The 72,089-nt window shown below is 41.2% G+C and overlaps 1 protein-coding gene and 2 long non-coding RNA genes across 3 annotated transcripts in view; 1 reads left to right on the top strand and 2 right to left on the bottom strand.

Moving 5' to 3' along the window:
* LOC144058081 (uncharacterized) overlaps nucleotides 1-5,795 on the bottom strand; it is a 13,746-nt gene extending 7,951 nt beyond the window's left edge. Inside the window, exon 1 of the long non-coding RNA XR_013295381.1 lies at nucleotides 5,656-5,795. This is a non-coding gene — a long non-coding RNA (uncharacterized LOC144058081). The remainder of the gene's footprint in view (nucleotides 1-5,655) is intronic.
* Nucleotides 5,796-22,080: 16,285 nt separating this feature from the next.
* Nucleotides 22,081-22,882, top strand: LOC144057656 (ribonuclease H-like). The gene is given in 2 exon segments (XM_077575480.1): nucleotides 22,081-22,653; nucleotides 22,856-22,882. Coding segments are annotated over 2 exon segments (600 nt in total).
* A 40,937-nt stretch (nucleotides 22,883-63,819) lies between these two features.
* Nucleotides 63,820-64,955, bottom strand: LOC144057323 (uncharacterized). The gene is made up of 3 exons (XR_013295216.1): nucleotides 64,833-64,955; nucleotides 64,533-64,617; nucleotides 63,820-64,055 (listed from the first exon to the last, which is right to left on the bottom strand). It is a non-coding gene; the product is annotated as an uncharacterized LOC144057323 (long non-coding RNA).
* Between the last annotated feature and the right edge of the window lie 7,134 nt (nucleotides 64,956-72,089).

The following is a 72,089-nucleotide window of genomic DNA, read 5'->3' as shown; positions in this document are numbered from 1 at the left end:
ACGACGATGATCATCATTGATGATGATGATGGTGACTCCGAGGTTGACGCCAAAGTTGGAAGCGCTGACGTGGTGGCTATGACGACGTCATAAAGGTTCACGGGCTAGCGATGCTAACACCGGAAAACGCGGAGCACAACCGAGCACGCTCAGGCGGACGCTCAGGCGGACGTTCAATCGGACGACGAAGAGTGCCCCGAGTCCAATGCATATCCATCGGAGTAGTGGGTACAGTCTGCTACTTGCTATTCCCCGGAAAAAAAGGCCGTCAAGAAAGTGTAACGTCTGCACGCGAAACGGACAATCGAAGTGAAACGTATCTGTTGTGCAAATCCTGCTCCGTCTCCTTGCACGCAGGGCAGTGTAACAAAAAGAAAAAGTGTATTTGAAACATCCACATAATTGTAAATAGTACCACAGTTGCACACATTTGTAAATAGTTTGCGAATTTGTTTTGTCAAATTGTTACACTGTTGAATGGAAATAAACGTATTTTGCAATCTAAAAACACTTTTTCATTGTTGGTGGTGGTGTATTACAGAAGTAAAGCACTATTTAGGTGTTTGTGGCATCATTCATGGACAAAGAGAAGTGTAGAATTCACTAGAGTGCATGAAATAACATCGTTTCACAAAAAGCTCTTTTTCTCCGCTTTTTGTTTCAAAACAGAGCATTTCGGTGAAACTAACCATTTTCTATTGTTGATTACTGAAGAACGGAATAAGGTAGAAACAAACTTTTTTTCTGATGAAAGATGAGAGTTCAATGAAAGAGGAAAGATGAGAGTTCAATCTTTCATTTGGTAGTATGTGTGTTTCCATAGTCCAAACACAACATTTTCTGTGGACCTTGAAAGATCAGTCAAAATGCTTAAATCGACTGGCACTGGCGACATCCCGTTTCTGAAAACGTCTGGCAGTCAAAGAGTTAAGTTAAAGTCAGTAGTGTCAGTGTCAGGGTTAACCAATGAAAATGTAGGAAATTATTTTAGGAATAGCACAACACCAACGGACACCTTTTTAAAATTATATTTACGTGACAGAAAGTTTCCCATTCAAATATATTGAATGCTTTGTGAAGCCGACTCTTTGTGCAGTGTTTACATCAACACATTCAAACACGGTGCCCTGTTGCTTGTGAACTGATTTATACCACCGGTTGGATCAGAGTAGCCCACTATCCTAATGGCCATCTAGGATTTCAGGGGGACACTTGACAGCTGAGTGCTTCGCATTTCCCTTTTGTATGGCTCCTTCAAAATAAGACAAACATTGGGGCAACTTTAACTGGCTAAGAATGAGCTTTGGCTGACAAGCCTCAAATGGACACAATTTTATGCACCCTAAATTGTAGAGGCATCTCGGATTGCCTGATCCCTGGACAGTGGGCATATCAGCCAGTCGTCCAAGTAAGGGAGCACCTTCATGCCCCTTGACTGCAGGGGTGCAAAGGCCGCCGTCACTACACGTGTTAAACACTCTGGGAGAGAGTGACAGCCCGAATGGGAGTACTCTGAATTGCCAGTGGCGACCACTGTAGGCAAAGCGGAGAAACTTCTTGTGCTGAGGAGCAATAGTGACGTGGAAGTAAGCGTCCTTCAGATTGATTGACATGAACTATTCCCCTCGGGCGATCGTCCTCAACACGGCCAACGTAGTCAGCATGCGGAAGGGCAACACCCTGAGGTAACGGTTGAGACCTCTCAGATCCAAGATAGGGCGTAATCCGCCTGTCTTCGTAGGAATGAGGAAGTAGGGGGAGTAGAATCCCCCTGTATGAGCCAAGGGATCAACTGCTTCGATAGCGGACTTGGCGAGGCCCTCGGGCTTAATCCCTGACCCTCCCAGATTTAGGGGTCCGGGAAAGACAAGACGTGGTGTGTAAAGCTCGGGGCTGACCATGGGGCCCTCGGCCAGAGGGACGAACCTCACGGGCGTCCGTGACATGTCCCCGTGAGGGACGACGAGGTCCGTATCCCCCCGTAGGCCGAAAGAACTGCACAGTACATGACAAAGGGGCAGCCGGGAGAGCAGCTCCCCCAGAGTTTGACGGAGTATAGGGCCTGGCAAGGCTAGAAAATGTATGCTTTGAGTCATTAGCATGCACTGTGCGTTCCAGCGCTCCTGTCACTGCTGAACCGAAAACTTGACTGGAACCACAGGCAGGGGACGCAGTTCCTTCCGGGAGGGATTGAGCCAACCAGACCTGGCTGGATGAGAAAAGACATTACGGCCATGCTCCCTCAAAAGGAGGGATAAGTCCCTCAGTGCCATGTTACAGAACGATGTAGCCCCATCTACTTTGTTGTCTTTCAAAGCTGTGCAGAGAGCAAGTAGGAGATGCGCCTGGGCGTTGGCTACCGCCGCCGTGTTGCACAACTTAGTGACCAGCCTGTCCATCAAGCGCCACTGAAGGCTAGGGCATCTTACAGCCTCTCTAAGGGCTTTTTCAGGAGAGACGATGAGTGAAGCCACAGAATACATTAGGCATACGGTCCAAACCAATAGGATTAAGAAACCACATGTTTGCCAGGGCACGGCCGTCCGCCAAGAGCTGAGGATAAACACTAGAATTGTACCAGCAGAAATGAAGGTCTGTCAAAAAAAGACAAGATTCCGGGATCCAAAGAGACTCACTTGAGTAGTCCATCAGAGAGAGGCCACACTCAGTAGGAGGCAGAGAAAAGCCATACGGCGGAGGCGGTCATTGCCACCGCTGACGATGAACGCCCCTGGGCAGCCACTGCATCCTGGCGAGGCGCAAGATCAGTTGTGTTCACCGGAGCGCGACAGTTAAGACAGCAGTCAGTGCGTCTCTCTTCGGGCAAGAAGGAGCAGCCGCCACAGTGCTTACAGTGACCGTCGTCGTCCATAGCAGCCGCCGACGCGCAATGAGTGTGCACAAGTCAACAGGCTGCTATCTTCAAGTGGGAGAGGAGGCAAAAACCGGCCTCTTCACAAACGGCGGGTGAACCCCGCTGCCCCGATCCACAAGATCAAAGGCCACCAGAGACGGCGACAAAGAATGGCGGTAAATGCCATGAGTGAGAAGGTTAAAGAGGCTGGGTTGCGGTTACGATCCGCTCTTATACATGAGAATCACGTCAGCCGGAACCCTGGAAATGTCCTTTTAAGAATTCTTTCTTGAGTGACGCATGCGCGTGGGGGATATCCGTGCTCTTTCAGCACCGCCACCTGGCGGTCGGGAGGGACAAAATAGAACAACAAACTAACAACCCAATGAACAATTGACTCATTTAGCTTTGAAATTGACTGGCTGAGTTATATGTGTCTGGGAATAATAGTACCACAGCAAGAAAATGATAACATATCATTTGGACAGGCAGTCTAATTAATTGATGAGAAGCAGTTGGATGTTGCCATGAAAATTTTAAATCTGAATTTCTCATCACCAACTAAGTCCTTAATGTGAATCTATTGTTTATGTTTAGAATCCCAGAATCCGATCTACTAACTTTCTACTGCCTCTTTTGGGGATTGAGCAACTAAACAACCGATAATCTGGTTCTCTTTCCCATAGCTTTGACCCCCTGGACCTAAAAGCAATACGGAAGAGGGGTCAATTCCATATCAGTGAAGTTGCCTATATGACAGTAAACTTTAAAAAAAAAATATATATATATATTTACACCTCAAGTATGTTTTCTCTTTAAAATCGGCACTTCCCCTGCAAACATTTGTCTGCTGCTGTCTTTTATTTGTTTATTTTTTTATAGTTCTCAGCAAGCAAAGGTAGGCATGGGGCCCTTTCAAATGAGAAGATATTTTAAATAGGGATGTTCAATACCATTTTTTTTCAGACTGATACCGATACTCAACTGTTGAGTAGTCACAGATACTGATACCAGATACCGATACCACTAGTACATAAAAATTCCCTCCCAAAAAAGACAGATTATTTTAAAGGCAGACCTATAAATCCCAATATAGTACTTGTCCTTAAAATTGCATAACAATTTTGTAACTCTCGCAGCACAACCCTGTCTCAGTCTGAAACAAACACGCACAACACAGTATAAGGATTCTTGTTTAGTGGTATTGTCAAGTGCTAATGTAGAAATTTGAGGATTGTGTCTGCTCCGCTGTATCTCTGTGGCAAATACTGCACTTTCTACTCCACTATTGTACAGTGCACAGCATAAATGAGTACACAACACCCCCTATGAACCCCCCCCCCACATTTTAAACAATATGTCAATGAACACAAAAACTATTTCCAAAATGATGACAAGATAAAATTTATGTAACATCTGTTAAACTTATAACATGAAAGTAAGGTTAATAATATAAAAGTTGTACTTAAATAAAGGTTTTTGCAAAAAATTTGCAAAGCCTAAAAAGCCCAAATTTTAGACTACAAGCGCCTACAGGTGAGTCTCATTATTCATCTACATTATTCATATACAGGTGTCAAGCCGACAGTATAAATGGGTGTTACTTAAAGAAAACACTTTCCCATTTGTTTTTGTATTCATTGAGATATTGTTTAAATGTTACTTTTCAAAGGGCGAGTACTCTTTTAGGCTGAGAACTGTACATTATGTTGCTGGTTACATATTTCAAACCCTAAACATGTGATGCTACAAATATATGAACATTGTTTAAACTGTCCAACAGCACATTAATTCATTTAAAAATAAGATAAAAAATGGCACGTAGCCAGGGTAGTGACATACATGTCTCGGCTTGTTCTAAAAATAGAAACTGTCATGCGGGTGGTAAGCTGCAACGATAACAGGCCCTTCCAAGTTCAATAAGATGAAGATACGGGGGAAATGTCACCAGCTAAACAGTTACTCACTACTTTTGCGTCCCCAACAGGCGTAGATCTTGTTGTTGCTGTTGCAGGCTGTAAGGCGCCGTCCACACTAGTGATGGGATTTTCGGCTCTTTTGGGTGATCCGGTTCATTTGGATCAGCTCGATGAAAAGAGCAGGCTCTTTTTGGCCTTCAGACGGCTCTTTTAGCTTTTCTTTTAAATATTTACGACAAATTTAGCATACATTTTGATAAATGACTTGGTGAACTAAGTATTTCACTCTACTGACTGTAAATAGCAACAAACAAACCATCAAGTAAAGAAAAGCTTTTTTTTTTTTAATTGAAAGTTAAAAAGGCTACAAACAATAAATAAGCAACAAAATTAAAACTTAACAATAAAAATAAAAATAATGAGTAGTAATTTAAGTGCAACAGCAGCAGCGAATAAAACAAACATTATAAGCTACTCACCAGGTCCAGGATAAAATACCTTATTTTATTTCAAATTGGCATTCAGAAAAACTAAATACTTCAACTCCCTTCTTCTCTGTTTGTTTTCTCCTCCTCCTCTCTCTCTCTCTCTAACAGGCGAAGATGCAGAGCACCTGTTCTGCGTGCAGTACACTCACTGCATGCCCTCGCCCCTTCCCTTTCTCTTCCCGTCTCTCCCTCTCTGAGCAGCGCAGCCAAACCTTGCTTCAGACACGAGAAAAAGAGAGCGACTTAGGAAGAGAGGGGGGGGTTATGACGGAGCGGGCTCTTGAGGGAGGGAGCCGGCTCTTATCGTTCACTTCTTTGTACCGGCTCGTTCATGAACAACCCATCACTAGTCCACACGAAAGCCAGTTTCAATGTATCCTCACAAGTTTCTTACCGTTTACGCCGTTCGTCCACACGATGGTGCGGTTTCGGAGCTTGAAACTGATCACTTTTAAAACCGGGCTCCAGAGTGGAAAGATTTCAAAACGCGCCCCGTACGCGTCCGTCTGGACACCATATGCAGGATACTCCTCCAGTGATGACGTAATGGTCGCAGCTCGATGACGACGCAGTCGCAGTTTGATGACGTAGGCTTCAATTATCACATGACCGTCAATCAGTCAACAACAATGGCGGATAGCCATGTCGTAGTCGTTTTGCGCAGCCTCTTTGGCTTGCTTATCCTTTTGCAGCAAAATATTTTGCTTCTTTATTCCCACGTTCAACAAATGGCGTACTTGAATCACCCGCCATTTACACTTCTCCTGTGTTCGTCTTCTTCATGTTTTTTCAATACATGCAAAACTACATGTTCTGTAGATTGCAATAAAGTTAGGAAAAAAAAGTGTTCGTCTTCTTTGCTGATTCTTCTTCTACGCTTTCCGTTAACTCGCTGTGGCTTCGCTACAGCGTCACTCCAGACTTCGCATATACATTACAGCCGTTAAACGTCCTCAGCGTCTTCTTTTGGACACACGCAAGTCTTGAAATGCTTCTGTGTGTACGAGATTTGTTTGAGGAAGGAGCCGACTTTGCTTCCATCTGGATGGGGCCATAGACAGGACATGAAGCACAAGAAAATTACATAACATGAAACAAAAGTAAATCCAATCTAAATGACATAAACACAGATGATGACAGCATATTAGTGAATGTGAAATGGTATATGAGCCCAACTCCCTCTCGGTGACCCTTGTGAGGTTAAGCCCAAGAGAAAATGGATAGTTCCTTTGAAAATGTGAGTGGCCCTTAATGAAACATACAATGACTACACATTTACAAAAAATTAAATACCCTGTTGCTGTATCTAAAAAATAAAAATCTATAGTATATAGAAATAAATGAGAAAATGGGATGTCAGTCCCAAGAGACAACATTGAGGGCGTATGCGTGTGTGTGTCCAGCTTGTGATTTATGAGCTGAGAGCAAATTCTATCTCTAACTGACTCTTATACTTTGTCACCAGTGATTAACGACTGGGTCACACACTTTCACCCCTAAATGAGCTGAATCTCCCCTACAAACACACACATCTGCACTCGTACGTTTACATACAGTACATGAGAAAAAACAAAAAGCACACAAACACACGTTAGCACATGCTTCTTACTCATTACCCCCTGAGCCACCGTCCACTGACAGACGCTCCCCCTGACTTCTCCCTGACATGTCCCTGAAGGTCAAAGGCCACCTCAGTAGTGTGAAGAGTGGTGGTGGGTAGGGGGAGGTCATGTTTGAGGGGCCTGTGGTGCGGGTGGTGGGACCAGGCCAAGGAGTGCACTCATACTGGCTTCTTGTCTAGGGGGGAGGCCAGCGGTACTGAAAGGAGGGCACATTGTTGAAGAATACTTGCGATAATAATGTTATTTGGGTACTCACACAACCTGCTCACTCGGCAGTTGTTGACAGTAATGATGTCATGCGTGAGCTTGTGAGTGTATGTGTCTAATTAATGATTCTCAGAGCTGTCCTGCATACCAGCTGGTGACTGAGACAGGAAGTGGACGATTGATGGAAATTATTGATACCTTTCTTCCTCAAGCACACACACACACACACACACACACACACACACACACACACACACACACACACACACACACACGCACACACACACACACACACACACACAGTACATCTATGTGGACTTCTTGATAAGGCGTTTAGGTTGTTACTTGTCTTCATCTTGCTGAAGGAATGTCAATACAATACTGTGATTTAAGTTACCATATGCTCTGGGTTTTTCCGCCACATTGAGTTAGGTTGTTTTAGTATTAAAATTTTCCAAACTGCCTAATAAAAATCCAAAGTGTGGCAGATAGTAGAGTATATCATACATTTGTAACCAGTGCTTGTCCAAACATGATCATTTGAGAATAATACAAAAAAAAAGAAATAAATCATGAACAAGTATGATAGCCTGGCAAGCCAAAGCCATTTCTTTCTGCATGAATGACAGGCCTATCTTGGATCGGTTCAAAACAAACCATCTATCCATCCATTGCTTAATCTGGGGTCGGGCCACGGGGACAGCAGTTTTAGCAGGGAAGCTTAGGCTTCTATATCCCAAGCCACTTCGTCTAGCTTCTCCGGCTGGATCCCAAGGCGTTCCAAGGATAGCCGAGAGACATAGTCTCTCCAGCATGTCCTGGGTCATCTCTGGGCCCTCCTGCCGGTGGGACATGCCGGTCAGAAGTAGATGCCCCCGAGCCACCTTAACTGGCTCCTCCTCTCAACTTCACCCCATATCTAAGGGAACCCATGCGCTCCATCCTGCCCTTACTCATGAACAAGACCCCAAAATACTTGAACTCCTACACTTGGGGCAGGATCTCAACCCTCATTGGAAATGAATCCGACTGCTGGCAATGCGGACCAAACTCTGACATCGGTTTTAAAGGGATCAAACTGCCTTTACCATGGGGTTCGGCACTCCATACTCCTGAAGCATCCCCCACAGGACTCCTCGAGGGACACAGTCGAACGCCTTCTCCAAGTCCACAAAACACATGTAGACTGGTTGGGCGAACTCCCATGCACACTTGAGGATCCTGCTGAGGGTGCAGAGCTGGTCCACTGTTCAACGGCCATGACGCAAACCCACACTGCTCCTCCTGAATCCAAGATTCAACTTCACAATGGACCTTCCTCTCCAGCACCCCAGAACAGACCGCACTAGGGAGGCTGAGGAGCACACCTTCCAGTCAATATTTAATTTACAATGTGGATGTAATGTATGGATTCCTGCCATTTGGGCCTGCAACATAGATGGATTTAGGCAAGTTTGTAATGAGGTGATATTGTTGAAAAATGATATGCTATGAACCAGGCAATGTCAACAGGTGATTTTAATAATAATTTGGTGCAAGCATCCAGGAAAGTTTGAATGCCACAAGAGAAAAGATGGGCTGAAATTGTTAGTTTGCCAACAAACACACAAGAAAAAAAGACATTTGTAAGCATGCCAGATGTTCGAGTTTATCCAAACATACCTACCACGATGATAGTGCTTCCTTAATTTTTCACCTGTTGGTCACAGTTAGATGCCATCGATAAGGGCTTTACAAAAAAAAAAAGCACTATAACAAAAATATTTGAGAGACGTGTACTAGCGCAGAAGTAAAAAAAAAAAAAAAAAAACAGCCATAATTATGAATTGGCAGATATGATATGCTCCATTGAGCTGCGTGCTTACGGCGATGCTAAGCTAATGTCCATGCTTTTCGTTACCTTTGATTGTAACATTGCCACTGTCAACATAAATGCCAAATTGTCGCGTTTTACTGTTGGTTTTCTTTTCTTTTCTTTACACTGTATAATGATCTGATTTTATTGCTTGAATTCAGATTGTGTAATAACATCAACAACTGTAATATAGCGTCGAGTAACATTTTAAACACAAATATAAATTTAAGTTTAAACTTAGCATTTCTGAATGGGTTGTATGTTCTTTTAAATCAACTTTTTTTTAAAGAAAAGATAAGATCCACTGAAATGTGTTTTGAGAATATTTATTATGCATACCTCTAAAGTGAAAATATAAACTCATGACTATTGTGTAAACAATATTATAAAGTGCTGATATTATAAATATGTTATACTTTATTATCATACATAAAAGCTTTTAGGCCACCTGGCTGACATACAAAGGTAACAAAATTTTATTTATTTCCCGTTTCCAGCTTTGTTTAGCGAGTATGATTTTCCTCCAGCATCCAGACACTTTTTTGCTGTTTAAAGTACTCTCCACTTTAAGACAGCTCCTGACAGATTTCTGTGAAAAATGTGCTTTATCACCGAAGCACTAAATTCCAATTACATGTCAATTGTAGATTTGCTTAGCTATTAGCATGACTACTCTGTCTTTCCTCATCCCTTCATGAGAATGCCTTATCTATGATCTTATCAACTGCCATGGAATCGATGATTACTGACTTGATAGTGATTTTGCATCGTGTTTAGCTGCACTACTAGCCAACTGAAGCTGGTTGTTTTGCTAGGTTCCTGGTTCGGCGAAAGTAGCACAGACGTCAGCGATGCGCATGCATCCAGCTCAGCAAAGTCTTGGCAGTTGATTCACAGTTTTTCTTTTCAATGTGTTTTGATGAGGTGCAAAACGCAAATATTTCCTCGCAAACTGTGATGCAAAACTTCTTATTTCGAGCCTTACTATATGAGCACTTTGAGCTACATTACAGTAGCTGGAGTGCATCCACAGCTTGTAGTCAGCGTATCATCTTGCATGTAGCACTGACACATAGTTTGTAAAAATCTGACTTCAAAGGAAGTGGTGTTCTCCTCCATCTGTCTCAGTGTTGCTAACTGTTTATTGTTCCATCTCTGCTTTATTTACTGTCGACTTAATTTGTTCCATGTCTGATTGTGACACACCCAAAGAGTGCATACACCCGCAGAGCACACACATGCACACAATAAAAGGTTCGACTTTTCCCTCGCAGGGAAGGTGACTGAGAGCATAAAATGGAGGACTGTCTGACTATGACATCTTAAACCTGTTATGCATGAATGTATTTTAATTTGAATTCTACTCTCTTATATATCCCATACAGGAGATAGGGATGTGAAATTGCGTCAACTGCAGCAATGAGTATAAATATTATGGAGAAACCCACTGAGACATAAAATGCTACTTTAATCAGAATATTGATGTATTGGAATCAGTCCCTCTGAGAATTTGGAGGTAACTTCTGTCAATGATTTAGTGACTGATTTATCACACACACTTGTTAAACTCATATACTCAATGCAGTGGTGGACATTTTACCTATATTTCTGGGTCCGTCATTTGTCAGCACCCAGCACTCCCTAAATTAAAGTAACGTAAATTTACAGTATAAACACTTCACATGAAACACATCATTAAACTAGTTGGCATACTAGTTGTAGCCAAAATAGAATAAACTGGCATGACCTCACACACGAGCAAACACGTATTTAAAATCATCTCCTTGACTCAATCATTTAATAAACAACATACCTGTATAAAATACTGTGCGCATTGTAACCCAGCAGTAGTCGGTCGGTCGGCCGCTCTCGCTCTCTGGTCCCTCCTCCCAATCGGCCGGTGTACGTTCTCTCTCTCTCTCTCTCTCTCTCTCTCTCTCTCTCTCTCTCTCTGTCTCAAGATTCTTGAAACAAATACTTTCAGACAGATTTAACAGAATCCCACAACCATAAATGTTTATATATATAAAAATTGCACATAAATAACACATTAGACTTTTTTTCTAATCTGTACCCACAATTTACTCATCTGTACCCACAGTTTAGTAATCTGTTCCCACAGTTTACTTATCTGTACGCAGTTTAGCAATCTGTACCCACAGTTAAGTCATCTGTTCCCACAGTTTACTAATCTGTACCCAGTTTAGCAATCTGGACCCACAGTTTAGTAATCTGTTCACACAGATTACTAATCTGTACCCACATTTTATTATTCTGTCCCCACAGTTTACTAAACTGTACCCACAGATTAGTAATCTGTACTAATCTGTACCCACAGATTACTAATCCAGGGTTTAAAATAAAAAATCCTGAGCCTGAACTTTTTACGGGGAACGGTGGTGCAGTGTCCAACGTGCCGATTTGTTGTTCGACCGACATCAAGCCATTACTATTTGATTCGTCTCTGTGGATGGACTGGGCATTTGGGAAACTCATGAAATTCCTGATGGCCAGTCCTCCCCAAGCGTCAGGCCATCTCTTTCATTATCCATTTATATTATTTATAAGTACAGTATAACACTGCGGGTTGCAGTCCCGTCTAGTGCTGCAGCTATTGAATACTTTGGTATTCAAATATCCTATGGAAAATTCTATTGAAAATCAGGTATTTAGATAAAAATAATATTTTGGCGTAGTGAAAGAACAATTATGAGTAAAGAAGACAATAATAATATATTTCCACTTACTAATGATCAACTAACTGTCATTTATAGACAATCAACTTATTTTCTTTTTGTTTGTACTTAATTTTAAATTGTGCTCAACAGCACATTATTTTCCTCTCTAGAGATTTTAGAGAAATCTCTCTCAATGGATTTTTGGAATGACCTTTGTTAACATTGTTAACATTTTTACTGTTTCAATTTATATTCGAACTGTTTTGAATTTAGTTATAGCTGTGTAGATGTAGGTGTAATTATGTTAACTCAATATAGCTTGATGCATAGTGCCTTTGTTCTCTTTGTTCCTCTCTTCCCGGGGAAGAGAATAAGGTTCCTGTTTTTTATCTAAAGGAGTATAGTTTGATAAGGTGTAGAAGAGTTTCTGTTCGTCAGTAATCCGGTCTAAAGGTTCAAGGACGAGCTGAGTCCAATTATTTTCCAAAAGCTGTGAGTGAACAAGGATATTGCTGTCGGAAGTCTAATCTGATTTTTGCACCTGCAAGGACTCTGCTAAGGGAGGGAGAAGCCATTTCCTGTAAGCATTGTTTTGAAATGTATATAGTGCTGTGGATCCACTTTAAGGACACACATTTGGACGGATCACTGCTTGGGTGAATTCATTTGTGTTATCAGAACCTCTTCACAAGATCTCAACTCTGATTTATTTAAACACGCAAAAGAGAACAAAAATACATATTCGCTAACAAATGGTGACCCCGACGTTTGACGTTTTCAAGTTGGGGCGTTCCCAGACGGGCGGAATTTCTGGCGCCATATTAATTGTACGGTAAGTGGACACTTTATCCACTGTTTGGGAGCGCTACAGCCGGTTTTCGTCTTCTAAATTGACTAAATTGTATATGAGATCTGAGTGAACAGGTATTAGTAGAGTTTGAAGTCGTTCGGTTACCCAGGGACGCAAAGTCCTCAATTTTGGATTTTACTACGACATTGAACTATACACGTACGTGGTGACGAGAGTTTTTGTTTACGGAAGTATCGTCACGTTGGTTTATGCGCAGCTGAAGAAGCATTAAGAGAATTTTGAAGAGGAACAGGTTGACGCAGCGGATTTACGTAAGCGTTACGCCGCTGTTAAGAAATCGATAGATCCGGATAGGTATTTACTTTCGCGGAAGCGATATTTTATGTTTGTGTGTAGTTATTTATTTTTATTTTTTTATTGATTTTTTTTGGGGGGGGGGGGGGGGGGGTAATGAGCTACATTGTTGAATAATTTTAACCTATTGAATTGTGGTTCCACAAGTGAGACGTCACTGAATTAATAAATATTGATACGACTTGAATATAATAATAACTAAGGAGGTGAATAATTAATATAAGTTATGTAGGGGGCTGTTTTGACCGCGACACCGACTGGTTTGACCTGCAAGTACTTCCGGTTCATAGTTGGAACTTATTCTTGGATGCACAAGTTAAAAGTGCTTCCGAGGTCGCAATCGCGGCGATGCCCGCGAAACGTAGATGTGGAATGAAAGTATTATTAAACGACTGGATGCAGACTTGTTATGAAAAAGGTTGGTTCCCACCGTTAAAATCTACGGTTTGCTTGATATCTTTGATGAAAGCGGTTGATCTTGCATGTGTAAAGAAACGGCATTCGCTAGACAAAGAAGTGCGAGAGACATCTGTATTTTCTTCAAATGGGAGAAGAGTCAGACGAAACTGTAAGAAAGTGGATCAAATGATGATTAATGCTAGAATGTTGGCTTTGGGTAGTTCTGTAAAGATCGCTCGGATGGCTGTGATAAAAACTGGTGATGACAAAGAGGCTAATTTGGATGCTAATCCAACAGCTCCACCACCGTACGCAGAAGCGCACACGGGAAACATGTTTGAACTTATAAACCCGTCTACTGAATCACCATATAGTACTGCTATTCAGATGCTGCAATATTTGCAGGCACCTGTATTGACTGTAAATGGCGGTAATCTCAATGTGGATTGGAATAGTGAAAATTGTGATAAGAATCCTCGACGCGACTATGTTTTGCACTCCGCGGTGGAGGGGTTAGCTGCTGGCGTAAACGCCTCAGTGAAACAATTGGAGGAGAAATTAGATAAAGTGTTGGCTATGAAGGATGATCCGCAGGACTAATTGAACCAGGCGAGAGCTTTCGGTTTGGAACTGACTAGACATGCTGAAGTGCCACAGTAAATGGCGTACGATTCTTTCTCGCTTTGAAAAAGTTGCAGACGACGAATTGATGGAACAAAACCGTTTATTAAAGGCTGAACGGGATGAATTGTTTAGACAACAAGAACGTGATATGACTAATAAAGCTTCTAATGCATTGGCGAACAGCTATCAAATTGTAGAAATTCAGAGGAAGCTGGCCGATCTGACATGTGCCGTTGGGGCTGTCACGGGGACTCCCAGACAGTACTCCTAAAAAACCTGTGACCTTGCAAGCACCAATGTTGGTGAAAGTTGATCCTGCCACCGGGAATTCGGCTACCGTGTATAAGCCTTATTTACCTTCTGACTTAAGCGTACTTTTGCAGAAACTTCCCCCACTGCCGGCGGGAGGAGAAAATTGGCTGAAGTCTTTGCAGAGAGAGGTGATAGGTCAGATTTTAACTGCGGGCGATGTGCGTGCGCTCTTAACACAGGCTTGTCCCCTCTCCCAACTTGAAGTGTTGATGACTAATTCAGGAATGTCATCTTTAATGGATGGTGAGGCACTATCACGTGACAATTATTTGACACTGTTTGAGGTGCTCGGCGGATTGTTTCCAATCCCGGAAATTGTCATATCTGACTTGATGTTTGCTCCAAAAGCTGACGAGGAGGCTGCGGCGTTCATTGACCGAGCTCTTGTGGAATATTCGTTGAAAACTGGACACTTGCCAACTGACTCTGCACTGTATTCGCAAGTTTTTAGCGCTGCAGTGCTAAAAGGTGTCCCTAAGTCTGTTGTGCAGGCCATGGACGCGAATCCGGATTTGCCCGGAGCCAATCACGCCAGATGGTTGTCTCATCTTAAACATCATTTGAGAAGGTATGCAAAAGATATCAAATCAAAAACTGAAAAACATAGGAATACTGAATTACAATTAGCGATTATGCAATTGCAAACTTTGAAGAAAAAAGAGGAGGATTTTGTTCTTCCGGCTTCTACTGATATGTCATCACCTAATAATGTTGTGGGAGATTGTGTTCTGTATCAGTCAGTGCCTTTTCCTAACCAAGACCAGTGCTTCAACTGTGGCCGTTCTGGACACTGGGCCAATACCTGCCGAAGGGGCAGAGGGAGACAACAACAAAGAGGACGCGGTTACTACCAGCAAAGGGGACGTGGCTTACAGGGCCCTTCCACACGCCCGACGTCATCACAACAGCAGCAATATCCGCCTGTGCCAAATCAGCAGTTCCTGCCGCCACCTGGTGGACAGTTTCCGCAGTGACGGGACCCTGAATTCACATGTCAAGGCCTGCAGGATCCGATGATTGAAATGACGGTAGGCGGTACTACTTTATCATTTATGGTAGATACTGGAGCTCGTCACTCTACCATTATGACATTGCCACCTGGAAGTACGCTCACCGCGGATGGCATTTCGCTGGTTGAATTCAAGGGAGAACAAACTATTCTGCATTTGACATCTCCAAGATACACACGCCGTGCTGCACACAGACTTTTTTACATGCATTTGTGTATGCCCCGAACTGTCCAGTGAATCTTTTGGGAAGGGATCTTCTCATAAGAACTGCTCCATTAATCCAGTGTGGGCCGGACGGACTCACGCTTCAGTTCCCAGATGGACACACACACTGCGCTGGTGACTCCGCCTCCAACGTCTCCACCCAGTTTCCAGTGGCGCCTCAACACCCCATGACATGCACCACTGCTGACATCTACTGGGCAAAGATTGACACTAATTCCTGCGGCTGGAGGGATGCTGAGAATTTTTGGACTCTTTGGTCTTCTTGGGTTCGTAATCTCAGATCATATGATATGGTATCTGACTGTATGCATTGCACTCTTTTTTATGACAGGTGTGGTGAAGAGATATACAGTGAAGCATTCCGTACAGTTGTTGTTAACGCCTGGGAGTTGCGTGTAGGTGATCTGTTTGCAGGCAGGCCCGGTGTGGCTTTTTCTGTTGCACTAACTGAACAACAATCTCGGTGGTATGAGATGGCGGAACCACCTGGTTAATCTGTGTTGGCATGTCATCCTCATATTTCACTGGTGGTGTCATCCCAGCACACGGCGAAAGATTTGGGTCCATTTGTCCTGGCCTGCACAAAAGCAACTGATTGGCAACACTCTATACACACAGATTTACTGTATTCCAAATCTCTTGATGCCTATTGGATTAAATCTGATTTGTTTGCTTCCATGTCTGTTTTAGAACATCAGCTTTTGGACCGACATCATGGAAGGGAGACATCTGACAGCAAGCTTACTGGTGACATGTTAAAAACCTTCCCTGCTGCAATGTGGTCTACTGACCCGACTGATGTGGGCCTGTGTAATGTTGTTCCAGTAACTTTTGAATTAAAACCCGACTCTGTTTGGGTGCCACAATACCCAATGAAGGATGAAAGACGACATGGCATCTTAGTAACAATTGATGGTTTGCTAAAAGCGGGGGTTCTTTGCAAAATTGATAGGTCTAGCTACAATACTCCTATTCTCCCAGTAGAAAAGAAAAATACTAGTAAATTTCGTATGGTGCATGATCTCAGAGCTATTAATGCTAAAGTTTTGACACCTGCACTGCCGGTGCCAAATCCTCATTCTGCGCTGTCACAAATTACTCCATTACACACGCATTTTACCTGCATTGACCTTGCAAATGCATTTTTTTGCATCTCTCTTGACCTGTCTATGCAGAGGTATTTTGCATTTACGTGGAATAATGAGTGTTACTCCTATACCCGGCTTCCTCAGGATTTTGTGTTGTCTCCTGGAGTTTTCAACGCTTCCCTTCGACAGCTGCTGTCACCTCTCCAACTTCCACCTGATGTTCTTTTGGTACAGTATGTGGACGATCTACTCCTAGCTGCACCATCTGAGGAGTCCTGCCCACAAGTTACACAGCTTATTTTGAGCCACCTGGCTTCGGTGGGCTTGAAGTGCTCCAAAGGCAAACTCCAAATTGCCCGACCTCAGGTTTCCTTCTTGGGTCGACTTATATCGAGGCATGGAACAGGTATTTCTCCGTCACGCAAAGATGACATCTTGCACCATCCCAAACCGACAAATGTAAAACAAATGTTGGCTTTTTTGGGTCTGTGCAACTATTCCAGACATCATGTTCCGGATTTCGCGGAACTGACTCATTCTCTCAGACAATTAGTGAATGAAAAAGGAATGAGAAACCTGTCACATGTTCTTAATTGGACTCCAGCTGCTGAGAACTCTTTTGTTCTGCTGAAACAGTTTTTGTCATCAGCTGCGGCTCTTGTCGTCCCTGATTACACTAAGATGTTTTTTCTAGATGTTGCTGAAAAGTCCACCAGTGTTTCGGCTGTTCTTTTTCAAAAAGGGGAGAATGGTAATAGACATGTTTGCCTTTATGCATCAACACCTCTTGAAAAATATGAACAGCGTCACCCTCTTTGTGCAGCTGTTGCTTCAGCACTAGCTTGCTTGATTCAGAAAACATCTCATATTGTGTTACATCACCCGCTGACAGTACGTACATCACATAGTACAGTGCAGTACGTAACCAGCCAAGCATTTACTATGACAAGGGGACGACAGAGAAAGATTGAATTAGTCCTGACACAACCTCACATTTTGTTTATACATAAGGGAATTAACATGGCAGAAGGCATGTTGGAGGGACAATCCCACTGCTGCACTCAGCGAATTTTGGAAGAGAACTCACTGAGAAATGACCTTTACGACATCTCACTGGACGACCCAGACTTGACGTTATTTACGGACGGTGTGCGGTTTTTCATTGGTTGTCTTACAATGTGCGCGACGTGTCTGTGTCGCAGCCGTAACGTTGCGATGGATTGTGCGTGAATAAGTCGACATTTGAGCTATAAGTACGTGGTGAAGTTATTATTAGACGAATAAACGATGTATTTTACAAATGAGTGCGCACTTCGGAGAGGTTTGTGTTCGTCTGTGGTTCAACAACTGAGACGCCACTGAATTAAGTTGAGGAGTTTGTGTTGTGTGTGAGTGTGTTCTGGGTCTAGTTTGGTGAGTTGAAACTGTGAATATGTGAAGCATATGTGAATTGTGAGTTTAAAGGGGGGATTTGATTTCTTCTTGGTTTTGTGTTTTTTCTCCTCAATGCCTTTATGACAATGGAGAGGAACTGAAGTTAAGTGAAAGGAGGACTGAGTTTGTTGGAAGGCAGGTATTTTGTGTCTCCAAAAATGAGCGAGATAAGATAGGATGTATATGAATGGCATTTCGTAGGAAGAGGAAAATAGTAGGTTTCAATGGAAAAGAGGTGGAAAAAATTTCCTTTCTCCAGTTTCTTTGTCCTCAAAAAAGGGTGAAAAAGAATGGTAGCAGGAAATCTGCATATTTTGAGAGGATGGGGGCCGTGAGCTGCTGTTTTAAGAAGGTGGTGATTTGTACTGTTGTCTGTTAAAATTAAATTAAACTAGATAAAAAGAACAGGGGAGTGTGTATGATAAGTTTTTCTTCCGCTCCCCTTCTCTCTCTCTCTCCTTTTTGTCTCCTGTGGGCAGGGGGGTGTGATAAGTTTAGTCCTCTCTCCCATTGTCTCCATTTGGGAGACTTGTAGTCTGTTGTGGGTGAATAGCAGGGGTCTTCTAATGCTAATCAAGTTGTTCCTGTTAAAAGGAAAGATATAGAGGTCTAGATGATAACTACAGGCCACTATCCATATTATTTTAAAATCAGATCTGTGTTTTTTATAGTTGAATGAGTAATAAAACCAAATTTTAATATAGTTGAATAAGTAATAAAACCAAATTTTAATTGAAATAGACTTTTCATTTTTGATTTTTTGATTTCCCCTGCATCTCTGATAACTTATTCGTAGGTGTGAAAATGATTTAACCTTTGTCCTTATCTGAGTCCCATTCTAGAAGTCTGGAGAGGACTTTCCTCCAAGTGGCCAGGGTGACTGACAGCTGTCACATTTTCTTGAATTTGAGGTAACACGTAATGAAGATGTCTATGGTAGACATATGCGTAAATATAGTACTACTACTTGCTATAGTGTAGTGATCAAATTCAAATAAAAACACAAAATGAATAAATTAGGGGTTTGAAAAACAAAATATTTTGGGGGAATTTTTTATTATATTTTTTCTTGGAAATTGAATGACAACAAGCAGTGTTCTCTTGCTATGATCTCATCTTCCTCTGTCTGTTACGAGGTGTAGTGTTTCGAGCAGGTTCAATCTTTGACTGAAAGGTGTTTCACTTGGGTGACTCAACCAAAAAGTGCTGGAAATGGAATGAACAGCATTCTCCTGCTATGCTTGGTGCACAGAGTGGACGGCGAACTGAACAATGGTCACTTTCGGGGGGGAAGTGACCACACGGACTGCGAAAAGGATGGTACACTGTAAATCCGCTCGTCGTGTGACTGTTCAATGACTCTTATGCATTGTTTGAGCATAATGTCCAGCAACTTTTTGAGCAGACAGGATTATCATCGATTCTGCCATGATGAACTTTTCCTGAGAATTCCAGTACACAAAGCCCAGTGCCCGCTTTGAACTTTGCCCTGCATAAACTGCTATCGACAAGGACAGGAAGGAATCTGAACTCCAGTTGTGGACTCAAAGTTCTGGAATCATCTGAGTTTGGTGCCTGAGGTCGTATGTTGTATTCTGTTTGTAGACATTTGCACTCTGTACTATGTCAGAAGGGAAGATGTGATCTATAGCAACGCAGTTTCGGAAATTGAGAACAGCTTATGTGAATTAGGGTAGTATAAAATTTATTTTAATCTTTAAATACTATATTTTCCGTTGTTTGATGCTTGTTGAATTTGGCCTTCTTTTTTTTTCCCATTTCTCTTTTATAACTTTGGCTTCTCAGAGTGGACTCAGATATGGAACACTTACGGCGAATTTGCTGGTTAAATTTTTAATTTTTGATTTAGGTCGCAGCACTGATTTTTACTTGGGTCATGATCTGCAAAGTTCCCTGCTGTGTTTTACAAGCCCCCACTACTCTGTAAAAGAGGTGAGGTTAATTAGCATTTTAAGAATACTTTTTGGTTGGTTTAAAGTAGGGGTTTTGTCTTGTTTTTCTGATTATAACTCGTTTCTTTTACTAGTTGAGATGGCAGATATTTGGAAGATTCGTGACCTGCAATAGATTAATGGGGCTGTTTTAAATCTTTTTCTCTTCTCTTCCTGACCCTAAAAGTCCTCCGCTGCAGTATCTTAATTTACATCTGCTTAAGTTGTTTGTTTTTCTCACTTTAAGTTGCCTGAACAGGATTCAAATTTACATTACAAACTCTTGCCTCAAAGGCTTTTGTTTTTATGGCTCCTGGCTAGCTCAGCTGGAGATCTTTTTGTAGTTCTGGTGTTGGCCAAATTGTCCCAATTTGGTTGTTTTTCTAATCTACAGGACACAAGGTGTCTGTTTTTTTTTTCCTCTTTGAAGCAGCAATTTGGAAGCGGCTGCAGTTTTCACATTCAGGTCTGAAATGATCAAAATTGATCTTTATCAGATGGGGGAATGACTGGTCTGTCTGTGTGTGGTTGAAAAGGAAGTCTGATGTGAGAATGAAGTTTGGTGTGAGGAATCTACAGGCAGAGAATGGAGAGGATGGGAGTTGGAAAGTAAGTTCTACAAAGATGACAAAAGACGACCCGAATAGCAGAAATACGGTAAGTATGTTCCATTTCAGAAACGATTGAAAAGTATAATTTCTAGAGCCCATGGAATATGCCATTTAGGTGTGGAAGGAACATTGACACACCTAGGTGACATTTTTTCATGAGACAAGTTGTTAAAAATGAACTGCAGGACTGCAGTGTTTATTAAGGGTATAAGTATATATATAAATCTCTTCTCAGACTGTTTATGGCCCGGCCGGACATGAATAGTTCTGAGTTAAGATGATGTTGTTTTTAAAGATTTACACTGCTATAATAAAAAAACAGCGATTAAAAATACAGAAATTTGATGTACGACAAAGAGCACATTTATGCTAAATCTACAACAGTAAATATCATGGTAAAATATTTGATTAATCATTATCTACCATCATAAGGGTTTCCTAGGAACACTTCATAAGATATAGAAACAATTAACATTTGCTAAAAATTACCAGGTGCTCTTTTCAAAGTAAAGAATGAAGACTATATGTTATAAGTGACTAAATGATAATGATTTTGCTTTCAGATATGGTGAAAAAATGGTCGATCTGGTTTGCTGATCATAATAGTGGGAGCCACACGAGGTCCCAGGCTCATCAATCACATCAATTGACCCCGACCGAGGGGGTTGACTAAGCTGCTGATCTGCACCCACACCAATTGGAGCCATCTAACGGATCCCACCACACCCGGTTCCAGTGTCTACCTGACAAGCTGCCCAAGGACGTGGAGGAAAGAAGATTCATTGGAGTGCCTTTTCCCTGGGCACGGATTGAGTCACACTGGGAATGAAGTCCCGTGACCTTTCCTGCGATCTCTGGCAGTGAGCCAGGGTTCGGAAAGAGGCTGACAAATGCCTCTTTTTTTAAAAAAAATAATTTACCAACTGTCGAACGCACTTTTCATTCAACAAGACCTTCATCAGGATATGGCTTCGAGGGACGGACACATCTGCTATTGCGTCGTGACACTTAACCACATCACATAGTGTTATGCCTCACATTTATTATGCCCCTTCCACCGAATTTTTTAATGAATCAAACTGAATTTTGACTGCTAAGCCCCTCTATCTATCTTTCTCTCTCTCTCTCTCTCTCTCTCTCACCTGCTATTCTTATTTTCTGAACTCCACACACAAACACTGCTTAATGATGCGATAAGTCATTTGCGACGATCAAGATCCGCGCTGGACTTTCTCTCTAGACTATTGTGGGATTAAATGTCCAGTTTTTGAACTTATAGAAGTTCAATGGTAGGACTGAAGACATTTAATATTTTCAATTTGTGGTTTTACTGTTTTTGAATTTACTTATAGACATATAGATGTGATATAATCATGAGTGTTTAATAGAATACAGTGGAATAATGATTTTGTGAACTTTATTTTATCCTCTCACCCTCAAAGCTATTGAAGATAGGAATGTGCATGATGTTATCAGAGTCTTTTGTCATTAGAGACTAAAAGTCTGGGGTCAAATCCTGATTGCATTTGTTCCCCCAGTCAAGAAGGAGAACTATATGTAAATGTCTGTTTACTAATAACATTACACCTTTGTCCAACCTGGAATCAACATGTCTGTATGTAAACGTCTGCATTAACATGGCAGAAGGCATGTTGGAGGGACAATCCCACTGCTGCACTCAGCGAATTTTGGAAGAGAACTCACTGAGAAATGACCTTTACGACATCCCACTGGACGACCCAGACTTGACGTTATTTACGGACGGGTGTTGTTTTAAGGGAAATGAAGGACTCCAATCAGGTTTTGCTGTAACACAGAAGATTACAACAACTTTTGACCTGATCGTGGCAGACAGACTCACAAGGCCACAGTCAGCTCAACGAGCAGAAATAGTGGCTGTGACAGCTGCATAAAAAATAGCAAAAGATAAAACTGTGAACATTTACACTGACTCTGTGTATGCTCATGTGGTTGTGCATACAGCCATCAAAGAATGGCAAAGAAATGACTTCATGACTGCTTCAGGGACACCTATCAAACACCATCAAGACATCTTTGATTTGAAAGACGCCTTACTACTGTCTAAAGCAGTAGCTGTGATAAAATGTAAAGGACATTCAAAAAATAATGATTTTGTGTCAGTAGGAAATGATTCAGCAGACAAGGCGGCAAAACAAGCGGCGGGGTACAGCCCAACACTTCAATTGATGGTGAGCGAAGGTGAATTAGGAGACGGACAAGAAATAACTTCAGAAACAATTAAGCTGTGGCAGCAGAAGGCCAGTCCAGAAGAACAGTGTGTGTTGAGTGTGTGGCTGTCAAAATGCGGACAAAAAGATGGAGCAGGTATATGGCGGAAAGAAGGTAAATACATCCCATCGCAGAAACAATTAAAAAATCTAATTTCTGAAGCCCATGGAATATGCCATGTTGGTGTAGCGGAAACATTGAAACGACTACGCAACTGGTGGCATCCTTAAATGAGACAAATTGTTAAAACTGAACTGCAGTGTTTGTAATAAATTTAACAGTATGCCTACATCTAAACCTCCTCCTGGTACTCACGATCCGGAAGTGACTGCTCCGGGACAAGTGATTTCAATGGATTTCACTGACATGATAAAACCAGTGGAAAGATACCGATATTTGTTGGTAATAGTGGATTCCTTTTCCGGGTGGCCTGAAGCATATCAATGCAAATCTGAAACAGCAGAGGTCGTGGTAAAACATTTGATTAATCATTATATACCATCACATGGGTTTCACAGAAAAATTTGATCAGACAATGGGACCCATTTCAAAAACAAACATCTACAAGAAGTAGAAAAAGCATTGGGGCTAAGACATACATTTGGTTCAGTATATCATCCTCAATCCAAAGGACAAGTTGAACGAATGAATAGAAATATTAAAGGAAAATTAAGCTAAAGCACTGGCCTCATCAAATTTGAACTGGCTACAAGCTCTTCCTATTGCATTAATGAATGTGCGAATGTCACTAAACTCAGCCAAAGGCTGGACTCCGTTTGAAGGTCACACAAACAGACGATTTCCGGGTCCTAATGCGCCGCTGGGAGAGTCGCACATTGCAGGACCTCCAGTACTCAAACAGTTAGCATCTATGTTTTCTAAGCTAACAAAAACACAACCAGATGCTCCTTCAGAAATAAATGATTGTGAATATGTGTGGTTAAAAGTGACTAAACAAAAGTGGTCTGGCCCTAGATGGACGGGACCCCACAAGGTGACGGAGAGGACGTCCTGTGCAGTGCGCTTGCATAAAAAGGGGGACACGTGGTACCACATCTCATTTACCAGGCCTGCTGGATCCGCCTCTGGCTCAGCGTTCCCACCACCAGGAACCACCTGACGATTCGACCGGAAAACCACGTCTGCTGTCCGGCTTTCGGGTTGCTCACGGAGGAAGTTATTCAATGGAGATTGAGTCAAGTGCCCTTTTCCGGGCATCATTCCACAAAGATTGAGTCACATTTTGGGAAGATAATCCCGGTGACCAATCCTTGGATCTCTGGCAGTTGACCAGGGTTCTGAAAGAAGCTGACAACGTCCTTTTCATTTAAAAACAAAAAACAAAACTGACAAACGCCCTTTTCATTCAACAAAGAACTTCATCACGAGATGGCTTCAAGGCGGGAACACATCTCCATCTGCTGCTACATCACGACACTCTTTCTCATATTGATTTTTAAGCCAACCTGTTATTTTTGGAAGGCCCTCGATACAACTGTAAACGTAAATACAACACATCGTGTTAAGCGAGGTATTGATTCTCCACACATTCCCTGGATCATATCCTGGACTTATAATGACTCAATTGCTGTGACAGTTGCCCCAAACACGAACACCTCTGTCAAAATTCCCATTAAATCTTTGAAGGGATTTAGAAGTGGGAAGCAGACTAGGGGGGGGGGGGGGGTATTTTGGTGGTATTTGACAGGACATGTTTTGCGGCGAGACTGGAGTGCTTTTATAACCACCCAAAGCGCACGATACTGGCCACCGGGAACGAGCGAGGAGGCTATTTTCTTTAGCAAAAGGGTAACACTGCGTAAAATGGGAGGTCAACTCGAATTGACCTTTGCTCTTCCTGATGGAAATATACGGCCGCCTAATGTAACACCTCCTGTTTTGGGTTATTGTTATGGGCATGGTTCTCCGGACCCCTATTTTCCTATTTTAGTTTGTGTCAATAAGACTATGAGTAAGTTAGAACAACCAAAAATGACTAAATACACGATGGAGACCGGGGTAGAGGCTGTTAGCATACTGATTGATGGTGTAGTTGAGTGGTTCCGTGTTATGACAGGATTGTCCGGCAGCAGTAACAATTGGCTACTGCTGGCGAACGACGCAGCGCGCGCCTCTGGCGAAAATTGTGTGGTATGTGTAGGACCACGACCTTTATTGCAAGTAATCCCTGCTAAAATAGAGGATCACTGTGTAATGGAACTTATGAATAAAACTGTCCCCAATGCCAAATGCTCTCAATGGGATAAGGTGTATCCACTCGTAAATTGGCAGACAACTAAACCAATATTTTCAAACAAAGTTGCGGATGGTCATTTTTCATGTATTAAAATGACAGGTACTGGAGAACAATTGGGAGAACTAAATCACATCACTCACTGCGATAACAGAATATTTTATAAGTTGCCTTTGAATATAAAAGGATATTGTGCTCTCATCACCCTCCTTCTGCCAGTACAAGTCTTCCCCACCTCTGTTGATAACCTTTTACAAATAATTGATAATTGGGAACCAAAATCTCCTCCTTCTTTTCAGAGAACCAAACGGTCGTCTTGGCAAGAGCAGCATGTCCCCACCTATATTGATGTAATTGGAGTATGAAGACATTTAACTCTTTGACTGCCAGACGTTTTCAAAAACGGGTTGTCGCCAGTGCCAGCCGATTTAAGCATTTTGAGTGATATTTCAAGGTCCACAGAAAATGTTGTGTTTGGACTATGGAAACACACATACTACCAAATGAAAGATTGGACTCTCAGCTTTCATCAGAAAAAAAAAGTTTGTTTCTACCTTATTCCGTTCTTCAGTAATCAACAATAGAAAATGGTTACTTTCACCGAAATTCTCTCTTTTGAAACAAAAAACGGAGAAAAAGAGCTTTTTGTGAAACGATGTTATTTCATGCACTCTAGTGAATTGTACACTTCTTTTTGTCCATGAATGATGCCACAAACACCTAAATAGTGCTTTACTTCTGTAAAACGCTTTCACCAACAATGAAAAAGTGTTTTTTGATTGCAAAATACGTTTATTTCCATTCAACAGTGTAACAATTTGACAAAACAATTTCGCAAACTATTTACAAATGTGTGCAACTGTGGTACTACTTACAATCATGTGGATGTTTCAAATACAGTTTTTCCTTTTGTAACACTCTCCTGCGTGCAAGGAGACGCCAGGACTCGCACAACAGTTTACTTTCACTTTCACATTGGTCCGTTTTGCGTGCAAACGTTACACTTTCTTGACGGCCTTTTTTTCCAGGGAATAAAAAGCAAGTAGCAGACTGTACACACTTCCTCCGATGAATATGCATTGAACTCGGGGCACTCTCCGTCGTCCGATCGAACGTCCGCCTGTGCGTGCTCGGTTGCGCTCCGCGTTATGACACCGTCATAGCCGCCGCGTCAGCGGTTCCAATTTCGCCGTCAAGCTCGGATTCACCTTCATCATCATGGATATCAATGTACTATTTTAGCGTTGGTCGATGCCTTTCGTCTTGTAAGTGTAGAGCTGCTTGCAAACGCTCGCCATTGCCCGTTCCCTCCTCCATCTAGCTCCATCTAACGTCTTCTACTGCCGCGTCAATGCTTTCCAACCACGGAGTCACCATCATCTTCATCATCGATGATGATGATCGTCATCAACAATGTGCTTTTTTAGCGATGCTTTTGGTCTTTGAAAAAAACGGCTCTGGCGTTAGCTCCTCGCGACCGGCCGCCATTTTTCCTTTGTTTTCCATTCTGATCTCCTGCTCAACGCTCTAGCTCCGCCTCTACTGACGCCCACCCGATCTTGTCAAAAGAGAGTCATCGCTGCCCTCTAGGGGCCAAAAATAGTCATTAGGCTCAAAAAACCTGCTTAAAAGTTTCAGGAGAGCTCCGCAAGCCTTCCCAGCACCCATTTCAAAAAAAAAAAAAAAAAATGGGAGGACGTCTTTTAACGTCTTTGGCGCTCCTCCGTAGGTTTTTGCAGAACGTCATTTAACGTCTTTGGCAGTAAAAGAGTTAATATTTTCAATTTGTGGTTTTACTGTTTTTGAATTTACTTATAGACATATAGATGTGATATAATCATGAGTGTTTAATAGAATACAGTGGAATAATGATTTTGTGAACTTTATTTTATCCTCTCACCCTCAAAGCTATTGAAGATAGGAATGTGCATGATGTTATCAGAGTCTTTTGTCATTAGAGACTAAAAGTCTGGGGTCAGATCCTGATTGCATTTGTTCCCCCAGTCAAGAAGGGGAACTATATGTAAATGTCTGTTTACTAATAACATTACACCTTTGTCCAACCTGGAATCAACATGTCTGTATGTAAACGTCTGCTTACTAATAACATCACACATTTGTTCACTAGGAGTCGACATGTCTGTCCTTTAATCAACTTAGGAGGGGAAGAAGAAGCTTTTATCTTTTGAGTATAAATGAGTCGATGTTCTGTAAATTGTCACACACTTGGGGGCTCCACACTGCATTCAGATGTGAGTGTCCTGACTGTGTCTTTAGAAGCTTCTAAATAAATTCTTGCAAGAAAACTTCTTCATCAGATCCTGAATACAATTATTTTGGACACGCAAAGATTACACTTAATATAGTAATCAAAATATTCCTTCAAGTACCAAGAGGTGTGCCAGATGAGTACAAATTAGCTGATCAAGTACTCTCAGAATTCGAATATCTAATTTGCTGGTGGTGCACCATTAACAAAAACGTAGATAGAATTAATTATGTACAGTACATTATAATGTCCAAAGGCTTGGAAATTGGACTCAATCTGGTTTTTAGGCTGTACACGGTCAGTTAGCTGCCACATCTTTGATGGCATTCCAAAATCGAATTGCGCTAGATATGTTGCTGGCAGAAAGGGGCGGAGTTTGCTCAATGTTTGAAGATCAGTGTTGCACTTTTATTCCTAACAACACTGCACCAGATGGAAGTTTAACCATTGCAATTGAAGGACTCCGGACACTCAATAAAAAAATGAAAGAGCATTCTGGTGTAGATACTTCGGTATGGGATAATTGGATGGATGTGTTTGGGCGCTATAAAACTTTGGTTTTCTCAATTTTGATATATGTTGCTGTATTTGCAGCTTTGTTAACCACATGCGGGTGTTGCTGTATTCCATGTATTCGTTCCCTTTGCCAAAGAATTATTACCACGGCTATTGAAAAACAGGACGTACAAAATAAGTCTTCTTATATGATGGTTGAGTCTGTTGCTTCTGCATCCGTGCCCGCTGTTGCAACATCCGATGAAGATTCCGCTGGAATGTTTCTGTAAAAATGTTTAAATGTTTATTTTGGGCTCTTTGGAGCCCAATTGAAGGAATGTTAACATTGTTAACATTTTTACTGTTTCAATTTATATTTTAACTGTTTTAAATTTAGTTATAGTTGTGTAGATGTAGGTGTAATTATGTTAACTCAATATAGCTTGATGCATAGTGCCTTTGTTCTCTTTGTCCTCTCTTACCGGGGGAGAGAATAAGGTTCCTGTTTTTTATCTAAAGGAGTATAGCTTGATAAAGTGTAGAAGAGTTTCTTTTCGTCAGTAATCCGGTCTAAAAGTTCAAGGACAAGCTGAGTCCAATTAATTTCCAAAAGCTGAGTAAACAAGGGTATTGCTGTCGGAAGTCTAATCTGATTTTTGCACCTGCAAGGAGTCCGCTAAGGGAGGGAGAAGCCATTTCCTGTAAGCATTGTTTTGAAATGTATATATGTGCTGTGGATCCACTTTAAGGACACACATTTGGACGTCGATTAGACTGCCTTTGAATCTGATCGGATGCAGGAGGAGGAGACGCATGCGCGAGATGCTGTGATTATCGCGAGACCTACAGCGAGACTGGGACACCCCAACATGGCAGCGCCCTGCTGCTAAGATTAACCTAGCTCTATTATGCTAAACTAATTCGAGTTTAACCATCATATATCTTGGCTTTTCTCTTTTCTCTTTCATCCGACAGATTTGGAATACCATCCAACGTGGAGGACCTCGAACGCTTCATTGACGGTTATTTTTACAACTGCGCGATGGAGGACTCTTCCGTCGAGAAACCTTCTAAGAAACCCTCTAAAAAGAGAAAGAATGACTCAGCGACGGACACGGACGACCTAACCACTACGGAGGTCTCGGTCAGTATGCTGGAGTCCATAAATAAGAAATTAGAGGTCCTCTCCCTAATCTGCGAGGAGGTGAAAGGATTTAAGGTAAGTATGGAATTCCTCAGCCAACAAATAAGTGATCTCCAACGCAACAATGCCGAGATACACGCTACACTCGTGACTGTTTCAGCCGAGTTAGAAACCATTAAAAAGGAAAATAAAATGCTAAAAAAAACTATTCTGGATGTTCAATCCCGTAGCATGCAGGATAATTTAATATTCTTAGGTATATCCGAGAACACCTCTGACAATCCAGAGGTTGAGATAAAAAAAATTATGACGACATCGTTAAAAATTCCTCAGGAGACGGTAAATAACATCTCCTTTCACCGGGTACATCGGCTTGGAGCCCGTAGGGGCAACAGACCCCGTCCTATTATCGCCAAATTTGAGCATTTTAAACAGAAAGTATTTGTCAAAAGTAAAGGACGGGAGCTTAAAGGGACCTCATTTGGAATGAATGACCAATTCCCTAGAGAGATTAATGAGCGGCGAAAGGTACTGTTTCCTATAATGAAACAAAATAGGCAGGAGGGTAAACGGACTATGATGGTCGTTGATAAACTATACATCGATGGCCAACTATTCCGGAACCCCAACTCCACTTCCTGGCTGTTCTAATTAGCATCGATGGAACTAAACTTTGTTTGATTATTAGATGTATACATATACATATAATGTATATGTGGTTATAAAACCTAAAATATGAATACTCATTATGTTTACGCTATATTATAAATATAATAATAATACATAACTATATCTAAAAGTAGATTTAAAAAAAAAAAAAATCTCGCTTGGGTTACCAGTTACTGGTGTATTATAATGTTTAACTCCCCACTAACTTCCTTCACTTTCACATCCCTACCCGTTTTTTCACTGTTATATTTACTTACACATTTCCTTATATTTTACACAAATTATATAAATCACCTAACTACTTTGATTCTATCCTATAACATGCCAGTATTGACAAATGGCCTATGCAGATATTTACACAGGACTGAGCCTATATTGTTTGTATGCATAAATTAGTTCTGGTTTCCTGGAATGTTTGTGGCGCTCGCTCACAGGCAAAAAGAATAAAAACTTTAGACCATCTCTTAAAATTAAAAGCAGATATTTGCCTCCTGCAAGAAACCCACCAACAAAAATCTGAAGAAAAATTACTTATTGATAAGAATTTTAGCCAAGCATACTCTGCCCCTTATAACAGCAGACAAAGAGGAGTCTGTATACTCATACATAAGAATTTACTCTTTACTCTAAATAATATAATAACAGACCCAGAGGGCCGATACATTATTATTCAGGTAACTATATTTAATAAAATATATACATTTGGCAATTTATATGCCCCTAATAATGATGATCCGGCCTTTTTCCATGAATTTTTCTCTCAGCTGTTTGATTTAGCAGCGAACTCTACTATTATTATTGGAGGAGACTTTAACACAGTCTTAAATCCATTAATAGACCGTTCTAATAACACAACATGTATAAGGCGATTACAATCTACTAAAGTAATAGGGGAATATATGGATGATTTTGGCCTCGTCAACAGCTGGAGACTTAAAAACCCAAATAAGAAGGAATTTACCTTCTTTTCCGCTGTACACCGGTCTTTTTCAAGAATTGATTATTTTCTTACAAATAACTCTATTGCTGATAAAACTGTTACAAAAATACATCCTATTATTATTAGCGACCATGCACCAGTCTCACTTTCCCTACAAGTTGATTATACCTTTAAACCACCACCAACATGGCGTTTTAACATCTCACTGCTAAACGATGCAGAGTTTGATAAAATTATAAGGATAGAGTGGGCAGACTTTTTGGAAATAAATGACTCTCCAGGCCTATCGCCATCTCTTCTCTGGGAAGCTGGGAAAGCAGTAATTAGAGGTAAAATTATATCATATTCATCTTATAAAAAGAAACAGGATCAAAAATTTGAAAATGACTTGGAAGATAAAATTGAACAACTGACGGATGAGTACGCAATAAACCCAAATGACCAAATATGGACTGACTTACAAAATACAAAAATACAGTTAGACGATATGCTAACTAAAAAGACAGAGTTTATAATACAACAATTGAGATACAACAACTTTGAATATAATAACAAATCAGGTAAATTTCTTGCAAACCAACTTCAACGCAATCGGGAAAAATCTCTTATAATGGCTATTAAAGGGACAACTGGTGAATGTACACAATCACCAGAAGAAATTAATCAAATTTTTTATAACTATTATCGCAACCTATACTCAGAAACTAACAAACCTAACCCTGAGCATATTGAGGCATTCCTCAGTAGCTTAAATATGCCTCAGTTAACTACTGAATATAAAGATATGTTAGAAGCGCCACTTACTATAAACGAGTTGTACAGTGCTCTAGATAGTATGCCTAATGGCAAGGCACCTGGCCCAGATGGTTATCCGGCTATATTTTTTAAGCACTACTGGTTAATGCTTGCTCCGCTATTCTTAAGAGTAGTAACAGAAATTAAAACTAATGGTTACATACGTCCACACATGAATACAGCAGCAATTAAACTTTTATTAAAGCCAGAAAAAGACCCCACCCTTCCATCAAGTTACCGTCCGATTTCACTAATTAACACTGATATCAAAATTATTACTAAGGCTTTCACATCTAGACTAGAAACAGTAATCTCGACAATTATTCATAGCGACCAAACAGGCTTTATTAAAGATCGTCACTCTACTAATAACATTAGGAGGCTCTTTAACCTTATTAGCATGTCACAGCGGCATGATAAGAAGGCAGTTATTATATCGTTGGATGCAGAAAAAGCTTTCGACAAAGTTAACTGGTCCTTCCTCTTTGCTGTTTTAAATAAATTTGGCTTTGGGAAATCATTTATCCACTGGGTGTCAGTATTATATGATTCTCCCAAAGCTACAGTTACTACTAACGGGATTATATCTAAGAGCTTTAATTTACAGAGAGGCACAAGACAGGGATGCCCACTATCCCCTTTATTATTTGCAATATTTATCGAGCCACTTGCAATAGCCATACGCCAGGAAAGAAGGATTCAAGGAATTCACTCTGGGGTAACAGAACATAAAATTAATCTGTATGCCGATGATATTTTACTTTATTTAGAAAACACGGCGATTTCGTTAGGGGAAGTATTTAACTTAATAACTAAATTCTCACAGTTGTCAGATTATTCTATTAACTGGACAAAATCAACACTTCTACCTATTACAGAAAATTCATGGAACCCTGCAAGCCAGGACCCACATTACTCATTTCCTATAGGTAATTTAAAATACTTAGGCATAAAAATCTCACCTAAATTAACTGATTTAATTCATTTAAACTTTTCTCCACTTCTGGATAACATTCATAGTGACTTGGAACGCTGGAATAATCTTCCTATTTCTTTAATAGGACGAATAGCCACCGTTAAAATGAAAGTTTTACCTAAAATAAACTATTTTTTCTCAATGATTCCATTTAAACCTACGGCTAACTGGTTCCAGTTGTTGGACTCAGCCGTTACAAAATTTTACTGGAAAAAAAAAAGAAGCAAAGATTAGTCTATCTACTCTTCAGAAAAGTAAATCCAAAGGTGGTCTAGAGGCACCAAATTTTATGTACTACTATATAGCTAACCAGCTACAATATATCGTTCTATGGGCACAACCCAACAGAGATACTAACTGTTGGCTGGAACTAGAACAGAAGGATTGTAATAACCTCAGACTTCTAGATTTACTCTTTATTACAACATCGATTAAGCGACATAATTGTTTTAAAAACCCAATGATTTCCGCCACCCTGACTGCTTGGTGGAAGGCATTAGAAATTACAAAAGCCCAAGTGGAGCCCTGTGGGCTTTCTCCCCTATGGCATAACCCTGACTTTCGAATTAACAACCAAACGTTTTATTTAGGTGTGTGGGAGCAGAAAGGAATCACACATCTCCACCATCTCTTCTCAGATAATATGTTTATATCATATACATCTTTGCTCCAAAAATACAAAATAACAAACGGAAATTTTTTACATTATCTGCAAGTTAAAAATATGACAAATTCCAACACTTCAGGGTACGCTCCAACCGCCTGGCTTAGCTAAAGATATTACCAAGCTTTCTCCGACAACAACAACAAAAACTTTCAAAAATATATAAGTTACTTTCATATACGGATAAAATGTCTTTACCCATCTTAAAATGGGAGACAGACTTGTCTATAGCTCCGGAATCTGACTTTTGGATTCAAGTTTGTGAAAATGCATTTAAAATGACAAAACACACAAATTTACAACTTATCCAATACAAAATTATCCATAGAACATACATTACTCAATATATGATGAAGAAAATGGGTCTCTCCGACTCCGACATTTGTCTCCAGTGTTTACAAAACACTACAGACACTTATTTTCATGCTTTATGGTTATGCACTCCGGTTATGTATTTCTGGACTAAAGTCTTAGAAAAACTTTCCGCTATCTTGGACTATAGGATACCTTTATCTCCAAACTTGTGTTTGCTAGGTGACCTAACAACAACTGACCTACCACATAAACAATTTCAATCTACACTTGTAGCCCTTACTATCGCAAAAAAAACAATTCTTGTTAACTGGAAAAATAAACAAACTCTGAATATCGACCAATGGTCTAACCTCCTCATAAATCACATTTTAATGGAAAAAATATCGGCCTCAAATAAAAAACAAATATCAAAATTCATAGAAATATGGTCTACGTATATAGAATATTTTAACCTAATTCTGGTTATTTAATTCTGCCTATTAGCGAGAGCCACCACATCGTGATAACTTACATTGATGTCTCTGCATTTGACAGTTTGTAACTAATGGTTGTATTTTTATAGTCAGGAACCCAGTTGCTGCCAACAGGATCGAGCAGATTCACCTCCAATGGGCACTAAGGGCTAATATTCGGATTCACTGCATGCCAGGGGACTAACTCTACAGGTGCTGTCCCCCCTGGCTGGGCGTGGGCGGGTCTGCCCCTCTGTTGGCTGCTGAGTGGCGGCTGCGTCTTGGTCGTTCCCTGGGTCTCGTGGGGGGTGCTGTGTTGCGGGGCTCTCCCTGGTGTCCGGGGCGGCGCCGCCCCGGCGCGGTCCGTCGCTCTGGGTCCGGCGACGCGGGTCGGGGCCTGTTTGGCCGCCGGGGTGCCCCGTGGTTCCCTCTCCCCTCCCCCTTCCTCCCCCTTGCTTCCTCTCCCTCTTCGCCTCTCCCCGCCCGTCCTCCGCCTCCCTGCCCCTTCTCCCTCGTCGCCCTTCCTCCTCCTCTCCCTCTCTCTCTGCGGCCCTGCCGCTGCCTCCTGCCCTTCCTGTCGTCTCCTTCCCCCGTCCCCTCCCCCTCCCCTGTCCGCCCTCCTCCCCCTCCCCATCCGGTTCCATCCGTGGCCCGGGTCTCGGCGCTCCGGGGGCCGGGGGAGTGGGCGGGGTTGGTGTTGTGCCCGCCCCGCTCCGGTGGGCCTCCGGGCACTTCGGGCGGGACCCGGTATCCGGGGGGCGAGCCCCGCCGGGGTCCCGGTGGGTTGGGGGGGGCCCAGCTGGTCACTCCTCTTAACTCACTGCACTAGTTTTGCACAATACATTTTAGGGCACATAACACACTTTGGGGGGGAGTGGGGTGGGGTGGAGACACCGTCTCCGCCCTGCAGCTCCCCTCCAAATTTTAATGCACCACACAACTGGGGGGGGGGGGCATCGGTTGGGGCAGACCGCAGTATGGAGCAGTGCTGCGGTCGCCTGTCCGTGTGCAACCCCATTAATTTCTTTTAATGCACCACATACGCTCATTGACATGCCTGAGGGGCGGGTGGATCGGAGCAGGGGGGGATATCATTTCCCTCTGCTCCGGTTCACCTGCCCCCAATTTTAATGCACCACACACACACACTTATGTATATACACTGGGTGGGGTCACACTCACGGTTTAGGGGTAGAGTTCGCCAGTCGGCGAGCTGGCGAACTTAGTAACAGGGTTAGTTTTTCACTTAGAACGTTGGGGTGACGACCGGGGCATCTCCCCGCTGGGCCTGGGGTTCGGGGATGCCGCCCGTCCTTCGGTGCCCCCATCTCCCCTTCTGCCCCTGGTGTTCCGTCCCTCCGCGTGGTGGGGTGGGCGCGGGTGCCCTCTCCGCTCCGCTGCCCGGCCCCCTCTTCGGCGCAGATGCCTGGGTGCGGTGTGTCCCCGGGGTCTGGGGTCGGGGGCTGGGGGGCTGTCGGTTGGTGGTGGTGGGGGTGCCGGGTTGGGGGGTGCTGGGGTGGGGAGGGTGTCTGGGGATTTGGGGACCTGGGGGCGGTTGGGGCTGGGTTGGGGTGGGTGGCGGGGGTGGGGGGGGTGTCGTGGGGGGAGCGGGGGTTTGTGGGCCGGTGAGGTGCCTGGTGGGCCTGCAGTTCCCCGTCCTGCTGCGTTGGGTTGGGGGCGCGGGCCGCGTTGGGGTGGGGGGCGCTCCTGCTCCGGGGTTTGCTCTCCGGCCGGTGGCCCCTGCGGGGCCCGGGGGTCGTCCTTTGGCGCGGCCGCGGCCTGGGGGGCCCTGAGGTGTTGCGCTTGCTCTGTCCTGGCGGGGGTCGACGGCTCCCCTCTTTGGTGGAGATTTTCATGCATGCTAGATTCACCACACCAGCATCTATCGAGACTCAGACACAATTTGTTTCTCCCTCAGGTCATTGATTCGGTGGAGGCTGGTGTCTGTGGATCTCACTCTGCTTCGTCTGTCCTTTCTACCTTTCCTCAGTTTCTCCTTTGGGCCCTTGAGGTTTCCCTGATTTGTTGGAGTTTAGATGTCTCTGGGGTTGGTGAAGGTTAGTGGCCCGGTGGGTGGTGTCTGGTCGGTGCTGGGCTTCGCTTTTCTTTCTTTTCTTTGGTCCCTCTTCGGGTCTCCTGGCGGCCCCACGACTCTGGCTGGATTTTGAAGTGTTCGGTTTAGGTGAACGGTATGGGAATTCTTATTTTTTTTTCTTTCTCACGCACGCACGCACGCACACACACACGCACGCATACACACACGCACAAACACACACACAAAAAAAAAATAAAAAAGGGAGAACAATGATGATGACATGTCAAATGATCAATACTGAGATCTCCCGAAAAAAAAAATAAAAAAATAAAAATAAAAAATAAAAAAATAGACTGCCTTTGAAAAGTAGTTGTAGCCGCTAGTACCATTAGCACGCTAACATTGTAGATGCCCTAAACACTGGCAACAGGCACCGTGCAATACAATGTCAGCATAATTTAATCTTCTTTTAGTGCCCTTAATTGGCAATCGAACGTGATTTCTGAACTAAGTTGTTTTGTTGACTTTTCTCGCAATAGTTTATGCCGGCAATAAGAACGGCAGGCAACGGCAACATTCCGAAGGACAAATCAAGTCATCTGTTGCGCCGCGACTGGCAAAACGCTCCCAGGAAAAACTTCAAAATAAAAGCTTTTTGGCATTGCGCTCCACATATTACTTTACATGGGAAGGTTTATTTTGAAGTTGGCCTTTTTTCTGCATTGGCGGTGTTTTGCCAGATGTGTCCAATATTCCCCACATGTAAACTGTTTACTTTGCTGGATTTGTCATTGCGCGGGTGGCTCTTACGCCGGAAATCCGGCACCCACAGTATACTAATCTGTACCCACAGTTCATTTATCCGTACCTACAGTTTAGCACGTCAATAAGAAACAGAACACAGAAGAAGAAACGGTATTGTGACATCATGTTGGAAAGGATACTGTTTAATGACCCCCCTGTGCTAAAATTCCCATAAAGTGAATAAAAGAAGAAATACCAGATGATTCTTTGAGTATACCACACCGACCAAAACCGATTGCTCGTGCAACAAAGATAGCTGCTAATGCTAACATGTAATGTGTAGCGCACATGAGCTGTGAAGCACTTTACTGCAGAATCTGTATCAAACTCGTGCATGGTGCGCGTGTGAGTATGTGCACTCGAATAAACTCTAAGGGTTTTTTCTTTTTCTTTCCAGTTTTCTTGGAGTCTGAGCTGGAGTTTGCACTGTGCTTAAAACCGGCCACTTTTTTTTTTTTGCAACCTTCAGTGTTGGGGAAGTTAATTTTCAACGCAAATTACTTCAAAGTTCAGACCTTCCAAAATGAACTACCGGTAGTTCATAGTTCATAATTCAAGCCTTTTGCTTTTATTCTCCCTTTATTTTCAGTCTTAAGCATTCCATTGCCCTTATCGCTTCATCATATTTATTTTATCTCATGTTCTCAAGTCTTGGAACTTAATGGGCTAACCTGGGACATCAGGGATAGTATTTTGTCCCATGATATGTGGAAATGTGTGAAAATTTAAATTGGTACGAGAGTAATAATAGCAATAAAAAAAAATAAAAATAAACGACTGTTCCTGAGCGTGTTGGCCTCTTAGGGGCAGTGTGGTGCCGTGCATGGATGACGTACACACTTTTTTCGATTTTTATTGTTGTAACGCCACATTACTCTTCCGGTGTCAACTTGCGTGACCTGCACTACGTAGCACATTGAACTGATTGACGCAATTCTGACCTGTGCTCATACATATACAGGGGTCCTACGATGTCCACGAAACCTGAATCCGTACATAGGTCAGAACACTTAATTTCCTACTACTAACCGACATGAACGTGATACTAAAACTAGGGGTGTTTAAAAAAATCGATACGGCAATATATCGTGATCTTACAGTGCACAATTCTCGAATCGATTCTATATGCGGCCAAATCTAATTTTAAACATCAATTTTTGATGGAAATATTCAACAAAACGTCTTACTTAGGGTTAGGGATCACACTTTAAGCATGGAAGAATGTTCTATTAATGGAACATTAAACCTTGATATTTTATTTCAGGACTGTTCAAACATGAAACAGATCATCAGTTATAAGCCTGAAGTTTCAGATAAATAAATACATTTTCATACAAATCTTACAGTGTACATGTACAAGTTTACTGATTAGTATTTTCTAAATTTAAGTTTAAAAAAAATTGCGCAATAATCAATTTATAATTTTTTTCCGTGATTGATCGGTATCAAATCGAATCGTGACCTATTAATCGTGATACGGATCGAATCGCCAGGTAGTACGCAATTCACACCCCTACTAAACACATACAGTAAATGTTTGTTTGTAAAGCATTTCTAGGCCATATATAAAAAAAATAAAAAATCTAATTAAAAACTTTAAGTATAGCAATAACAAAACATGCTTTCTTGTGCCATTTGATGACGTATTCTTAAGTAAATTAGTTCATTGTGCTGCATTTGTAACCTTGAAATGTCTTATTCACTTATGAAACCACTATAAACCAATTTTATGTGTCAGTGTGTATAAGATAGGTGTCTGTATGGTGCATGTGAATTGGGGCGCAGTGTTTTGATCTTAAACCACAGATGTGAAACTGAAGGTGGAATCAAAGACAAGTCATGAAAGTTTATTTATTTATTTTAATTATTTTTAGTTAATGTAGAGATCAGTACATAATTTGAACCTCCTTAGAAGATGTGAAGAATCTGGACTCCAGGCTCTTCGAGCATGACACTCCAGCCATTTGTATTTCTACCTATGTGTCAAACATGCATTGTAATGTTTGAAATGACCTGACAAACATGCTTGGTCTCAGAGTGATTGTTCACAGCTTTAAAATCACATGGATGTGTTTGTAATAAACTTTCCTGCAAGGAATTTCAGGTCTGTTAAGCATGTGCTATACCTTAAAAAAACACAATGAATTTTAATGTATGACTTAATGAGCAGCCGTTGGCTGGTTGATTTGGACTGCAGCAAGTATTCCCTTCTTTGATCCATAGCACAAAATGTCAATTTTTCCAAATGTAATACCTTCACAATTTATTTATATTGTAGGTTGTGCTGATCACCCCCAATCTGTCTAGTAGTCAATGGTCACAGATCTGTTCTCTGTGTGTTCCGGTTACATTTGTAATAATCCTTTGTGTGACTTTGAATATCTGTCACTCCCTGACTGGCGCGTGCTGTCTTTGGCTGAAGTGCGCAGCTGACATGAGCTCACACCATGCCCTTTTTTTTACCCTGCGGAGCCAAGCTACATTTAAACTCTTTCACCGCGGACATGCACAAACATCTAGTGGTCCTACATATCCACAAAATGTCTCATAAGAGGCATTTTTTTGGGGTCCAATGCGCTTGAGTCTCGTGCTGCACGACTGGCCATCTTGTCTTGTTCCGTCTTATGGGTAGTCATGTGACTGTCACGTGACTAATAGACAGGCTTGGGATAACTTACATTGATGTTTCTGCATTTGGCAATTTATTATTATATTATATTATTAGTATGGGATTTTTTTTAATGGGCTTTAGGTGAACTGATGAATACACACACGCACGCACACACACACGCACGTACACATACTCACCCACATACAAAAATAAAAAATAAAAAAATATATATATATATATGTGTGTGTATATATATATATATATATATATATATTTATTTTTATTTTTTTTTAATTTAAAAAGAGAAATTTTTTTTTTATTTTTTTTAAAAGGAGAGCAATGATGATGTCAAATCGAAGGAAAAAAAAGAAAAAGAAATAAAAAATAGACAGGCTTGGGGAGTAACGGAATACATGTACCGCCGTTACGTAACTAGATTGCAATTTTTTTAAACTGTATTCCATTACAGTTACAGGAAAAAACATGTAATCAGATTACAGGTACATTCATTAAAATCTATCCATCTATCTATCTATCTATAAAAACTGTGAGGTGTGGTTGCTTTCAGTGGCAGTTCGAAAACAGCATATGGCCTTCAATCAATCAATCAATCAATAGCCTACATGCTTTTTAATTACACAAGGATTTTTGCTATTTGTAGGCTGCCTGGGTCCCTATCACCCGCAAATAGCAAGGGCATATTGTATAGAATATATATTGTGGTGATATTTATTTTTATTTTGTTTTCATGAGCATACTCAATATTGGAGTAATCCAAAAGTAATCCAGTTACAGCACTTTAATATTATGGTACTTGGATTATGTTACTAACTAATTTTTTTAGCAGGTAACTTGTAATTGTAATGGATTACATTTTAAAAGTAACCCTCACAACCCTGCTAATAGAAGACTATTATTAATTTTAAATTGCTATACTAATACTAATTTAGAAGCACAACTACAAATTCTTGTCCTATCCAAAATTATTTTTAATATCATATTAGATACATATGCACTGCAGGTTTTTTTTCTTCTCAATGACAGTATTGAAAGTGACGCCGTTGCCATTTTTAGACACCCCGGGATACCGTAACATCATAATACCATCCAACCCTAGTACCTTACCTAGTACCTAACTGACCCTTTAAATTTATTACAAAATTAGTAATAGGGAATCATCAGCTTTATACTGATACAGTACTTGTATGCCAGGGATTCAACGTATGGATATCTACGACAATGGGAAGGTAATGAAGGACTTTGTTTACATAGTGAACTTTCTACCAGAACAAAAACATTTAACCTTATGCTCCCAAGAGTGAATGTTTGTTTGTTAGATAAAGACAGAAGTAGACATTCCAAACAGAGTCTTGTCACACTGTGTTTGACCTTCCAGACTGTGGATTGCAACCAGAAAAGCCAACTCTATAGTCTTGATTCTAAACAGTATTTCAACAACTTGGTATCCCACTGTGGTGTACAAAGGAGATAAACAGTCACATAATTAGCAAGCCACTACAATTGCTTTGTATGAGTCACAATAAATTGGGGATTCCGTTATAAAACAGATGGCTTGAGAATCAGGCAGAGACATTAAGTCCATCAAGAAGGAACAATAAGTAAAAAGTAAATAAAAAATGGATTTTGCTATGGTATTGTAATGCACTTAATAGAATAATAAATCCAATAATAAATCCATGACCATACGCTTGTATTAGTTTTTCCCTAGGTTTGGTCAGTGAATGGTACTCGTGGCTCACTCCATGGGGCACTGCTAATACACTGTCTGTGCCTGTGGGTCAAAGCAACACAGTGTGTCAGACATCCATCAGCTGTGATTGTAACTAACCTGTTACTGGAGTAAAGCAGAGTTCAAGAAAGGAGATCCTTTGTCGTGTGATTATGTCTACCCTCGCACTGGAAGGTAAAGCACAACAGTATGGTATGGTATGGACATTTTTATAAGATGAAATTCAACAACAAAAAATCCTTAGTTCCCTTGAAGCAATGTGCACACTTTCATGGCCACCGGAGGGGCCATCCTCAGCTGCCGCTGGCCATGCAAACTTCTCCTGAGCCAATGGCTGGTGGTGCACGTGGAAAATCTGGCTCTGGGCTCAATTTCCCGTGTCAAGCCATCACCTTCGCTCAGTCCAGCGCGCCATCAGCGCATGTTTGCATCATCACAACAATGTGTTGATTCGGTGACTAAAGTCTGGAACTGAAACTGAAAGATGCGCTTTTGGGCACATTTCGGCTGAAAATGTTCATCCGAACAGACTAAGCATATTTGACATTCATATCTGTGTGTTATGAGACCCTAAGACACTACAGTATTTTACAATTATAGACAAGAAGACAAGAAATATTTTTTTTGGGGTGGTGGTGGAACAACTATGCCAATTTTCCTTTCTGTGTTTTATAACTTTGTAGTGTAGTTTTTTATGAATGAATATGGAAACCATTTTATAGCACATAACATGGCCGTCGACAGAACAGTATGTGACCAGCCACATTGATCTTAATGGAGACCATGGAAAGCAATTTCCAGTTTTATTTCAGTCTGTTTTTCTTTACTTCTTTGGTGATGTTGTGTATGCACACAATACATTTTTCTCAACAGAGGCATGACATATCTGTGAAGAATTTTGCCTAAACAACATGTGCAAGAAACCGGTATCGGGCTTTTCCATCTGTGACTGAAAAGCAATTCAGCTTTTCCTTTTTTTTGGGGAGAGCTCAGTATTGATCATTTGACATGTCATCATCATTGTTCTCCCTTTTTTTTTTTTTGTATGTGTGTTTGTGCGTGTGTGTGTGTGTGCGTGTGTGCGTGCGTGCGTGTAAAAAAAAAAAAAAGAATTCCCATACCGTTCACCTAAACCGAACACTTCAAAATCCAACCAGAGTCGTGGGGTCGCCAGGAGACCCGAAGAGGGACCAAAGAAAAGAAAGAAAAGCGAAGCCCAGCACCGACCAGACACCACCCACCGGGCCACTAACCAGAGCCCTTCACCAACCCCAGAGACATCTAAATTCCAACAAATCAGGGAGACCTCAAGGGCCCAAAGGAGAAACTGAGGAAAGGTAGAAAGGACAGACGAAGCAGAGTGAGATCCACAGACACCAGCCTCCACAAAATCAATGACCCGAGGGAGAAACAAACTGTGTCTGAGTTTCGATAGATGCTGGTGTGGTGGATCTAGCATGCATGAAAATCTCCACCAAAGAGGGGAGCCGTCGACCCCCGCCTGGACAGAGCAAGCGCAACACCTCAGGGCCCCCCAGGCCGCGGCAGCGCCAAAGGACGACCCCCGGGCACCGCAGGGACCACCGGCCGGAGAGCAAACCCAGGAGCAGGAGCGCCCCCCACCCCAACGCGGCCCGCGCCCCCAACCCAACGCAGCAGGACGGAGCACTGCAGGCCCACCAGGCACCCCACCGGCCCACAAGCCCCACGACCCCCCCCCCACCCCGCCATCCACCCCAACCCAGCCCCAACCGCCCCCAGGTCCCCAAATCCCCAGACACCCCCCCCACCCCAGCACCCCCACCCCGGCTAAACTAACCCTGTTACTGAGTTTGCCAGTTTGTCGACTGGAACTCTACCCCTAAACCGTGAGTGTGACCCCACCAAGTGTATATACATAAGTGTGTGTGTGTGGTGCATTAAAATTGGGAGCAGGTGAACCGGAGCAGAGGGAAATGATATCCCCCTCTGCTCCGATCCACCCGCCTCCCAGGCATGTCAATGAGCGTATGTGGTGCATTAAAAGAAATTAATGGGGGGGGGCTGCCCCAACCGATGCAGGGATGACGGTGTCTCCACCCTACCCCACTCCCCCCCAAAGTGTGTTATGTGCCCTAAAATGTATTGTGCAAAACTAGTGCAGTGAGTTAAGAGGAGCGACCAGCTGGGCCCCCCCCCAACCGGGCGGGAGGGGGGGGTGGGGGGGCGCATCCGCCCACCTATCCCGCACCCACCCCACCGGGACCCCGGCGGGGCTCGCCCCCCGGATACCGGGGCCCGCCCGAAGTGCCCGGAGGTCCACCGGAGCGGGGCGGGCACAACACCGATCCCGCCCACTCTCTCCCCTGGAGCGCCGAGACCCGGGCCACGGATGGAACCCCCGGCCTAGGGGAGGGGGAGGAGGGCGGACAGGGGAGGGGACGGGGGAAGGAGACGACAGGAAGGGCAGGAGGCAGCGGCAGGGCCGCAGAGAGAGGGGGAGAGGAGCAGGAAGGGCGACGAGGGAGAAGGGACAGGGAGGCGGAGGACGGGCAGGGAGAGGCGAAGAGGGAGAGGAAGCAAGGGGGAGGAAGGGGGAGGGGAGAGGGAACCACGGGGCACCCCGGCGGCCAAACAGGCCCCGACCCGCGTCGCCGGGCCCAGAGCGACGGACCGCGCCGGGGCGGCGCCGCCCCGAACACCAGGGAGAGCCCTGCAACACAGCACCCCCCACGAGACCCAGGGAACGACCAAGACGCAGCCACCACCCAGCAGCCAACAGAGGGGCAGACCCGCCCACGCCCAGCCAGGGGGGGACAGCACCTGTAGAGTTAGTCCCCTGGCATGCAGTGAATCCGAATATTAGCCCTTAGTGCCCATTGGAGGTGAATCTGCTCGATCCTGTTGGCAGCAACTGGGTTCCTGACTATAAAAATACAACCATTAGTTACAAACTGTCAAATGCAGAGACATCAATGTAAGTTATCACAATGTGGTGGCTCTCGCTAACAGGCAGAATTAAATAACCATATTTCTATGAATTTTGATATATATTTTTTTTGAGGCCGATATTTTTTCCATTAAAATGTGATTTATGAGGAGGTTAGACCATTGGTCGATATTCAGAGTTAGTTTATTTTTCCAGTTAACAAGAATTGTTTTTGAAATTGTTTATGTGGTAGGTCAGTTGTTGTTAGGTCACCTAGCAAGCACAAGTTTGGAGATAAATGTATCCAATTCAGCTTTTCCAACAACAAGCAAAGGGTCACACACTTCAATTTCATGTCAATATACTGAATGAAAAATACATTATGCTCCAATTTACTTCATAATGATCCTGAAATGTGCAGCACAGTGTGAAATAGTGCAACAATTTGGTTGGATAGAGTGCCAGGTTGAAGTAATCTTGTACAGTGGTACCTCGGAGTTTGAACATAATTCATTCCTGCGAAGTGTTCAAAGTCTGAATTGTTAAACCTCCGAAACATTTTTTCCCATAGGAAATAATGTAAATGCAATTAATCCGTTCCCAAGCTCCAGAAACAGAAAAGTCCTATTTTAATTTCTATTTATGTTTTTTACATTTACAGCACAGTACAGTATTTAAACAATAAAAATACCTTACCTTACCTGTTGTGGCGTGATGGCATCAGTGGATGATAAATGCTATGTTAATGCTAGCTTTAGTTCAGTGGTGAGTTTGTGTATTTTACATTGGGCGTAGTGTTAGACTACTAAGCAGTCCTTGCGTGCGTTGTTTGACGTCAGGCACGGTGTTGAACAGCTAAGGGGGGTCCTTGTACCAGTATTTACAGAAGTAGTCACAGTAGTTACAACTATTTTCACTGTGGTTCGTAGCACTGTATGTTTTTCTTTGCTGCCACTGACACTGTTGTCTTTCTTTGGGCCCATGGCGAAGAAAATTGTTGTGGAAAAATCCAAATGTACTTGCAAGTAAGGAGCACCTCTGGGAGTATTCACGATCTGACTGGAAATGAGCAGTGCATCGTCTCAACTACCGCAATGTGAGCATTCGGCATTGCTCGGTTACCCGTTTTCAAAGTATGTTCGATTTAGCTTGCTTTGCTTGGGTGTTCGAACTCCGAAAATGAGTTCAAACTCCGAGACATTTTTTACTCAGATTTTTTGGTTGAAGTCCGAATTGTACGAGTTCCGAGACGACTAGAGTTTAGATAGAACAACAGTATTTGAGACAAAAATCTAGAAAAAGATTCTACCAAAACTAATGAGCAGAGTGATGTTCACAGTTAACAAATTCAATATTATTATGTATTCCAATATGTTGTATTGTAAATTTCAATTAGAAAGGTTTCCACTGCACCTGTAAGATGCTTGAAATGACATGAAATGGGATGTTCCTGTCACACTCACGGGTGGCAGCACCGTGGGAACCACTGATTCCTGCTCTGACATGCATTCCTGTCCAGCACACACACGACTAAAACACATACGCACACACACTGCCTACCCGCCCACCTGGTTGGATGGCCCCATAACAGCTCCAATTACCAGACACTGACAGACAGACAGATTAGGTCTCAACGAGACTGCACAGACAGACAGTCCGCAAGTGGAGGCAGGATGAAGGAGCAGTCAGGAGGAGGTGAAAACATCACACATGTGGTGGTGAAAAGTTTGAGAGAAGGATGAGAACAGATTTCAGGAGGGAATTCTGTTATCAATTAGTGTTTAAATGAAGTCATCTATAGTAGGTAGGTGAAGATTAGGGCTGTCAGGCGATTTTATTTTTCTAAGTTTTCATACTCTTGTTAAGATAAAAAGTGGGGGGGAAATGTTAAATAGAAATATGGCTGCATCTTTTAGTCATTGATACAGTAATTGCATAATAATTCATAAAATTGAGTTGATATTAAAAAGATGTACTGTAAAAAAAACGAGTGTGATATTGATTTGTGTTGGGTCATATGTCTGCCACTAGATGGCATAATTGCATTTGTAATTGACATTTCTGTTCATATTAAGCGCTATCTAATGTTTAACATAAAGTAACTTATGAAATTATGCAAATTTTTAAAATTGTAAAATAAAACTTGACCCCAGTCTCCAACTCTCCACAAATGTATGTTATTATTAGGGATGCACCAAAATTATTATTTTTTGGCCGAAACCGAAAATGAGAAATGCTTGGCCGAAAAACGAAACACCGGAGAAAAAAAATAATGCCAATTCTTTATTATCATTGCATTTATTAAATTAAATTAAAATTATATTATTATAAAATATGTAGGCCTATTTAGCACGGACATTTTAACAAAGCACAATATAAATTGAAATGTGTCCACACCACAGACATCAGAGACATGTTGGCGAATGGTACATTAAACACCAAACGCGGGGGTGAGCAACTGAGCATTTTCTGGCAGTGCAATTGCACTTTATAGTCAATGTACAGTACTTCGCACCGGCGGGCACGGATGCGTGCGGTGCGGATGACGCATTTGTAGGCTATTTGGAGTGGGACACGGTGCGGCGCACTTAAAATCGGCACATTCACATATTCACCAACGTTTAAAAATTAATAAATTTCTTTGCACCAGCCAATTGGCTTTGGGAACGGACTGCAAAGTTACACACGGCGTCCTGTACAGATCTGTAGTCACCCGGAGATAGTGGTAAGTGTTTAATGGTTTAAAACTGTTGATAGCAATAGTGCTTATCACTAAAATGCAAGTGAAAAAGTGGAAGCGCTCGAAGGGCTCTCATCAAAGAAAAAAGGAAGGCGCTGCAGGAGAAAGAGTGGCTCACCTGTAGTGCAGTACTCGGCAGCGCTCTCTTTTTTGACATAGTTTACCAAGCGACCCTCTCCTTTTCCGGTGTGCACAATGAAGCTGCTGGTACTCACAAACACCAGCAAGCAACAAGGTGGACACTCTCTCCCGTGTTTAATTCAAACAGATACTTGCTTGCGGTGTTTTTTTTCTTTCTTGCGTCACTACAACATCCTCTTTCGGCCATATTCTTTCGGCTTAAATTTGATTTCGGCCGAATGTTGAAAATGCAAATTTTTGCCATTTTCGGCCGAAAATTTTCGGTGGCCGAATAGTCGGTGCATTACTAGTTATTATTAAATTTATTACTGATAGATTTTGACGTGGACGTGTCTGCTGCGTTGCCACTGGATTTCCCCCAGTACAGGCTTTCCAAGTTAGGGGTGGTCATTAATCACGATGTTGTGGCGTTAAAGCAACTTTAAATTAACTCAAAATTAACGCACTTTTTGACAACCCTAGTGAAGATCCTTCACCTTGACTGAACATCCAAGTGCCTCCCTTCTCCTCCCTAAACACAGGCATGCAGTTATACACCCACACATGCCGCCACCTTCACCCATGACCTATGGCCGAGCATAAACAATGCACCTCTCAGTGTCGGTCTGTAAGCCAAACACAACACACACTTACACCCGGCATTTCAACAACATCATTGTAAATCACTTTAATTTTGTGAGTCTTTTCCCTCAGAAGCAAAAGGAAGGGAAGGGAAAAACAAATTCGCAAGTTGAATGAGCCATTTTAGATGATTTATTACTCTGAGAATTTAGACTGTTTTTGTGTAACAGTTTTTCTTGTTTGAAAGAAAATGTAGTTCTTTGTTTCTCTTTTACCATAATTTACTCCCCAGCGCATATTTATTTCCCAATCAAGCCAGTGTTTCACAGTAGTGGATGAGGTGATGAGATGCATTTAAACGTGGAGGTTGGGAGGGATTTTTTTTGTTTGGAAAGATTTTTAAAAATGTTTGAAACAGAGAGTTTATTGTTTTAAGAAGCCTTACATAAAATAGTTGATCCATCTTGTAGCCAACCTAACCACAAACCCGCCATGAAAGAAACATGTACACCAAAACCAGAAGACTGATCTCACCAGCCAAACATTCAGGCAACTTCATGACAAAAGGGTGAATCATGTTGTCCCCAGCAATTAGTTGTGCTCACAGCAGCCGCAATACGGACAACAAGTGTATTCTCTTTCCTAGTTCCTCATGTGTGGTTTTGGCTCCACTCAATGAAATTTTGTTTTTAGGAACAATGAAGACACAGCACCGAAAAGTTGGAGAGAGGGGGCAAGCCATTGATTGGTTAATAAAATAATAATAATTTGAATGTGCCTTTCGAATGACCCAAGGACCCTCAAATGATAAAAGCATCAAACAAAACAAAACAGCCAATAAAACAAAATATTAACATAAAAACAAGTGGGGTTCCGCTTTCGTAGCCAAGCACACATGTGCTCGGCATTAAAAATGGGTGCATCTCAGTTTTTATGGTGGTGCAAGACTAGTTTGTCCTGTTAGGGGCCGTGTTGCGCCTTTCTGGGTTTTCCGACGGACACAGCTGCTGCACCGCCGACACACCTCACCAATTGGTAACAGAAACGCTGGGTGCATCTTCATTTTTGTGCCAAGGGAGCAAGTCTAGTTTGGGCATGTTTGTGAATTTGATAGACGTGCTACGCTTCCCTGTGTGTTTCACTTGAAAATCGAGACCCAATACCAGCGACTGCAACGTCTGTGCTGGTGTGTTTATCGTCTGCTTTAGCAGTAGCTAGCTAGCCATGCTACAGCATGCAAGCCGGTACATTATGCTGAATTGTAAATGCACGAAAAAGACCTTGAATTTATCTACGGAGGTCGCTGCTGCTTAAATGTAAAAATTAACATAAAGTATCAGAGCTATAGAACTCTATTGGATGTTTTAAAAGATAACCAATGACCAGAAGTGGACAGTACTCAGGTACATAAATGTACTTGAATAACTTTTTGAAGAAATTGTACATATTAGAGAAGCTTTATCATACCGTATGTTTTTCTTGTACTTCACTAACATTCAGTATCTGTACTCTTACTATTATAAAACAAAATAAAAACAAAACGTTTTTACTGTGAGTAAATCTCTAAGCGGTATTTTAACCTGAACCTTTGTACTCTACGTAGTTATTTTGTTTTAATATTACAATTTCTTGCTAAATTTCAGGATTTTATCATATATGCTTTGCAAACAGCCCGAAATCAGGCACCTACCCTCATACAGTTACGCAACTCATCACTCACAGTACTCAATGGTTGTGTAAGTACTTTTTTTTTTTGTTTTACTCTTAGTACAAAAAAAAAAAAAGAAAACTTCTACATTAGTATAATTTTGAAATGTAACATTAGCCCCAACCCTAAGAAATGGAGACACTGCTGAAGCCGTTTAACGATCGGGAACTACAAATTAGAAATTATTATTATTATTATTATTATGGTATCGGTATTTGGTATCCGTGGCTACTCAAAATTTGTATTGGTCTGAAAAAAAGTGTTATAGAACATCCCTAATATCTACGAAGTGTAATTTCTTCATATTCCGGGCAAAATAAAAAAATAAAAAATCTTAAAAACTCACAGTTTTAGAAATTTGGGTTTTCAGAATAGTGTGAAATCCCAACACAAGTTTATATACACTATCTTATGAGATATCAGTAACTATAAACTATAAGCGGTAATTCAGACTTTGGATACTTATCAAAACTAAAATTGTACACTTTTTAATGTCTGACAGAGTTGACACAAATCAAGTTCTAAACTGAAAGATGATTATTTTTTTGAAAACGTGGTTTTATTTAGAACCTGTTCATTTGCATGGTTAAATACCTGAGACTTTTCTATACAAATAGTTGCAAATCCAAATAATACCACATGTGCATAAAAAAAAAAGATTTATAAAACTTCTTTTGACCCTCATCTCTTTTTAAACCCCTTATCCTCACTGCAGTCTGTGCTGAAGTGTGCTGAAGCCTATACCAGCGGTCTTCGGGTGATTGGCAGGGTAACACCCCGAACTGGTTGTCAGCCAATCACAGAATATGTACGTACGTACGTACATGTACATGATACAAGATGTTTATTAAGCTTGTTCTCATGGTAAGTGAGAGTGACTGAAGATGCAGTAAGGTAAGGGATACCATTGTCAAAAACATTTTTTCAGTAGGCTTTTTTTAAAGACCACCTGAAAGGAACTTGAACACCGGACCCTCAGAATAAATATCTGATGCTCTACCAACTAACCCAAATATGGGCAAACCCCGGCCCACGGGCCAAATATGGCCCGTTATGCGTTTCAATCCGGCCCGCCGAACTTATCCAATAAGTATAATAATAATATTTATTAAAATAAACGGGAGAATGGCAGTAAGCTTAACTCAAGATAACTGATTCAAAAAATACAATTCTTCCTGGATTTAGACATTTACAGCAGGAGACCGGCACGGTTTTGTGTTGAACACAGCAATAATGTCCTGATAGTTCAGAGAATCGGTCAATTATTTTTTGAAAGAAAGCAGGGACAAAGAGTTCAGTCTATCAGTCAACATTGTGGCACTGTTGTGTTTTGATCCTTTTGACAGCTGAAGATAGTCTTTCTACATGTTGTCATGGGTGAGGTGAGGAGCGCGCATGCAGGAGACTGTTGATATTGGTGAAGACATCCCCGGGACGTGCGTCGAGCACTTCTATGAGCGTTTCCTCGTTGGCTTTTGGCTTCTTTTTGAGCTGCTGCACAAACACCGTGTACTATGCGTCCCCCACGGAGATGGAAAAGTGGTCAGAGACGGATTGGATGTACGCGCTTTGTCCTCAGCGCGTGACAGGCAGCAGCGGCTATCATGCAGCCGCATGTGTCACACGTACTGTGGGCCCGGGTTAAAAATGGGTGGGCCAATGGAAAAAAATTCTTTAACTTTACGCCTTGAATTGAAATCTATTAATAATAGATGGAGTCACCAGGTTTGACAGATCACAGTGTATGTGCTATTATAATCTATTTACATTTCTCCTCCCACTTTGCCAAATAGTGTGTAAATGCCGCATCTTGCATATTCATTGAGGCAAACGTACTACCTGGATTAGGGCTATTTTATAATAATCATAATAATAATAATAATACATTTCATTTAAAAACAGCACCTTTCAGAGCACCCAAGGTCACTTTACAAAGCATAAAAACACAGCAAAAGTTGAGCTAAAACAATAAAAATGAAGCTATTGGAAAAGCTGTTTTAAATATGTGGATTTTGCACATTTGAAAAACGCAGTCCTAAGTGCACACTATAAGTAAATTGGGTTGTACATTTATCTGTGTTTTTACTGTGCTATGAGGTCCAAATGCTCCTGGTCCGGCCCATCTGTCAAAATTTCAAACCCATTGTGGCCCGCAAGTCAAAAAGTTTGCCCACCCCTGAACTAACCTAAGGATTGTTTTATTTCTACTTTTAACAGTTTGTAGTGTAACATAGTATATTGCTGTATTTCAAATGTATGATTTGAAAATCAATTGAAAAAAATATCCCAAAAATAAATGGATATCTATTGCATGATAAAGATGATTTATTAATTATTTTATTGAGAATTTAATATAAATCACATTGTGTTTGTGAAATCCACCCTGAATCCACCAAAAATGCTGGGATCAGAATTTGTCCTGATTTTTCTGGATTAATCTCAATCCTACTAAAAAGTTTTGAACAACAAAAACTGAGGGTTTGATCCAGATTAACAAGAAGATTGGATTGTTTGATCTAATCCCATTTCAAATACCTTTAAAGAACTAGGCCCAGAAGAGTGAATGTTTTCCAGTGGCTTACCATCCTGTCTGCAAAATGCAAGTGGTAGGTTATTTGTACGTGTTTATTCAAATCATCCATAAACTGTCTTGGGACTTTTTTTCTGAATTTTCAACAACAATCTCTGTTACAGAAACTAATACAATAACAGCACTGAGAGGTTACCAGAAACCAAGTTTTTGTTTTTCTTTTTAGATGATTTTTAGACTCCAGATGGATGTGCGACTCAAAATCTGACTCTCGAGTCGAGTGGCTGCATCTGAAAGCCGATATCACATTAACACTAACGAGTTAAGACGGTGTTCTTCATGACAGTTCAGAATAAAAGAAGTGTTTTGAAGTCTTTTGCCAAGAAAAATTGGCTCAGTGTCTGATTAAAACCATATTGTTCCTATTTTGTCGATGATCCACTGAAATGGAAAGAAGCAGGAGGAAGACCAAAAAAAAGATGGAGTAGAGATGAGGAGTGAATTAAATTTGTGCTTTTCTGTCAGGGAGACCCTTCAACAAACAGATTTTTCGGAGCAGCTCATTGAATCCAGATGATAGCTTCCTCTCTGTGTCCACCTTGAAATTATTGATTATCCGGAAGACCACACTTGGCAAAAATTTAATTCTGCTCCTGTAAACACAAATTGGTCATTATTTTGGATTTGGACGGTTAGAAAATTGCACTATTTTTCACTAAATTTGACAGCTCTCGGAGGAAGTATCAGAGAGCAAATGAAGTAACTTCAGCAGTTGGGTCTTGATGTCTTCATGATTGCTGTTTGACACAAATGTTGTGGCCTGGCTGGGAGTGGGACCAAGAGAAGGTTATATAGACAACATCCTTGTCATTCTCTTCTAATGATTGACTAGTGCCATTATTTTTTTGTTTTATTTATTCATCTATTTATTCTGATTGATTTGTTTGTTCTTTGCTAAAAATGAAATCTCGGTCACTGAAAACTAAACAATGTAAATTTAATCTTGCACATTGCCTGAATGAGGTTTACACCACTGTTAGTATGTTTAAAAAGATCTAATTTGTTTTGGGTTAATCTTTTGTTAGTAGCTGAAAGAGAGAAAGGAAGACAGAAACTAAGGAGAAACATTACCACACATTTTTCCAAGGGTTCAAATTTCAAGAGATTAAATGAAGAAGAAGAATAGTTGTCATTCACTAGGTACACAGCAAATTTCAATGTAAAATTTCCAGTGTTCAATCAAATATGCAGCAAGCTGTGTCATTTTAACACTGTTGGGATAAAAAGTTACACTGTCAGAGTAAATTTCCTTGAGTGTTGGAGTGAATGTTGGATGTAACCTGAATAGAACGACCTTGAGTGTTAAATTGACCACACTCTCTTTTCCGGTGAAGGAGTAACTTTCCAATTTTCCAGCACACTGTCGACATTTCAATAGTGATAAATCCAGCTGTCAAAGTATCCTTGAGCAGGATACTGAACCCCCAGTTGCTCCTGATGCTGTGTCATCAGTAGTCAAAATCTAAAGCGCTTTGAGGACCTTGTAAGTAGAGCTATGTAAATGAAGTACAGTGGTACCTCGGAGTTTGAACATAATTTGCTCCTGTGAAGTGTTCAAAGTCCGAATTGTTCAACCTCCGAAAACATTTTTTCTCATAGAAAATAATGTAAATGCAATTAATCCGTTCCCAAGCTCCAAAAACAGAAAATTACTATTTAAATTCTTCTCTATTTACACAATAAAAAATACCTCTTTTTTTGTTGTGGTGTGTTGGCATCAGTGTATAAAAAATGCTATGTTAATGCTAGCTTTAGTTCAGTGCTGAGTTTGTGTATTTTACATTAAGCATATTGTTAGACTACTAAGCGGTCCTTACATGCGTTGTTGAACGTCAGGCACTTTGTTGAACAGCTAAGGGGGGCGGGGGCGTGGTGGGTGTGCCTCGTGCCAGTATTTACGGAAGTAGTCAGTCACGGTAGTTACAACGGCACAATAATCTCCTTCCTACATCCACTGTGGTTCGTAGCACTGTATGTTTTTCTTTGCTGCCACTGGCACCGCTGTCTTTCTTTGGGCCCATGTTGAAGAAAATTGTCGTACAGAAAACAAAATGCACTCGCGAATATACGGAGCACCTCCGTGAGTGTTCATGCTCTGACTGGAAATGAGCAGCGCTTCGTCTCAATAAACGCAACGAGAGCATTCGGCATTGCTCGGCTTCACTCGTCTACCCGTTCAAGGTACGTTCGGCTTTTCTTGGGTGTTCAAACTCCGAGGTCAAACTCCAAGGCATTTTTTACTCAGATTTTTTGGTTGAAGTCCGAGTTTTGAGACATTCAAACTCCGAGGTTCCACTGTACCACTGTACCACTTACCAAAGTATAGTGTAGTTTGAGTTAAAATTTTAACACTTACACTAGTGCAATATACACTCATAAACACAAGAGTTAAATGTAATTTGGCGTAATTAAATGTTTAACACTGACACTAGTGTAGAGTACCTCCAACACTCCTCAGTGTTTACCAGTGTAGATTTTTAACACCATACAGTGTTGGAGTAACACTGGTTAAGTGTGAAAAAACACTTGTCAGACAAGTGTCAGATTTACACTCATTGGTGTGGACACATATAAACACTTTTCTAGTGTTAGATTTAACACTATCAGTGTTAATTTATCACTGGTGATTTTGTATCTATAGATACTTCTGACAATTTCAGCTTCCAATGAGAAACATGTGACATCTTCATATTTGAAAATGCTTCTTGGGTTTCTGTGGCATGCACACTCTTTTTAACAGCCCTCTTAAATTCAACAGATTTAGGGGTGATGGTCCTGTTTGAGTGGATTTGTTTTGAACTCAAAATCAGGAACAAATAACGTGGTAAAATGGTCTGATTTTCCTTATGTTATCTTTCATCTGTCCTTACTCAAATCCCCCCCAAACACACACACGGTACATTGAGAAGAATGTCAGGAATTATTTCATTCCTGCAGCATCATGTTGTTACACAACAACTCCTGTGTGCGTGCCCTCTGTTGTGAATGGACGGCAGGAAAAATGCTAGAGATAAACACTCACATATCCGAGGACACACATATGTGTTGACTAACTAACTAACTAATGCCATTTCCTCAAAAAAGTTGCATGTTGTGTTGTGCTTGCTTTCAAGAATATTCAAGACTTAACTAATATTTATTTTTCTATCATCTCCATATGCTGTCCTATTTTATATCCCAGATGATCTAGTGTAATAGCATGTTCAGTCAACACTGGTATATTTTATGTTGCTTTTACAGAGCTTTTTGTGATCTTTGCTTTTGAAAGTGCAAGTTTGCAAAAAGCTGCATGCATGTGTAGGTTAGTGGAACCCCACATGCTGACATGCCTCCGCACTCCTTCAGTGTGGGCTGTCGTGAAGATTTATCAAACTCCATGGATGGATAGATAACCTGATGGAAATGGAGATAACCTGCCGGCTCATCCTGGCTTGGCTAAGGAAGGGTATCTTCAGTCATCTGTGCGTCTACAGCTAGTGTGAATAAATATCTATCAGTTTAGTGTCCATTTCCGTGACAATCTAATGGCTTAGTAACTAAATGTTTTACTGCATGACACAGGATGTAAAAAATATATAAATATTATGCATTATAAGTGGGTCCGAGCAGTGTTGCAAAACTCAGGATGCCTCATTATCAAAGTAGGACTATCCAAATTCCCATCCCGATGTGTTTGTTTGAATAGGGAGTTAATTTGAGAGTGGTTGATGATAATAAGCGCCTCACCTCCCATCTCTCTTATCAGCTAAATGATAGGTGGAGGAGTCCATCCAACTGGATTTAAACTTGACTTTGTGTTTATCCCTCAGATTGATAATGTTCATCTGCTGAACTTTACGCAGCATTCTCCTTGCTGCGCTTTCATAACAAATGGTGCCATGACAGGTCAGTTCAGAACAGTTTATTTGAACAATTTCCAAGCATTTTATGTTAAAGATGTCTTCTATGAATTTAGAAATTTGTGAAAATAGTGGATGTCCTCGATATTTCAACATCATATCCATGTGATCATCCTAGCATACAGTACTGTGCTCATGTCTGAGGTGCCATTTCTTCTTGCAATTAATGAATGGCCAAATTAAACTACAATTTTACTTCATAGAATTCTAGACCTCCGCCAAGGCTGAACTGTAATCTCAAATGGTAGAATACATTGTCATTCGTAAAGTGTCATATTAGTACGACGGCGTATTAGGGCAACGTATAAATATATTTTTTTTTAGAGAGAGGGGGCAACATTTCGAGAGAAAAAACTCGCAAATTTGCCACTTTATAAAGTGGTTAATTTGTGAGTTTTTAAAGTGGCAAATTTGCCACTTTTAATAGTGGCAGATTTGCGAGAAAAAAAACTAAAACATTTATGAGAAATACACATAGCGTACTACTCGACTGTTTGTGCCAATACTTTTCAGTCGGGTTTCCAAATAAGGAGATAGTAATTGCTTTAGCATAGATTAACCATATCAAGTTAAGCATTCACTCTTTGAATTGTTGTGTACGGCCATTGGCCAGCGACAAAGACGCCTCGCTTTGCGAAGGTCCACACCCGGACGATCAAGCATTTGAATTAATTTGTTAAAATGTATATTTACTTGTACATTTATGTTTCCAGAATTATTATTTACACATTCATACAGTTTGGTATTTTTTTGTACAAGTATCTAAATTGATGTGTCAAATCTGCTGCTGTCCGTCATTCACTTGCATTTACCTATGGTATGCTAGCATCTGATTGGATAGTGTTAGTCGGTTTATAGGGGATCAGGAAGTGTTGTCGCTCTGGTTGCGGTGAATGACGAGTAAAGTTTTAATTTAAGAATGAATTTGTCTCCATCCTGCCTTTTCATTTTATAAACAGTGTCCCATTAACCACCAACGAATTCTCACATGATTAGACTATAGCTACGCTACGTGTATTTCTCGTAAGTTTTTTCTCTTGCAAGTCCCCCACTGTAAAAAGTCGCCACCTTATAAAGTCGCAAATTTGCCACTTTAGAAAGTGGCAAATTTGTGAGAAAAAAAAACCTCATAAACTTGTGAGTTTATAAAGTGGCAAATTTGCGAGTTTTTTTCTCGGAATATTGCCCCCGCCCTCTAAAAAAAAAAATTCATACGTGGCCCTAATACGCATTCGTATATTAATGTTTTTTTATGTCAATCTGTTTGCTAGTTATAGCAAACTACTTCCTGGTTCATTGATGAACAGACAGGTGGTGCCATTATCATTGTGGAGGTGTAAAGGCCTCAATACACCAATCCGGACGTTTTCGGCTGATTGATATTGAATCGGCGTTGGGCGCAAGGGGCATTTGATCACTTTGATTGGCGGTTAGGCAGCAAATCAGCGCATGGGGAAGAAACAGGACTTGACGAAGGCAGATAAACAGTAAGTCCAAATTACAATATAGATTTTTTTGCACATTATCACCCTTTGCATTTGGATGTGAAGAAGAAAAGATTAATTCATCACTACATGATATATCAGGTACAATTTACTTTTATAGTACAAAATACTCTGTAAAGAGCCTAAGGGTGTGCTTTGCGTGGGATTTAAGTCACGAGAATGCATTGTTTACGTGTTCATATCCCACCCCCGGAAGAGCTTTCGGGTTGAATTTTTCTAACAATGAGAAATAGTGAGTACTGCCACAGATAGTAAGAAGGGCCCTTGACGGATGAATGATGGACATGCCTACCTTTGTTAATCAGTTTCACAATATAGCTAACGTGGATCCACCTGAGTTCCTTCTGGCTCATATTGTACATGTTTTTATTCCAGACACTACAATGATTGATTCTTCAACTGATAAATCAAGTAAATCCCATCAGGCACAGAACACCAATTTGACTTTAATCCAAAGAAGTGCAACCTTTATTCTTGTCAAACAAGCCTCATTATATCACAGTGGTCCATAGAAAACACTAAAAAGAAAAAAAGGCATGGTTAAAGTAGTCTTTAGGAATACATGTGACCGTTTGCTTTGGCCCTTTTCTCCAAGTTAACAATTTTTTAGAGGGAATAGTATTTGGTTTAGTATTTTCTACACAATTCACCTTTTGGAAAGAATAAGAGCTCACCCTGTCATGAAGAACCGACACTGCATTGTGCAGGTCGTAAACTAGCAGGTCTAACCAAAAAGAGATGGGGACGAGGTTATGAAAACTTCATGCAACACATTGGCTCTAAATCTGTGGATTGTGGGCAACGGACAGAATTAAGCCATCAATCCCTTTTTGGAACAGGTTATAATTTATTTTATGAAAACCCCTGTAGTTTTACACAGTGGGGATTTACATTTAGAATCAAATATCAACAAAAGACGATATGGTATGGTATTGGAAAAAGTGAGATTTGATTTATTTTATTTTTGTAGTTAGTATAAAGTTTGAACTATAAATTATGATACATGCGGCGTTCAGTATTTAGCAAATTCAAAAAGAAGCCACTGGCAACATATATTGTACTAGTTAGGGGTTATAACGGCAAGTTTGAGATGTTTTTCATAGATTTCATCTGACCTCCCCAACCAAAGTCTTAAATGTTTGGGGGGAAAATTGTGTGTTCGGTATCCCTGATTGGCGACAGATATAACAAACAAGTTGCTCGTTTGTTTTATCCATAAACAATCTGTCACATGTTGTATTAAACAAAACTAGCACAATTCTGGTTTCATGTAACATAATTTACTATTTCAAGGGTCATCCCAGGAGAAATTGTGTGACAAAATTTCCAGATGAAGCTTTCTAGTGTAACGTGCAGACAGCAGAGCATGTCAAAGTCACATTATGTGATACAAACACGATGAGAGGACAATAAAGGCATGAGGAACGCTGCAAACTTAATTATGAGTCAAGGGAAAACCCCCGGATGATTTCCTCCCAATGTGGAATATGTTCTGGAAGCCATACCAGAACAGATACTCTGAAATGATTTATGGCTGAATGGACACAAAAGCAGACACATAAGCATAGCTGGAGTAACTCAGTCTTGATGACCATACGTTCAAACAAAAGTTGCTACTAGAGTATGTTTGGTATGTTCACACAAAGTAAAAATTATGGAAAACGGTAGCATAAAGCGCTGATAAGAAGAATGAAAACGTGCAAAAAATAAAATATTATCATGAAGCGCTACTAACGAGTATATAAATGTCATTGGCCGTTTCTCAATATGCATTCTTGCCCGTACTTACATCCTTGTGAGGTCTTGAAACGTCATCAGTGGCGGCCCAAGTACTGTTCCAATTGCAAGTACGCAAAAAGCCATAAGGGTCGAGCAAAGAACAGACGAAATACCCGGATGTTATTCTTACTGCGAGCTTCCTGGTTCTGACGCATTGCCATAACTGCGTACCACGTGACTAGATGTTATATAGTTATGAGTAATATATTAAAGAAGTATAATTTGAAATGATACATGGGATTTATCCAATTTAGGATTATATTGGGGAAAAAAAGTTCTGGAAAGACACCGATGTGAGTTGCAAGTTTTGATCTGATTCTCCTGAAATTGTGGTACAGCTATAAAAATTCTCTTTGAATTTATAGTAAATCATATTTAATATATATGAATATGCTTATATATAGAGTTTTGCAGTTGTTGAACTAAATTGTGTAAAAAAGGACTAGATTTAATCTCTCTCTCTCTCTCTCTCTCAGACTTTTATCTGCCGTGATTGGATCACAACGAAGTTACATGCTATGCTAACGGCCACAGTGAATGTACACTTAATTAGGAAAAGCAAAAGTATGGAAGTGGTCTCACAATACTCGTTGCAAAATCATGGTGTTTGAGCAGTGCTAAATGCTAACGGTGCCGTCTTCTTTCGATTCAGTCAGTAAATGAACGTGGTTTTATAGCGCGTGCTGTCATGATTCTGTGTGCACTCTTCCACTCTTAATTTCAGGTTGCCATTCGGGCGAATGGTACCGTAAACTGAGTTCGCCCGATGCGTTTTTTAGTCACCATTGGCGAGCTGGCGAATGCTAAAGCTCAGCCCTGGTGTGCGTGCTTCTAAATGCATGCATTTCGACTGCAGTATATGTTATAGCAACATCTAGTGGCCACTTATACACTGAGCCTAAATAAGTTATTTTTGGAGAAATCTCAAAATTTAAATTTTTGCCCAAACTATGCATTTTTGTCAGTAACTCAAAACTAATCACGACATACGCCTGATTTTGTAATAACACATCACACATGATTTCATACCTAAACATAAAGAGTGGAGAGTCTCCCTTGCCACAATGCAGTATGAATTGGGGTTAAGGTTCAGGCTTCTTTGCTGATAATTGTGCATTTTGTGTATGGTTTAATAATTAAAAAACAAAACAAAAAAAGTTTATATGTGGCACTCTAAAAAGTTGTTTCCCGGCAACACCAGAAGTCACAGTTGCAGCGAGTTATGTGTGTCAAACAACTGGTGTGCGTTTGTGAGTTGCATTTTATATTTTTGTGTGATTGTCCAGTTCAGTCATGTTTGGCCATGACACTGCTCAACTCATCCATGTACGACTTTCCGGAAACAAAGAAAAACACAGGATGAGTCAACAGACAGAAGAAAAACAACTCAGCATGGCATGACGTTACTATTATCTAACGTCATTTTGGTACCACTTCACTTTTCACAGCTTGATATTCACTTATTATTAATGTCCTACAAAGTCATTTATGCCGGGACAGAGTAGCGAGGATCATTCAAACATTATTTGTCAAATGAGTTAGAGAACATGCCCCTTTAACCCTTCTAGCAGCAGAAACAATTATGTCCTTTGCCATTGACTGTGATTGATGGATTCAGTTTGACGTTTTGGATTTATGTTGAATAATACAAAGCTCTTAAATTGTGTTTCGCCACTATCTTGCTCCGTGTGCCACTCATGCAAGCACACAACAGAGACATAGCCTAAATAACACATAACACACACTGGAGTGATTACGTCTTGACATCACCCTGGAAGAGCTGTATGAAGTGGCTGGGGACAGGAAAGTCTGGGCTGTTCTGCTGAAGCTGCTGCCCCCACGAACCGTGTACGTTTAAGTAAATAAATGGATGGATTTGACACTTTTGGGAAGATATAGTTTTTCGGTTTGTGGGCAAAGCTTGATGGCTAACTGCAAGAATGGTCCAAGTTATTATCACTAACAGAGCGGCAATTGTGCTGAATCGCCACAGATGAAATGAGCAGACTTGGGGAGTAACGGAATTATTCTTGTCAAACAAGCAGAGCATATATATGTATATAATACATGTACCACCGTTACGTATTCAGAATAAAAAAATAAAAGGTAACTGTATTCCATTACAGTACAGTACAGGAAACAAATCATGTTATCAGATTACAGGTGCATTTATTAAAAATCTATGCGATTAGAGAGAGAGAGAGAGAGCAAGAGTGAGGCCGTTGTGTCGTGTTGATGTCGTATGTGTCCTCGATACAAGGCCAGTTTAAAAAGTTCACGAGAGTGGCGACCAGTATTCACTGTTTGGAATATACTTGGCTTGCTGAAGGATCAATTTATCTTTAACAAAGAAAAGTTTGAGCTGAGAGTCCTGCGGCATGCTACGCTGAGCTTCTTGCTAGCCTTCCGAACAAATCTCCCTCCCACCAAATCACTATTTAAACACCATACACAATATACACGGCTAAACTGGTGACTGGGGTAAAAGTTAATTTTGCATTTGATGTCATGCATCGTCATCCTCATATCATTATTATTACGTGTGTGCAGGTGAAAGGAGTGACCATAGAAAATGTTGCTTTCAAAAGCATAATTTGTCCCTTTTCTCCCCATTCCACATTACAGCACTGAGCAACATTTTGTTAGCAAGCAAAGTCCATCCGTCCGTCCATCCATCCATCCATCCGTGAGTTGTAGTTGCTTTCAGTGGCGTTCGAAAACAGCATATTGCCTTCAATCAATCAACCAATCAATCTAAAAATGCATTTTAATGGGTGCCAATTAAACAAGGATTTTTCCTATTTGTAGGGTACCTGTTACCTGCAAATAGCAGGGGTGCACTGTATAGAAAAGTATATTGTGGTGATATTTATTTTTATTTCGTCTTCATTAGCATAATTGGTATTGGAGTAATTCAAAAGTAATCCAAAGTAATTGTTACATTACTTTAATATTATGGTACTTGGATTACGTTCCTAACTATATTGTGGCAGTGGCTGGGTGTAGAGACGGTCGTTCAGTAACCAGAAGGTTGGCTGTTCGAGCCCCGCTCTCCCCAAGTCATGTGTCGTTGTGTCCTTGGGCTACTCACATTGGTGTATGGAAGGCGCAAATGTTTGGTGGTGGTCGCAGGGGTTGTAGGCGCACACTGGCAGCCACAGTTCTGTCAAACCAGCCCCAGGGCAGCTGTGGCTAATTAAATAGTTTACTGCCACCACAATGTGAATGTGTGAGTAGATGAATAATGTATCCATTCCATTAAGCGTATTTGAGTGTCTAGAAAAGCGCTATATAGATCTGTTGCATTATTATTACATTAACTCTGTCTATAGTGGGCCTTGTATGCATAAATCTGATATGCATATCAGTTACATTTTTCAAGTTATCCAGATTTGTTTTGCCAGTATGCCAGATGGCAAAGATTATCTTGTCGCAGCTGTCAGTTGTCCACAAGTCAAACTTGCAGGTACTGTATGAGGGGACAAGTAAATGAGCTTCTGATTACTGAGTGCCGCACAACTGTTGCTACAACACAGACCCCTGACGATGTGCCCACTACATCCGCCACTACTGCCAACCAAGATGAGTTGGACTTTTTCACTTTTGAGACAGAGCCTGATGCAGAGCTACTCTGCAGAAAAGGAAGTCATGGACCACCTGATGTCAGCCTATAGCCGCCTTTCCACGGGACTAACACAGGAACCGCCCTCTTGTGGCCGTGTCTCCACTGCGGAGTACGGCCCTTTCGCGACGTCACGTGTTTTGATCGACACATAATCGCTGTGCGACGGTTTCTCCCGTGACATCACCCGAAATGTAATCGCTGTGCGACGTTTCTCCCGTGGCATCACCCAAGCTCATCGGAAAACTCAGAACGAGGAAATGGTGATCACATGCTGTGTGAAAGCCATGGTGAGGACTTCAGACAGGAAGGGGCAAATCCTGTTCACCTTAACCAGCCGGATGCATGGCTTAATGGTGGGGTTGATACAGGTGGTGCGGCTCGTGCGGCTCTAATGTGCTACCTCAAAATACCATTAGGGTTCTACAGTGTCACTAGTGTTTTTTACTTTTAGGATAACATTTTACATGTGTGGCTTGATTGCTGTAGTTACTTTAGCTTGGAAAGATGTAACTCCATATACTAGATATTTCAGATGTAAACATGTTAGCTTTTTGCCTTTAAAATGTATTTTTTATTTTATTTCAATTAAACACATGAACAAATGTCAGCATTGAAAATAGTCTATTTAAAAAAAAAAAAAAACTTTTCTGAGAGAGCTCAGTATGGTCCATTCGGTAATCTTACCGAATTAACATGTCATCATCATTGCTCTCTCTCTTTTTTTTTCCTTCTTTTTTTTGGATGTGCGTGAGTATATGCATGTGCGTGTGCGTGTGTGCGTGCGTGTGAGTGTGTACTCATTAATTCACCTAAAACCTATTAAAAATACCATACCGTTCACCTAAACCGAATACTTCAGAATCCAGCTAGAGTTGTGAGGTTGTCAGGAGACTTGAGGAAGGATCAAAGAAAAGAAAGGAAAGTGAAATCCAGCACCGACCAGACATCACCTACTACCCACCGGGTTACCAAACAGAATCTTTCACCAACCCCAGAAACATCTAAATTCCAACAAATTAGGGAAACCTCAAGAGACCAAAGGAAAGACCGAGAAAAGGAAGGAAGTATAGATGAAGCAGAGTGAGATCCACAGACATCAGCCTCCACCGATTCAACGATCAGAGGAAGAAGCAGATTGTGTTTGAATTTTGATAGATGCTGGTGTGGTGGATCTGGCATGCATGAAAACCTCCACCAAAGAGGGGAGCCGTCGACTCCGCGGCCAGGACAGAGCAAGTACAACCCCCCAGGTCCCCCCAGGCCACGGCAGCGCCATTGAAAAGAGTCTTTATTTTAAAACACACAAATGAAAATTTTAAATAAGGCCCAATTATGCACACTGTAAATAAAGTGATGTGCAAAATAGACAAAAGTGTGCAATAAAACATTCAGTCTGGGTCTTCAGTCCAAGGTAAGGGGGTTGAGAATCGACTGATTCCTATTGAAGAGGAACTCAAGAATGACCCCCCCCCCCCCAAAAAAAAAAACTGCCTCCTCTTCTGCCTGAAACTCTTCAGCTTCCTGTAAGTCCCTGCTGAAACTGCCTCCTCTTCTGCCTGAAACTTCAGCTTCCTGCCTCCACTGCATGCAGTGTCTCTCCGGTGCAGCAGCAGCCCGTTCGTCTTGCTCTTTGAGAGTACAAAGGAGAAAGTTCTTTCTACTCTCTGGCCTCCTTCCTATCCTCCTCAACTTCCCTCAAGAGATCTAATTCAAAGTTCCTTTTTCTATTTCCTCTAGAAAATGAAAGAGAAATTAATCAGATTGAATCCGAAACATTACACAGAAGTTATTTTTTTTGTTTGTCTAGTCTTAGGTAACAGCAAAAGATGAAATGAACTAGCAGTGTTATTTTCAGTTGTGCAATGGAGTTTCTAAGATAGATAATATACAAGAACATCAAATTAATGTCTCATGATATATTTATGCTGGATGATCAGGAACACTTCACAAGTTGCTTGAAAATAATCCAATGTACATTACAAGTGAAATGTACAAGTTGAATCAACAAAAGATGGATTAAATCAGTTCATACTATGATTTCTTTTTAAAACAATTACTGTCTTGTGATGTAAACCCTGGATGATTATGAACAAATCACGTTTGGAGAGAAAAAAATAAGTTACTAGCAAGTATCACAAGTTAAATGAGTGTCTTTAAATCTGCTGAATAAATATCCAATATCAAACCAATTCAACTGTTTGTATACTCACTGTTGCATTTGGATTCCCCAAAATGGTGAGAAGTGCTACAGGAAGGTGATTCCACAAACGAGACCTGCATTCTCCGAGAGTTGCTCTACAACACAGAAAACATGGACAAACATGAGAAATGGGCCATATCTTCAGCACAAAGAATTAAACAAGCCAGTCTTCGTCCCACAAATTAACTGAGCTGCTGGGCTTTGAGCTAGGCTGCGTGCTAGCCACTTAACAATAGGCTAACGTTAGCTTCCTTAGCAACAGTAATATGTTGAAAACAACATGAAATAAAAGGTGGAATGCTGTTATTACCTGTGGACAAAAGCTCGCCGCGGCTTCACTCTTCCTCCACAGTTTCATTTGTGGATGTACTGCAGACGTGGGCAATCTCGGTCCTCGAGGGCCGGAGTCCTGCAGGTTTTGGAGGTTTCTCACTTCCAACACAAGCTGATTCCAATCAACAGGATCGTTATCAGGCTTATGCAGAGCTTGCTGATGAGCTGATCATATATCAGCTGTGTTGGAGAAGGGCAACATGCAAAACCTGCAGGACTTCGGCCCTCGATGCCCACCTCTGATGTACTGTATGCCCAGACTGTGGAGTTGAGTCTTATGTTGCCGTGGGGTTCGTTGTATTGCATGGTCCGTTTTTGAGGATGGCATCGAGTTGAGCGTACCACTTATTATTTTTGCGGTCAGAACCGCTCCGGCTGTTGTGGACTTTCAGCTTTCAGTAGTCTTGTTTGAGTTTCTTTATTTTTTCGTGGCATTGCTTTGCCGTGTGGTGGATCCCAATTGAATCCAGGTGGGTTGATATTTGCTGGTAGATTTTCACATCCCGCTGTGATGAGTCAAACCCTCTCTGAATTTCCTCAGTACCGTAGTAGGAAAACAATGTCTGCACTTCCTCGTCTGTCCACTTATCGTGCATTTCTTTTTATTAATGTTTTCCTTCCACCGCTGAGTAAATCGTGCCTCTTCATCTGGGATTTAAAAACTCACTGTTTTGGTGCTTTCGGATGGCGTCATATCCTGCTCTCAGTTTAGCAAATCAGCGCCGGAGTCCGATCGGGACTTGTTTATCAGGTCAACGGAGTACCTACCCTCGAGTAGGACCTCCACTCCCATCCTTAAGTCCCCGTAAATGTGGCCCGGTCGAGAAGGCTCCTGCAGTGGAGACACACACATACGGGACTGGCTTATGACCTTCAGATTCGGCATCAGTTTTAAAACATAAAGAACACTTTCTTAAAGTATAACACTCAAACCCCACCAAGTACTTCTGTGGAGCTTCTCTTCAGTCTAGGAGTTCAGTGCTTGCCCCTAGAATCACAATTATCTTTATTGGCCAAGGAACTTGTCTTCGGTAATATGAGCCAGAGATGGGGAGTCACAACTCTGACTGTGACTTGGACTCGTGAGAGACTTAAGTTGCTATATTGTTAGACTGGCAACTTGACTTATTCGGCCATTAAAGACTCGAGAGTTGACTCGGACTCTCTTTTGGGACTCCAGAACATCACAAGCCTCTATGGTGCTCTTATTTTCTCTCCTTACACCAAATGTCTGTGTGGGTGTGTGTGGCTCAGGTGCCGGCTCGTAAGTTGTTCTTCTCTCTCACCTACCATTCCGTACACTCAAGCAACATCTAATATTAACGAGGTATACAAATGCAACAACACACAATCACCAGCATGGCAAACTTGGAGCAACAGGCTGCTGCAGGGCTGTCATTATAGCTATCACTGAAAATATTTATTCACTTTTGTATTCAGTTACATATAAATTGTGGTGTAGTTACTTTTTCAATTTTAACCTATGTTTTAACTTAAATATGACTTGAGACTTTGATTTGCATGTAAAAAAAAATGAGTGTCAAGTCTAGACTGAGACTTCACTTGGACTCGTGGCCAGGGAATTGAAACCTTCAGACTTGGATTTGTGGGTCAAAGACTTAAGACTTGGCCTTAGAGACTTGTGCCCAACTGTGGTATGAGCTATACTAGTATTGCAGTAACAAGCAACTATGACAAACAAAGATATGACACAAAAGTACACAGAGTCATTATGTAATGCAAGGTACCATTAGTGCTACAGAACTGAACAGACAGCTGTGTGAATGATGTGGAGAGTCATCAAGCAAAGTGACCAGCCAAGGTGGGCAGTCCGTCAATACTGACGGACACCCGTTTTTTTTGACGAATGACGGACTGACAGAAGTGGGTTTTCTTCCATCAATGTAACCTCAGTCCGTCGCTGATAGGCATCCATTTTGTTGATAATTGACGAATGACAGACTGATCACCTCTGTTGGTCCTAAAATAGCGGTGACGAAGTGATGACGGAAGCATGGTTAAAATAAAATGACGGATTGACGATTACAGTTTTGTATGACGGTCTGATTATGGCAAAAGGGTGCCCAGGGTGTTGACCTATGAGGAATGTTAGGCCAGCAAAATTTCGTAAATTACCCATCTCTGGTGACCAGTAGTGTGGTACTTACACTTTACAATACGACAGTTGTGCAGATGATGCAGATAATCATTATCACTTCTGATTATGGGCCTAACTTCAAACTAGTTTGACTTTATAACATCCGTGGAGAAAAGGGGATTTACACATCAAAACTGATTCTACCACCTATAGTCTGATGACGGTTTTAAGAGGTTCAAGCAAAGCTCAGAGCACACCTGAAAGCACAACATCCCCTCCTCTGTTGTACTGAAGGGAACTTAGTTGCAATGCCACATGCAACGGGAGCCACTCCAGCCCTTCTTATGTTGTGGCCTGAATTGTAGCTGGACTTAGTGCCTATGCTTTCTACTGTAGTAAGATGAGTACTTACTTTTCCGTGTTCATGATGTTGATTATCAAAACATACAATGAGATCAGTGAATTCAGGCATTACCTAAGGATTTTATTACACAAATTTGTGGACAGATGAGATTGCAGCCTTCCGGCTCCAACTCATTGCTCATCTGTCTCGTTTCTCGCTCCGCTTGTGGGTAATATCCTTTGTCCTACAAAAGTCCCTCCCAGAGTCACATGATATCTCAATACAGTTGACCAACTGCCCCCCTTCTTTTCTTCCCGCTCGTAGTCACATGATGGAACACAGATAATCAGATAAGGGTTGACATTGTTTATAGAAGAGACTGAGAGACTCTGAGGAGCCGTCTTATAAACAAAGGGGTCTAATTTACACTTTCGTTTGCCCCCACCATATGTTCTCAGGAGAGAACAAAGAGAAAATCACCCCCCTCACATCATTTGAATTCTCACACAAAACTATACTGAGTAAATCAAAGCAATGTTGTCCAATTCTAAATAGTTATAACTAAATCAAAACAGTTATAATTAAATTGAAACAGAATATTTACTTCACTAACTATCTATGATCTAGACAAGCACTGTGATTTTCACAATCCACAACCTGGAACATTGGTTTGTTATCTGCAAGAACCAACTCAGCCAAATGTGCCTATAAAAACCTGTCCCTCATCAGGTTTTAACCAGCTTTAGGTTACTTTATCGCAATAATTTTGTTATTGACTTTTATATACAATAAACACTTCTGGCCAACACTTGGTCTGTTTCATGGCAGAATAATCCATAAAACTAAATAGGTAAACTGGTAGTCTACTTGGTTCACTCAGCTAGGAGTGGTTGTTTGTCTGTTGCTGTTATAGAAGCATTTGCTTAAGCTCCAAGCAGGGGGGTGGGGTTGATATAACATGCTGCCATATGTCGGTCTGTCACAAGTATTACAACAGTGTTGCGTTAGTGTTGTAAAGACACAAAAGTCCTCAATAAAGTTTGCCATTACCTGCACGTTATTGGACATAGTGTGACTCAAAGTTTCATATGCAAAAGAATGCGGAAATGCAAAAAATACAAATAAAATAAATAAATGATTGGTTGGAAAGATTTCCACTTCTGGGACAAATAGCCAAAAGTAACTGCTGGAATGCAGCATTGCCATTGAAGGTTTTGTTCACATGATAAGACTACATTAAAATGACATCTTCTGATTTTAAATAACACTGGTTGGTTTAGCATTTGGTGTAGGTTTTATAATGACCTTAGCAGGTGATGTCAAGTCTAATGTACAGCCATTCAGTACAGAAAATCTTAATGAGAATCAACATGCTAGCAGGGCATCTGTCCATCCAACAACCGAGGTACTGTAAGTCGAGAGCTTTGCACTTTTACTTCGTTCTCTTTTAACCATAATCGACTTGTACAGGCATGGCGTCAATGTAGATGCTGCACCAGTGCATCCCTAACTTGAAGCAGACTTCCAGGCCCATGGGTGCAAGCCAAAGAAAAATGGCCTCAGATTTGGAGGTGTTGATTTTCATCCTGTGGCTTGACACCCACCTTTGATCTGCCCAGAAAACAATGAAAGTTAGTGCTTGATGATGTCATCAAGAGCAGAAATTAGCTCTTGAAGACAACTTCGCTGCAACTAAACACGTGTCCTAAAATGGTGAACACAACACACAAAATGAAAGCAAGTCCAGGCAGAGTCCAACAGCAATGTTAAACAGGTTTGACTCTGGTTTTTCAGGGACCTTTGCACGGAGCATTTGAATGGAATGATCTGTTCATCAATCAATTTAATTTATTCAGGATCAACTGTTCAATGTAAGGTCCTTGAATGCATTCAACATGCATCAAATGCATTTGCTCAGTTTTTGCTATCGCATCAAGCACTTCTTTTTTTGGTTACCATTCAACATTACTACCACTAACATTGCTCTCACTTGACTCAAAAGGTGTGTCTCAAATATCCTGTAGGCCTTTCTGTCCCACTGTGCATCTGACCTTTTCAAAACAAAAACATGAATAGTTACATTCATGATGGAAATAATTTGTACAATATATTGGTACCTAAAAAAATAACAATAAAATGGCTATTCTAAGATTCTAGACTGATTCATAGCCAAAAACTTACTGCAGATGAAGTACAGCATGGTATAACAGTAACTTTAATAGAATACAGTATTAGCAGGAATAATTTAATTAATTTAATTTAATAATTTTATCTTACCTTTGACACTGTCGCAATGTAACTTCTCGGGAAATATGGGTTATTTTGGTATATTTCTAACCCGGAAGTAAGATGCCTGGTTCACTAAAGCCCCGCCTCTCCCTGTGTGGCTGCCGCACCCAGTTCATGACTTCATCCTTTCCAGCTGCTACCTGCAAAGCCCACGAAACGGTAAATATTGAAGAACATATTGTAGTGTTTAAGAAAGGATCAGGCCAAGCGGCAAGCTAGCAACAACTCTAATGCCAATTTGGAACAGTTACTGTCAGCCGTAACCATGCCAAAACCACAACAACAAACTAACGGTGCGTAGCTTACAAAAAGTCCCATGTTGCTTTTATGGCACCTCCAGACCATTGGAAGCCACAGAACTCGTGAACTACACACAAGGGTTGCTACGATAACGTGGAGCCTTATCTCCCAAACCACAGTCAGGTCACAATCTTTATACATCATTGATGTTTGTTGATTTATTTAGGGCTCTGGCCTCTCCATCAGGCTTGATTGTGGGAATTGCACAAGTTTTAAAGTTGAATCTTCTTGTCAATCCACTTTGGTACTGGGCAAAGTTAACCATTTAGTCTTCTGAGAAATGATGATCACAGACAAACAGCTGCTGGATGATCCGTCGACGAGGTAGCTGCGTCAAAGTGCCTCTTTTCCGGTTACGTTTGTCAGACATCCCACCTGATTTAGAAAAAAAGAGAGGCCGGCGCCTCGACCGGTCCAAGGCCTCTCGATGAGTCTCTTTCCCGGTTAGCATTTTTATATGGCTAAAAGCTAAAAAAAAAAATTATTATGCATGATATAGGCCATTTAATCCTAACTTCATGAAAATACAATGTGAGAAATTATTTTTTGAATTGTGGGTTTGGCAAGGATACTCAAGTATAGTAAGTTGCAAGAAAACCCATGATCGTTTGAACTTTGGTACACTTGTGGTAGTGTATAATATTAGAGAATATTTGTGATCCTGAGTTATTGCAACATCCTTGCCTTTACAGTGTAGATGTGTTTTTAAACTTTTATTAAAGCCAGAAAAAGACCCCACCCTTCCATCAAGTTACCGTCCGATTTCACTAATTAATACTGATATTAAAATTATCACTAAGGCTTTCACATGTAGACTAGAAACAGTAATCTCGACAATTATTCATAGCGACCAAACAGACTTTATTAAAGATCGGCACTCTACTAATAATATTAGGAGACTCTTTAACCTTATTAGCATGTCACAGCGGCATGATAAAAAGGCAGTTATTATATCATTGGATGCAGAAAAAGCTTTCGACAAAGTTAACTGGTCCTTCCTCTTTGCTGTTTTAAATAAATTTGGCTTTGGGAAATCATTTATCCACTGGGTATCAGTATTATATGATTCTCCAAAAGCTACAGTTACTACTAATGGGATTATATCTCAGAGCTTTACTTTACAGAGAGGCACAAGACAGGGATGCCCACTATCCCCTTTATTATTTGCAATATTTATTGAGCCACTTGCATTAGCCATACGCCAGGAAAGAAGGATTCAAGGAATTCACTCTGGGGTAACAGAACATAAAATTAATCTATATGCCGATGACATCTTACTTTATTTAGAAAAGCCGGCTACTTCGCTAGGGGAAGTATTTAATTTAATAACTAAATTCTCACAGTTATCAGATTATTCTATTAACTGGACAAAATCAACACTTCTACCTATTACAGAAAATTCATGGAACCCTGCAAGCCAGGACCCACACTACTCATTTCCTATAGGTAATTTAAAATACTTAGGCATAAAAATCTTACCTAAATTAACTGATTTAATTCATTTAAACTTTTCTCCACTTCTGGATAACATTTATAGTGACTTGGAGCGCTGGAATAATCTTCCTATTTCTCTAATAGGACGAATAGCCACCATTAAAATGAAAGTTTTACCTAAAATAAACTATTTTTTCTCAATGATTCCATTTAAACCTACGGCTAAATGGTTCCAGTTGTTGGACTCAGCCGTAACAAAATTTTACTGGAATAAAAAAAAAGCAAAGATTAGTCTATCTACTCTTCAGAAAAGCAAATCCAAAGGTGGTCTAGAGGCACCAAATTTTATGTACTACTATATAGCTAACCAGCTACAATATATCGTTCTATGGGCACAACCCAACAGAGACACTAACTGTTGGTTGGAACTAGAACAGAAGGATTGTAATAACCTCAGACTTCGAGATTTACTCTTTATTACAACATCGATTAAGCGCCATAATTGTTTTAAAAACCCAATGATTTCCGCCACCGTGACTGCCTGGTGGAAGGCACTAGAATTGACAAAAGCCCAAGTGGAGCCTGTGGACTTTCTCCCCTATGGCATAACCCCGACTTTCAACTTAACAACCAACCGTTTCATTTAGCTGTGTGGGAGCAGAAAGGAATTACACATCTCCACCATCTCTTCTCAGATAATATGTTTATATCATATACATCCTTGCTCCAAAAATACAATATAAAAAACGGAAATTTTTTACATTATCTAC

Source organism: Vanacampus margaritifer, chromosome 9 (genome assembly GCF_051991255.1).
Source record: "Vanacampus margaritifer isolate UIUO_Vmar chromosome 9, RoL_Vmar_1.0, whole genome shotgun sequence".
Classification (NCBI taxonomy): Eukaryota; Metazoa; Chordata; class Actinopteri; order Syngnathiformes; family Syngnathidae; genus Vanacampus; species Vanacampus margaritifer.
Note: the sequence above shows the minus strand (reverse complement) of the source record. Positions and strands in the feature narration are given on the sequence as shown.